This window comes from Pleurodeles waltl, chromosome 3_1 (assembly GCF_031143425.1).
Source record: "Pleurodeles waltl isolate 20211129_DDA chromosome 3_1, aPleWal1.hap1.20221129, whole genome shotgun sequence".
NCBI lineage: Eukaryota > Metazoa > Chordata > Amphibia > Caudata > Salamandridae > Pleurodeles > Pleurodeles waltl.
Genome location: NC_090440.1, coordinates 1,076,826,323 through 1,076,898,411, shown reverse-complemented (window position 1 = coordinate 1,076,898,411; position 72,089 = coordinate 1,076,826,323).

The following is a 72,089-nucleotide window of genomic DNA, read 5'->3' as shown; positions in this document are numbered from 1 at the left end:
AGAGGTCTGGGACACACTGGAGGAGCCCCGGGCACCTCCCCTGGGAGATGCAGGTCAGGGGAGTGGTCACTCCCCTTTCCTTTGTCCAGTTTCGCGCCAGAGCAGGCCTCGGGGATCCCTGAACCAGTGTAGACTGTCTTATGCAGAGATGGGTACCATCTGTGCCCATCAAAGCATTTCCAGAGGCTGGGGGAGGCTACTCCTCCCCAGCCCTCACACCTATTTCCAATGGGAGAGGGTGTTACACCCTCTCTCAGAGGAAGTCCTTTGTTCTGCCTTCCTGGGCCAGGGCTGCCTGGACCCCAGGAGGGCAGAAACCTGTCTGAGGGGTTGGCAGCAGCAGCTGCAGTGGAGACCCCGGAAAGGCAGTTTGGCAGTACCCGGGTTCTGTGCTAGAGACCCAGGGGATCATGGAATTGTCCCCCCAATGCCAGATTGGCATTGGGGGGACAATTCCATGATCTTAGACATGTTACATGGCCATGTTCGGAGTTACCATTGTGACGCTGTACATAGGTAGTGACCTATGTACAGTGCACACGTGTAATGGTGTCCCCGCACTCACAAAGTCTGGGGAATTTGCCCTGAACGATGTGGGGGCACCTTGGCTAGTGCCAGGGTGACCACACACTAAGTAACTTTGCACCCAACCTTCACCAGGTGAAGGTTAGACATATAGGTGACTTATAAGTTACTTAAGTGCAGTGGTAAATGGCTGTGAAATAACGTGGACATTATTTCACCCAGGCTGCACTGGCAGGCCTGTGGAAGAATTGTCAGAGCTCCCTATGGGTGGCAAAACAAATGCTGCAGCCCATAGGGATCTCCTGGAACCTTATACCCTGGGTACCTCAGTACCATATACTAGGGAATTATATGGGTGTACCAGTATGCCAATGTGAATTGGTAAATTTAGTCACTAACCTGTTAGCAGAGAGAGCATAACCACTGAGGTTCTGGTTATCAGAGCCACTGTGAGACAGTTAGGCATCACACAGGAAACACACACAGGGCACATACCTATGAGCACTGGGGCCCTGCTTGGCAGGGTCCCACTGACACATAGACTAAAACAACATATATACAGTGAAATATGGGGGTAACATGCCAGGCAAGATGGTACTTTCCTACATTGTAACACCCTCCTCCTAAAGGAAATGCTTTGTTCTACCTTCCTGGACTCAGCTGCTCAACCCCAGGAAGGCAGAACCCTGTCTGTGAGGTGACAGCAGCTATAGCTGCATTGCAAGCCTCAAAGAGCTGGTTTGGCAGTACTGGGGGTCCGTAGTGGAGCCCCCAGGATGCATGGAATTGGCTCCCCAATACCAGATTTGGAATGGGGGGACAATTCCATGATCTTAGACACCTTACATGGCCATATTCGGAGTTACCATTGTGAAGCTACATGTAGGTATTGACCTATATGTAGTGCACACGTGTAATGGCGTCCCCGCACTCACAAAGTCCCGGGAAATGGCCCTGAACTATGTGGGGGAAACTTTGCTAGTGCAAGGGTGCCCTCACACTTAGTAACTTTGCACCTAACCTTCAGCAATCGAAGGTTAGACATATAGGTAACTTATAAGTTACTTAAGTGCAGTGAAATGGCTGTGAAATAATGTGTGCACTATTTCACGCAGGCTGCAATTGCAGGCCTGTAGAAGGGTTTGTCTGAGCTCCTTATGGGTGACAAAAGAAATGCTGCAGCCCATAAGGATCTCCTGGAACCCCAATGCACTGGGTACCTAGGTACCATATACTAGGGACTTATAAGGGGGGTCCAGTGTGCCAATTGAAATTGGTAAATGAAGTCACTAGCCTATAGTGACAAATTTAAAAGCAGAGAGAGCATAAGCACTGAGGTTATGGTTAGCAGAGCCTCAGTGACACAGTCAAACACTATACAAAACACACACATTAGGCCATAAACTATGAGCACTGGGGTCCTGACCAGCAGGATCCCAGTGAGACAGGCAAAAACATACTGAAATACAGGTGAAAATGGGGGTAACATGCCAAGAAAGATGGTACTTTCCTACATAGATTAGGTTAGTATAGGTGTGTTACATAGTTTCGTAAACAATTATTAAATATTTAGGAACTCCCTTACTGCATGTGTCATATGCTTGGGGCTCAGGGTCTTTGCACAAGTGTACAGTGCCAATTGTCTGTTGGCCTGTGAATTCCGTCCTGCATCCACATCCTTCTGTTGACATGTTAATTCCTAATTCCAATTGAGCTGTCCCATTGGCAGCTACAACAAATCTAAAACTCAATGCATCTGCCATCCATTGTACCTACCACTCAACGTGACTATGGTTCCTCTGTATTGGACAAGTAGGTGTGCTTTTTAAACTGTAATTGTTTTTATCCTGTATCGTGATGTTGGGCACTGTGGGACGTCTGCCTGCGGCCTGAAGTTCTTGTCAAAACTGTCTAACTGAGAATTTCCGACGAGCCAGTTTCAGAAGAGGTCAAGTATACAAATTTCACACCAATGTGTTTTACTTGTACTCCCAGCTGACGTCATTGGCCAAACACTCTTACACAGCTATTCCTGCTGTATGTTGTGGGTGAGGCATGTATGTTTTAAAGCAAATGTCACATACACAATGACTTGCTTGTAGGGGATGTTGGCAGCATTGACTTTCATCTTGTGGATACCTTGGCCCTGATTTATACTTACTTTGTGCTGCATTTGCATCATTTTTTGACACAAAAGCAGCGCAAACTCACAAAATACAATGATATTTTGTAACTTTGCGCCGCTTTTGCACAAAATAAGTATAAATCAGGGTCCCTGTGCGTAGATTTCTGCCCACATTATTTCTGCCCTCTGGTATTGACTGTCTGTGACCATAGACATATTACATGCATCACAAATCTCCAGCAAAGTAGATGTATCACATTACACAGAGTCAAAGTGGGTATGTAGGTGCTGTTTATTTTAAAGTGCTGTAGCGCAATATTTACATAGTCCAGGTCTGTGACCCCATTAGTGTAAGGCATTATATTGTGACACAATACAAGTGCAAGGTTGGGGGACATGTCACTGGGCATGCTGAGATGAAGTGTTGTTCAGTACAGAGGAACATGAATTGCCAATGGAGTAGTGAGAGACAGTTGCAGTCCATAGTGGAAAGGTTAACAGTGTGTCTGTGAAAAGTGCATGGCACTGTCAACATCAGGACAGTGCGTGCTCTACTGCTGACTAAAATGCAAAAAAACAGTCTTTATGCAAAAGCATAATTCATGCATTGTGTTTATATGCAGTTTGTTAACTTTTTGCATTGAGGAGTTTTACCTTGAAACCACTATTAATGATGTTTGCCAATAATGTTAATTTGCAAGGTATTGCTGCAGGCTTACAGAATGTATCAGGGTGTGGTCCCTTTCTAGGACCTTTTAGAAGCTTTCTCTGCAGCATGACAGGGTGTGGTTGTGGGCTGGGCCAGACTCTATATAAGAGAGCCAGCCCAGCTCCACGTGCTCACTATTCAGAGGCCCCTGTGCAGAGCAGCAGCAATCCACCCCTAATTATGGGGCTCTCCTTTTACAGAGCAGTATGTAACAAATGAGTGGCTCCTGATGCTCATTTCTTGTTTCTCCCTTAAACTGTTTTTTTCATCGGGTGCCACAGTGCTTACACAACTTTTTCTAATGTTGGGGCTGCAGGGGGAGTCCCAATGCCCACAGGTTCCTGGCCAGCTCCCAAGACTGCACCCATTGTGGAGCTGGCAGGAAATGGCACCATTCTCCTTTGCTCTCGCCCAGGAAGGAGCAGCTGATGTCAATGCCAGGAAGGAGAAAATATGTTTTTTTCTGTCCAGGGGTGAGCAGGCATGGTATCCCTGCATTCTCCCTGTCATAAAACAGCAGTGCCCTTGGGGATATGGTCCCCAGACACTGCTTAGATCGGGCCACTGGGCATGGGGTCCCTGGGGCTGATCTTCAGCATTTAGGGGGGTGGGGGCTGAACACTCTTTCCCTTTTTTAAAGATACTGCCCTGGAGGGTGGAGTCCCTGAGCCCTAAGGGAGGCACGAGGGGGGGCACCTCTCCCCTACAAATATACATTCCCCCCTAGGCCCTTGTCCACCCCAGGGTTTTTTTGGTGACAGTTTGGAGACCACAATTTTTTAATGGCGCAACATATCCTCCGCAAATCTGCAGGGCTGATAAAACAAAATTGCCATTTTTTGCACGGGTGTTCCTCTGGACACAGCCAATCAGGCTAGGGGGGTAGGATAGCTCTACTCTGTTCCCCTATGTCCTTCTTTTTTACTTTAATCATGGACATGGGACTGAGTCCTTGACTAAGATGACTGCCGCCATGTATTTGCTGTTGTAGTGGCAGCCAATTGTATCTTACCTTGAGAACTCCCTGCTCAGTGGATGCTCCAGGGCATAAAATATTCAAAGTCTTAGGGGCATATTTATACTCCGTTTGCGCCGAATGTGCGTCAAAAATTTTGACGCACAATCAGCGCAAACGTTGCCCCATTTTTAAACCCTGACGCCCGAGGCCGCGCACGAGAAAAATCCGCAGAGTGTGCCATTTTCTGGATGCGGCAACCCGCCCTGCGTTAATGACATGCAGGGTAGGCGTTCCCGTCCAAAAAATGACGCACACAGCCGTGCGCCGTATTTATGCTTCCGGGTACAAAGGACTCCCGGGCGGTAGGCGGAGCAAAAAATGACGCAAAGCCCGATGTGCGTCAAAATTTAACGCCTGGGTCAGGGCTGGCGTTAAAATGGGGCAAAGACACCTGTATTTAATCAGAGCACACAGAACAAACAGCAGAGCAGCAGAGCAGCAACAGGGAGACATGGAGGTGATTTTTCTTCAGCGTGCACGTAGACGCAGAGCCCTGCAGCAACAACAGCAGCCACAACAACAACAGCAGGGACCCCAAACACAGCGCAGAAGGGAGGAGAGGATATTCTGCCCAAGAACAACCCTGCATGGCCTCAGGGAACACAACATCATCCAGAGGTACCGGTTGGCAGGCCATTCAGCAGCTGCTGAGAAATATTGAACAGCAGTTGGCCCCCACTTTGGTGACACCCCGCACCATCCCAACAGAAACAAAGCTGCTTGCCGTACTTCACCTGCTGGCAAGTGGCTTGTTTCAGACAACTGGTGCCCTGGTTGGTGGAATATCACAACCATCATTCTCTGCATTCCTGCCAAAAGTACTGGATGCCATCATTCGCCTGACACCCCGCCACATCTGTTTCCCTAACACACTGCAGAAGCAGCAGGAAACTAAATAGGGGTTCTACGCCATCAGTGGCTTCCCACACGTCCTTGGTGCAATCGACTGCACACACGTACGCCTTGTGCCACCTGCTGCAACAGAACACCTCTACCCCAACAGGAAGCACACACGTTCAATCAACGTGCAGGCCATAGTCGATCACCAAGGACTGATCAGCAACATCGTGGCTAAATATCCTGGGAGTGTACATGACGCATTTATCTTCCGTCACAGCACCATCAACCAACACTTCCAGGATGGACGGTATGGCAATGGACTACTTGTTGGTAAGGACAAAAATCAAACTCATATACACACTGCACAGCAACCCTCTAGAACAAACAATACATACACCACATTAGCAACACCTAGCCAGGAACACACTGAGGTCCTCACATCACTAGCCATGTGTCATGAGTCACCATTGAACCTGTCGCACATTGGAATGTACTCCACAGCTTAATGTGAAGACATTAATGAGTGTGGTTGCCTAAATGTCACCTTGCAAATTGGAAGTGTCACAATAACCTGTACATTGACACATTGCATAAGTCTTAAGGTATGGGATGTCCAGGGCACTTTCATATGAACGTCTTAACTACACTTTCATGTTTTAACTCTGCATGGAACTATCATCTCACCCCCAGTGAAGACACACGGACACGTGTATCACAAGTCACAATGCAAGGGAGGGCACACTGTTATGAAAATCAAAATACAGACTGCTAACAAACGGTTAGCTAACAAACACTTGCTCAGCCAAGGAAAAAACTCAATGCAAAACTTTTACCCTACAAGTATAGGTTGTCACATTAGTACACAAAAGAGTCACAGACAACACAAGACAACTACTGCCATCAAAGGTCTGAACAAGAGTGCTTTCTACATGTAATTGATCCCATTCTGTGTTTCTATTTCAGCTGATCAGGGGTATGGCATCCAGCCTTGGCTAATGACACCATTTGGGAACCCCACTACTGCTGCAGAGCGGGCATACAGTGACGCCCATAAGAGGACACGCAGCATTGTTGAGCGGACCTTTGGGATCCTAAAGTCAAGGTTCCGCTGCCTTGACATCACAGGCAGTAGCCTACTCTATTCCCCAGAGATGGTCTGTAGGATCATTTTCACTTGTGCCATATTGCACAACATTTGTGTAAAAAGGAACATTCCCCTCCTTGAACTAGACCCAGACATGCCTGAAGATGACGAAGAGGAGGATGCTGGCCTGCAACAGGAGGGGGAACAACCAAACACGGCAGCAGGAGTGCGTAGGCGCCAACAGCTTGTAAATAAATTTTTTTCATAATTTCTTATATCAACACTTATTGCACAATTGTAAATAAACACAGATAACAAACACCACATCATGCTTTGGCCTATTCATTTCTGCCCACCTTTACTTCAAAATTGTTGAAGAAGAATGTCGTCTCATTCAGCAATAATGACATAACACTCATCACACAAAAAATATACACCACAAATGTCTGCACAGAGGGTAGGATGTTACATGATACATTACCATCCACAGAGGCCAACAGGCGTACAAATGTGGCAATGACACATGCCTGATCCAGACACCTGAGACAGTCTCTCACTCAGCCCAAAAATGTAGATCATTTGAAAGTCTCATTACACATGTTCAGTGACAGGGTGGGACCATCCATGTTTACGTGACCATGTCCTCAATGGCTTCTCTCAATTTTTGATATAAAGAATACCCAATTGGAACAACATTAGCTGCCACTAACTCATGAGGAGACCTTGAAGTTACAGTGACAACATACACCCAGACAGGTGATAGTGGATCCACATTCGCACACACATATAAACATATGTCATCCAATCAACCAAATATTTGCAAGCAGCCCATCACAGTAGTGTCCCAGTTCGAACCTAGCAGGAAGAATGTAACATGCCACTAAACCAGGTAATGCATAATGGGCCACATACATCAACAACCTATTTGTCATCAGCACATGAGGAACGCTGAGATTTAGCAAACATAGTCAGTGCAAAATGGTATGTCAGATTGCTCCAAATAATCAATAGGGCCAACGTCAAATGGGCTAATGAGATGAATGAATGGCTAACAGTGATTCATACCCTATGGCCTTCCATTAGTCTGCTGCTGCAGGTTTTGCATAACAGAATAAATAAAAGCCATGGATAAATTATCAAATCTGGAAGCGCAAACCCTAGGGTGCTGGGGGCCTAAGTCCACCTCTACCGCCCCGCAAATATACAAGAATCATGTACTTGTGAACAAAACACATGCATAAGGCGTATGTGTGGCCTACATGTCAAAAGTCAAACACAAATCAGATACACAAAATGATAATAGGACATGGTTAGCCCCATAAAAAGTGTAAGTGACTATTGCACTCCCTGTTTGGACTATATATAAATGCATTACCATGATAAATGTGGACACATTTTTGAGAAGGAATACATCATGGTATCCCATTCATCATTTCAAAATAGCCATCAGCAATTACCCAAAATATGTGTACAAATATGGTTAATACATTTTTTGAGGTATCATAAATATTACAGTGTGAATGCCTTCTATACATCCAATAAGGGACATGTGTCCTAGCTAACCACAAATGTGTATCACATAGCACCGTTTGGTCATGACAAAGTTCCTTCCTCAACTTTAAAAAAGGAAGACATAATTAAAAAATGCGTCAAATTGCCACGCATACAGCATGGGCGTCATAATTTTTTCACGTACAGGAGTGCACAGAAAGCAGAGTCAAAAAATATGATATGAAAAATAATAAATTAATAAGGTACATGACATGTCCACCATAATGTCCATGTAGCGTCAAATTTCCACGCATACAGCATGGGCGTCATAATTTTTTCACGTACAGGAGTGCACAGAAAGCAGAGTCAAAAAATATGATATGAAAAATCATACATTAATAAGGTACATGACATGTCCACCATAATGTCCATGTAGCGTCAAATTTCCACGCATACAGCACGGGCGTCATCATGTTTTCACGTACAGGAGTGCACAAAATGCAGAGTCAAATATAAATTTTCGTATATGTTTCTCATATTTGCCAGGAAATTATAATTCTACACTAGAACTGTAAACTCAGCCTCACAATAATGTAAGGGAACAATGAAGAAATTACTTTTGACTCTGCATTATGTGCAATGTTATGCGTTAAAAAATATGACGCACAATCTGTATGCGTGAAAATATGACGCATAACGGGAAAATAAAAACGGCGGCCATTTTATGCAGGAAGTGATGTAATAGGATATCCTGTTTACAAAATCTGTACTGTGAGTTAACTTTCACTTTCACTTTGCAGTCTCAGATTTATCTAGACTGTGTGGTTGTGTGAAAAGTGTAGTCCTGTGTTTAACTGCTTTTGTGTCCTGTGTACCTTGTATTTTGTGTTTTTGTGATCATAGTCTTGTTGTCTAATATTGTCTTAGTCTGTTTAGTATACTTTTGTCCAATCCTGTTTTTGTTTGTATTGTCTGTGGGAGTCTGTTCTGGGTAGTTTAACTTTGGGGTTAGTTGGGCTATTTTTCTTAAGTTTTATTTTTCCTTCACTACTCTACCTTTCCCCATTTCCCACTTTTACTTGTTTGTCTCATTTTTCACCTTTCAATTTGTTAATATGTCTGGTAGGCCTCGGCTTGGCAGGATGGGTGAGGAGGAATTGGGGGGATTCATTTGGCTTGTTTGCCATTTCCTCCCACTCATGCTGGAGGCTGGGGGCCGTGTGATACAGGGGTATCACACGGAGGCACGTAAAGTCCGGTGGGGGAAGGTGCGCCATCACCTGGTCCGGGTGTACGGTAGCATTAGGAATGAGCATCAACTAAAGCACCGCTGGGCTGATCTCATATCCAGGGAGCAGGACCTGCTGGACCACCTGGGAATCAGGATTGGTGGCCATGTTGGTGAGTACAAATCAATTACATGTGAATAATTGAAATCTGTGTGGGGACATGTGATGATTGTTACCCAATCTGCTAGATAAGTAGCTGACTGTGTGTAATGCTAGGGAAACCTAATGTGTATTTGTGGCACAATGTGTAGGAAGACCAATGCTAGCAGTCAGATGGCTCATGTTTTCAACACATACCGGATGCCTGTAGCTGTATGTAATGTAGTGTTGCCTTTGTGTCAGACAAGCGACACGTTAATGCCTCTATTTGAACTCTACAGGTCATATTGGCCAGTAAGAAAGTTATGTTGAAACAACATACCTACATATGTTGACACCATAGCTAGACAGAAAATTGTAAACCCATGATGATGCTATAAATGTGTGGTGCCTTCACGTCACATGAAGTTAGCTATGTTGTCCACACATATGTCACATGTGTGTCTGGTTGCTGTGTGTTGAAAATGTCCACCTAGCCTGTTTGATTTTGAGGGGTCATGCAGTCCTCAAGTAACCAGCTTTTGGATGTCTCTCTGGGATGCACATGATGAGATGAATGCAAGCCATTATTGTTGGGGCATACTAATGGAGGTGTATCTTTGACAACACATGACTGTCCTGGCCACTGCATGTGTGTAGTAGGGTGTGTAACTGTAGCAGGAGACTCATCCAATGTTAATGTTGATTAAAAATTCATCCATGCAGTATGAGCATGTGGGAAAGTGTATCATTACCATGTCATATTCACACAGTGTCATAGTAACTGCAATTATTTGTCAGTGCACGGAGTCTGAGTATATTCTTCCTTTCATGCTTTACAGGTGGACCAGCACCGTACACCGTGGGAGAGGTGGCACATTTTGAGGACCCCAATACCTACAGTGAGTGTGGCCTGAGTGCTATTTTTATTGTTTGCTAGTGATGCATGTTGGACTACTGTGTGTTCAACAGAATTCATGATTTGATGCGCTGCCCGTTCATTGGCATTGTTGCTTTAGTGGGATTTCAAATATCACTTCTGTTTCTGTAGACCAAGACTTAGCCATCTCTCAGATTTAGGGGCTGTGGGTCATTCCAGTCGGCCCGCTATGGGGAATGGGATGAGTCATGTGGAATACACTGGTTAATGTAAGAGTTGCTCTGGGACTTGGCTTGAACTGAGTCTGCATATCAGACTGACATTCTCCCAGATAGCATTGGCAAATGGCTTGTATGAAATATGCAGCTTCCTAGTTGAGGATGCACTGTGTACACTGTAGGTTGGATCTTCCAGGGGCATGTACTTCCACAAGTTGAACTAGAAGTGTGTGTGACTAGAGTGCAATGGCCTAGGTGTTCAGTCGACTCATGATTATGGGTGTTCTTGCTCCTCTGTGTTTGTTGTAAAACATGCCTCACTGATAGTATGTGATGTTGGCCTGATTCAGAGCATTTTGACATGTGTGGACCTTGGATATGACAATGTTTGGCTGACTCCAACGTGTTGCTAGCCCTTCATTGGTGTTGTGTGTGGAGGCAAATACTTGTTGACCTTTCTATACACTCCTGGGTGTGCATTGAACCTGGGATTGTTGGTTGTTCTTCCCACCCCACCCTCAAAGACTGCCATGTGATTGGGAATAGGGTACCTAGGACTGTAGCAACCAGTATGTTACAGGTACTTGTGACCTTTTGCAACTTTGTGTAGAACCTAGGGCCAGATGTAGCAAACAGTTTTCAAGTCGCAAACGGCGAAAATCGCCGATTGCGAGTCGCAAACGTGTGTTTGCTATGCAGAAATGCATTTTGCGAGTCGGAACCGACTCGCAAAATGCATTTCTGATGCACAAATAGGAAGGGGTGTTCCCTTCTATTTGTGACTCGCAGTGGTATGCAATTCCATTTGCGACCGAGTACGCGGTCGCAAATGGAGTCGCAGTTACCATCCACTTGAAGTGGATGGTAACCCACTCGCAAACTGGAAGGGGTCCCCATAGGACCCCTTCCCCTTTGTGAGTGGACCCAAAAATATTTTTTCTGACCAGGCAGTGGTCCAAGGGACCACTACCTGCTCTGAAAAAATCCGAAACTAAAGGTTTCGGTGTTTTTTTTCGAAGTGCAGCTCGTTTTCCTTTAAGGAATAGCAGTCACGGACATGGAGGTCTGCTGTTCCCAGCAGGCCTCCATCCCCGTGAGTGCCCATAGTCGCTATGGGGGTGCAAATTGGGACCCACCTCATTAATATTAATGAGGTGGGTCTTTGCGACCCCATAGCGACTCGCAGACGGTGTCTGAGACACCGTTCTGCATAGCAAATTGCGAGGTGCAATTTGCGAGTCGCTCGGACTCGCAAATTGCAAGTCGCAATTTGCCGTCTTCCTACATCTGGCCCCTAGTGTACACATTCGGTTATGGCCCATGGGTTCAATATTTGCAAACAACCAATTACAAATGGCATTGAGTGAGGGTTGTGATAGTTATCACATAGAGTGACATATGTAGTGAAGTCAGTATTCGGAAGAGGTTCAGCCATAATGTCAGCTGCGTTTGGCATTATTTGGATGAGAAGTTTATGCTGATGTCATACATCATGTAGAGACATGGATATGCTAGGTGTGAGATGGCCTTATGTATGCAGGCTTCACATGTACTTCCTCTGAGACTTTAAATAAACTATGTTGTGACAATTGCTGTAACAAATACAGTACAAGTAATGTACAAATAACCCATTGTGCTATTCCACCCAATGCAATTCCCATGGTAAATATTTGCCATATCTCTTCACAGCTGCAAACATGAGTGCTGCAGATAGACACCAATTTGAGAGGCGTGCCATGCGATACCGGCACATCCTGCAGGTGCAGTTGGGGTACAGGAGGATGGCCCAAAAATACCAAACAGATCGGGCCTCCGGGGCATGGTGGGCCTCACCACAGGGTGGCCCTACATTGCCCACAACAGCCACCACCACCACATCCACCAGGTCTCCCCAAGTGGCCCCAGCAACGTCGGGCACAGTTGACCCAGGCTCCTCATCAAGACCTGGACCCAGCCATGTTCAACAACCAGGACAGTCCAGTGGCCATTCAACTGCTGGCACAAGTTCCACCTCGGCCGGCACACAGACTGCATCAGCCCCTCCTGTGGACCCAGCCGCATTCCTGGCATTGAGCCGTAAATTGGACAAGGTGTTTACAAAGGTGGACAAGCTAAGCCAGGATGTGGCATATATCAAAAAAAGGGTTCGGTCCATCAGGCGGACCCTACGGAGGGCCAACCTCTAGGACATTTGCCATGTTTAACTTTTACCCCTCCCCTCCCTCCTCTTTCCTATTTTGTACTGATAATTGGGTTTTGGGGATTAGAATTAGGTTAGTATAGGTAGTAGCTTAGTTAGTGTTAGGGAAGAGGGTGGGGGGTACTTATTCTTTCTATCTTTATTTTTTGTGTGGGTGGGTGGGTGTGTGGGGGTCAATGTTGGGATTCCTGTTTGATGAAAAAAAAAAAAAATATATATATATATATATATATATATATATATATATATATATATATATATATATAAAAAATGAAAATACAAAAAAATATATGATTGTTTAGGATAGTATAGTATGTGTGTAGGTTAGTAAGTGTTGTCCTGCATGTGTCCTGTCTCATAATGGTGGGTGGGGGGTTGATGTTTAGATCGTTTAGTTATATGTGTAGAGTAAGTTTAGCTTAGATTAGTTAGGGACAGTTGTGGGTTAGTAGTAGTCAGGTTAGATTAGTGTAGGTGTTACTTTTCCCTTAGTTGCCTCTTGTGTGAATAAATAGTAATAAATATATAGTTAACCCTAAACATGATGCGTTAGGTGCTACTTTATCATGGCCTTGACATCAGTGTAGGTGAATGTTTTTCTATGACATTAGTGTGCTATGCTAGCCATCCCCAGAAAATGGAGGTGTAACATGCCAGCTACCCGTGAGACCCACCATTGGTAGTTTGCATCGATCACCAAGGTTTTGTGTTGGTGAGTATGTATTCTACTTCACAAAGTGTGCTTCCAGACTTGTTATTGTGGGTAATTTCATAGGTCGGACTGCAGTGTGATGTTCAGGGAGATCTTTGTAGATGAGGTGTTCATAACACTCTTGTCTTGTTGCCTTCATTGCTGACCTACATCATGTGTGTACTAATTCTGCATGACTTTCCTTCATGGAAGTATACTCAGAAAGGGTGATTGATGCAGTGTTATTTTTTTATGTTTGCTTACATTTTGCAGCATAATTTCATGTTTTAGTATTGCATGGTGCCTACATATCTCAGCCACCATAAGTTGACTAGAATTGCTATTGATGGTGCATCATTCTGTCCAACACAGCATGATTGTGTGTGGTTAGTCCCTTCATCAGTTATTCCCCTCAGTATGGTAAGGCTATGATGCAATCCTGGCCACTGCACAGATGTATCAGACTACATGATGTCAGGACAGTTGTATTGACAAGCTACAAGGTTGCCACACAGGCACTTTGGAGTTATGTACTGCACAGTTGAAATGTGAAATAACACAGAGACATAATAGGTGTGCAAGTGCTATTTATTTATAGGTGCTGTAGTGCAAAATGTCCATTGTCCATGTTTGCTGAGTCTGTTCTGGTGCATTCTCACATGGTGATCCTACAGAAGGGGTGTGGATGAGGCTCCTGACATGCTGGGGTGATGTCACAGACAGTGCAGAGGGACAGGAATTGGCAAATAGTAGGAGAGAGACATTCACTGGCAATGCTGACAAGTCATACAGTGGATTGCAGAACAGTCATTGAGTGTAGTTGTAGTGAGACTGGCATTTGACAAAACGTAGGACCTTGGTCAAAGTAGGCCATTGTGCAGGGACTAGTGCTTCCGGGTACTCTTCCGTGAGATTGTGATCTGTTCCATGTCTTCTTCTTCTGATGTGTGTGTTGCCTGGTTTGTCCTTGTTGTTGTTGGTTGTGAAGGGGCAACACACACCTCAGTGGTAGAAGACGTGGAGGCAGACATCCCGGGGGCTGCTCCCTGTGGAGTTATTAAGGGCAGTACTGCAGCAAGGAGGGCCTGCTGGTTTTTCAGAATAGCAGCCATATCACGATGGTAGGCAGCCAGGTCGGCCCTGTGGGGTTCAATGTTGCATTCGTGCACACATTGACTGGATTGCAGTTGTAGGTGTTGTGTCAACTGGATGACAGCTGTGCTGATTTCCTTCAGTGTTTTGGCAAGTTCCTGCAAGAGAGATGTTCGGGCTTGCATAGCAGCTGCCTGATCTGCAAAAAACGTCATGCACGAACGCACCCCCTCAAGGCTGGCTGCCATGTTTTGCATCCCCACCCGCACCTCCTTGGCCAGCTCCCGCTGTACCCCAACTACAGTTCTTTCAAAGCTGGAGCCAGTGTCGTCAGAGTCCTCAGCTGTGTTGGAGCTGGCAGGTCTTACAATTGGGGTGGTGGGTGGTTCTTCTGTGATGGCTGCTTCTTCTCTGCTCCTCCTTGTGACTGAAGGTGGGGTCTGGAGGCTTTCAAGGACCTTTTGGATGGTCTCCTGGGAAATAGTTATGGGCTCGTCATCCATGTCATCAGGGAAATCAGGGCCAGGCATATCGGCAGGAGATCCATGTTCCTCTGCAATGAAACAGGGTACAATTAGTGTGTCTGTGTTGTGATAATTTTGCCATAACATGCAAGCCTTTGGATGACTTAACTTTGTGCTCTGGTTTGGTTTTGGTATCTGCTGTCCTTCATATGGGCATTGTTATAGGCCTATGGCCCACCTGTGTGTCACATGTATGATATAGAGTTATCAGACTTGTCTGCCTAATTGCCTCTAGGTGTTGCTTTGTACCAATTTGGGAATAGCCATCTTTTTGTCCTACTCGTCCCTCCGTGTATATCTATTCTTATGGAGAGACATTTTGTTGGGTGGCCTCGCATTATCCTACATGAGATTACTGGATTTCTAGGCAGAAGGAGAGCTAATGGTGTGGGGGACTGAGTCTGACCCACTTGTAAATAACTCTGTCACCCTAATTCTTTCTTTTTGCTCTGGCTATCTAGCAGTGCCTCATGTCTCCCACGGCAAAGAAATGATTAGACAGCCGAGCGCATGACATCTTTGGAACTTCTCAGGGAAGTCGTGGTCACTCAGATCGAAACCAATTCTCTCTTTTCCAGTATGACCTCATATACAAATGACAAAGACAGTATTTGTTTTATATGATGATTTCATAAAACAACTGACTTTTAGATAATTAGGTGTGAGCCACAATAACCAAAACAATACAACATGGTAGAATTGAAATAGTCACCAGGAGTGTAAAACATTTGAACAAAGCTATCATGGTGCCTAACTGTTTCTACTCTCCCTCTGCTTGTTCTATTTAGAGCACAGCATGTTAAGCTTCGAGCTTGCCTGTCTGAATCACTAGGGAGACATCAGCCCTCATATCTGAGCAATGGCCTGTGATCTGGTTCTGTATCTGCAGCAAGGCAGGCAGCGTCTAGTTGTGGTTCTCGGTTCGGAAACTCCCTCTTGCGTGTATTGGGACAAGGAAGTGATTTTATAACTAACATGTCATCGTGATGACAAAGTGTCCCTACGCAGGAATGCCAAATCTGAACTCCTACCACGTCTATCGGCAATGTACCAGACTGTATCCTTGACTGGAGCACAGAGTGAATATGTTATGGAGAACTCCAGTGCTGAAGTAGGCAAAACACTGTGATATGAATAAATAACAACACCGTAGAACTAGCTATTTGCAAAATAACTGATACGAAGCCTAATAAAAAGCATTTAGTGCAAAGCGCACAGAGGCTCTAAGCTGTTAGCAAATGAATAAAAGTACATTCAGGGCAAAGTGCACAAAGGCATAAAGCCTGAAGCTAATGCGCAAAGTATACATAAAACTTACCACACTACACTTTGACTGGCTGTGGGTGTTGTGAATGCCCTGGCAGCACACTTGCCTCTCAGGACCTGCACCAAACACTTTTTATTCACATTGACCTAAATGTACATGTTATGTGGCATATCCTATGCATGGCAATGTTAGGATGTGGTATGGATGTAAACATTGTTGATGTTTCCAGATGATGTTGGGTAATGTGTGTTTAATTGGATTGCCCTGTTTATCGTATCAAAGTCCTATTTGGTTCTCAGACTGTGCAGGTGTGTTTCAGTGACCAGTTGCATGTGTCCCCTCCTCAATGTAGTTGTCTGAGCAGTATGACATTAGTGACGTTGCCTTGTTAGCCAGGCACGTGAGGGACCCTGACGTATGCAGCATGTGTGTGTCCTTAGTGCTGTGGGGCTCCTATTGCTGTTTACTTTGGTTGATGTATGTGTCAAGTATGGGCATTGGCATTTGAGTGTACTGGTGCCTTTGTCTTATTTCTCTAAATAGTTGCAGATGTCATCCTCACCCCCTAATTTAGGTATGTATGTTCCATGGGGAGGTTCCTGCCATTTGCTACTATAGCTGCACAGAGATCAGAGGTGTTATTGTCAACTGTTGTCGCAGTTACATTGCAGTTGTTGTTTTGGCTACTGGATTACTGATAGGGACCTAGTTGATGTAGGATACATTTTGACTGACGAGTGCCTGGATGTAAGTTTGACGTAGTGGCCTTCCCACCTCTCGCTGCTTTCCCTTGGCTCCATTGTTGTAATTACAGGATGGCCCCATGGGACTGTTGTTGGTGCTGTATTTTGTCGTGCCCCAGCTTCAGTCTGTGCTGGCCATGCCCCCCTGCCGTGCCCCTTTACCCATGCCACTTCATATATATGCTGACTTACATGCATTGTGTAGTAGGTATTCCCCCCCCGGTTGCAGTTATCATTATTGCATTATAATTCCCCATGCGACTTACCCTGCATGTGCGTTGTGTCGTGGTAGTCTGCGCTGTCCTGTCCTTGAATCCCTGTGACGATCTCCTCAGGGATGACGGCTGCGACAATCTCCTCCATGTGGTCCAGGGCCTCCTGGTGTGCTGGACTCCCCCCTCCAGTCTGCAGTGCTGCCTTTCTGTTCCTGGCCATTTTTTCTTTTGTCCTACGTTTGCAGTCATGCCAGCGTTTCTTACACTCAGTGACTGTTCTGCGTTCTTCAGCCACACTGTTGATCTTGTCCACAATTTTTTGCCATATGGCCTCTCTACTACTGATTGGCAATTTAGAGGTGATGAACAATTGGTGCTGGTGTTCCGTCACCTCTTTAACCAGGATTTCCTGCTCCTCTGCACTGAAGCGACACTTTCTTTTTTTTCTAAAAATGTCCTGGTTCCTGTATGGATCATACTGGCTGGTTCCTGATCTGCTGTCATCTTCCTGGGGTCTGTTGTGGCATCTGGGATCCATTTTGGCTCTCCTCTGCTGAAAGGGCAGTGTTCGCGGGTAAGTTTGACGCTATTGCGTCAAAAAAAACAGCGCTTTCCGGGTTGCGCTGTCGTAAATCGACCCACAGTCATTTGTGTCGTGTTAAAGTTGGTTTCATTTACGACTTGACGCCGCTGTGTGCGTCACGAAGTAATGACTCCCACCTGTTGGTTGCGCCGCCGTGCGTCAAAGTATAAATTTGACGCCCGCACGGCGCATCGAAATGGCGTTAGCCGGCGTTAACATTTTGGGCGCAAAGCTGCGCCGGCGCAGCTTTGCGTCAAAAAGTATAAATATGGCCCTTAGTGCCTTAATTTCTCAAAAACTACTCAATAGATTTACATGAAATCACAAAAAGCCTGCTTTCTGGGCCAAGATCTCGCTTCCTGCCAAATTTAGTGTAATTACGTTCAGCAGTATTTTCAGTATCGCGGTTCAATTGTTCAATTTTCCAATAGAAAAAAAAATGGGGATAATGCATTCACTTTTTTTGGCTCCTGCTTTTTGGGTCACCCTGAAACATTCTAGGAATGGGCTGAGGTGGGTGAGACTTTCTTTTTGAAAGTTTCATGAAAATGTATTAAATGGTGTCAAAGTTATAAGTAATAAAAGTATTTTTTTATTAAATAAGTTATGTTCGGTGTGCAGCTTATACTGCCTATTGTATATAAAAAAACATAATAAACTGAATGAAAATGGACCAATATGCATGGTACAGATAGCCAATCAAGCATGACAGGAATTATGTGGCCAGGGCTGGCTGAACGGTAAAATCTGAAAAAGACCAATTCAGCCTTCAATTCAACAGTAGACTTCAAAATGAGGAAATGGGGACAGTTTGCTCTAATAGAAGCCTCCATTTCCCTCAAAAGAACAGGAAGAGGCCTCACATCTCTATCTTTTGTTTTATTCCTTTGCTGGGCTGTTATTGAAGATTTAAAAGACTTCCCTATATCGTGTATCATTTCAATGGAGGACAGAGACACATGGGTTAATTGTCCCCACGCTTGGATCAGGTAACTTACTTACATCTCTTAGTAATACCAAACAATTTATACTGTGGTGGCCGGAAGGGTTTGGTAACCTAAACTTGAAAATGTAATGATTAGGGGATCATTCTACAACAATTCTCACCTTTTACAATTCACTGGAATATATATACCTTCATTGTCCATTCGTTATCTTGAGTCCATCATCCCCAAGTTCTTCAATTTATTTACTGAGACAAAATTAATCCCAAAATTATTTTCATTTTCTTATTCAACATTGCTGGTATGTCTCTTTTGGGTGAAATCTTTAAGAATCATTGACAGGAACAGGAAGAAGGACCATTGCCTAGCTAAGAGTGGGCTGCACTGCCTCAGCTGGAGGTGAGGGCGCTGTGACCACTGGTGGTGATGGTGGTGTAACCCTGCCAGCCTCTGCTGGAGGTGAGGGCTGCACTGTGTCAGCAGGTGAAGGTGCCTCCTGGGCAACCTTTGCTGGAGGTGAGGGCTCCACTGTCTCAGCAGGTGAAGGTGCAGCCTCTGCAGGAGGAGTGGGCTGCACTGCCTCAGCTGGAGGTGAGGGATCCGTGACCACTGGTGGTGGTGGTGTCACCTTGCCAGCCTCTGCTGGAGGTGAGGGCTCCTTCCCCTTCTTGGCAGGAGTCGAGGGTTCCTTCCCCTTCATGGCAGGAGTCGAGGGCTTCTTCCCCTTCATGAGAGGAGTCGAGGGGTTCTTCCATTTCATGGCAGGAGGTGAGGGCTTCTTCCCCTTCATGGCAGGAAGTACGGACTCCTTTCCCTTCATGGCAGGAGTTGAGGGCTACTTTCCCATCAAGGCAGGAGTTGAGGACTCCTTCCCCTTCACGGCAGGAGTTGAGGGCTCCTTCCCCTTGGTGGCAGGAGTTGAGGGCTTCATCCCCTTCATGGCAGGAGGTGTGGGATCCTTACCCTTCCTGGCTGGTGGAGTGGGATCCTTCACTGTCTTGCCTCTACGATTAGGATGTGCCTCCACTGCCCCCATGAACTGTTTGGCTGAGGTACTGGGAGAGGTCGTTGGCACCCTGATCTTACAGGCAGAACGGAGGGAGGGGCAGGGAAGAGGTCAAGTTGGGCAAGGACAAGCTTCTTAGGGACCGTGGGGTGGTAAGAGGGAGGAGGGATGGGAGTGGAGGTTGAGGGAGTGGTTGTTGGAGGTGTATGTCTGCTGGACTTGGGTGCAGGTGCATGGTCAGTGTGCGGGTGTGAGGTGGATGGCTGTTGGGTGTCTCAGTGCTTGCGTTTGTGTCCTTTGGGGGTGACAGACAGGGTGGGAGAGGACACAGGGGATGTGTGGATGGATGTTGTGGAGGTGTCTGCTAGTGAGGTGATGTGTGCTGCTTGGTATGGTGATGCTGGTGGCAGATGTTGATGCAGTGCATGCAGGTGTGAGTGTGACGTGACTGTTAGGGAGGTGGAGGAGAAGGAGAAGTGGGAGACAGTGGATGTGGTTGTGTCTGCAACTGTCTGGTGTTTGTGTGAGTACTTATGGGCTGAAGTGTGGTGCCTGTGTTTCACTTGCAACTCCTGTGTGATGTTTTGTGTGCATGCTCATCTGTATGTGCTCATGGGATGGGTTGGGGTTCAGGAGACTGGGATTGGGAAGTGGTGTGCACTAACTCTACTATCACTCTGTCAACAATGACCTGCCCCCCGAAGATACAGGGTGCCTGGCTGGACCAGTAAGACGTGGCAGTGTTTTGTCTCTTTCTCTTCCACTCTCCTTTTCCTTTTGGGACACCTGCCGGGGTTTCTGTGTCCATCAGGAAGTGCCGAGAGGTGTTCCAGGAGGTTGGGGGCATACCATTGCCCCTGCAGGCATCCTACTTTTCAGGTGAGTGGCCCGTCTCCACATAAAGCCAAGCCACAACATACTGGGCTGCCTGGGTGATGGATTCCTCAATGGGTACTTTCATAGGTTTAGCACAGGCTTCACCAGCTGATAAGGATGCTCCATCTTTATTAGATTTAACTAGGGCCCTAGTGAGATTACAGAAGGAAGTTATTTCCTTAAAGTAAGAGAACGTGGAGTTGCACACTGAACTAGAGCGGTATAAACCACAAGACACCCCCTGGGGAGGAGTCAACCAAAACAAAGATCTCCACTACTAAAGGCCCCTTGGTTTGACCCGTCTAATCATATTCCTAGACCCGATTCAGGCCCAATGACTTCCACCACACAACCCATGCAGGTAATGGTCACAACATCAACCCCTGTGCCTTTAACTCCTCCAGAAAGGTTTTTTGGAGATAGTGCCAAGTTCAACATTTTTCTTAACCAGTGCCAGCTACAGTTTTTGTGTTGTGCAGCTGCATTCCCCAACCCATTCCCATGCTGCAAAGGTAGCTTTTATTATCTCTTATTTGGGAGGCAATGCAGCTAATTGGTCTATTCCACTGGTGGAGCACAATGATCCTATACTGTATGATTTCAACAGGTTAAAGGAAGCCTTGTGGAAACTGTTTGTCAAACACCTCTTTGATCAAGCCAGTGACAATGAGTTGCTGAATTTGCGCCAGGGAAACAAGAATCTACTGTCTTATATCACCTCTTTCAATCGGTTGGTGGCAGAGACTGAGTGGCCCGAAGAGAAGAGGACCTCCCTCTTCTATCATGGCCTTCGGGACGATCTCAAGGATGTTGTAGCCCAAATTGTGGAACCTCCTAAGGAGTGTTCCAAGTTCATTGAATGGTGGTACGATTGGATCACTGCTTGAGTGAACGTAAGGGAGAAACATTCCGGGGTGACACACGCTTAGTGGTGCTCAAAACTGAGAAAAAGGAGTCCACCATTCCCACTCATGATACACCTGAGCCCATTCAAATTGGCAGTGTGCGGGCACACTATCTAAGGAAGAGAAAGAACATAGGAAAAAATTGAAACTGTGTTTATACTGCAGTAAGGCAGGGCATTTTGCTCGGGAATGTCCTAACAAGCCTACTGCTCCAAAGAAAGCCATTGGAGCGGTAACAGGGCCTGAATTCTCTCTTCCTGACCAGGTGGAAAAAGTAACTGGCTTGATAACTTCTGAGACCATTTTATTGAGCGCTTCTTTCAAAATGGTCTCATCTTCTGGCTAATACCACCAGTCCAGTACCTAGGCATCTAACTCTTATTGTGATGTTAGTGTTGTCCCCTCAGGTTCGTAAGGTCATTTCCATATTGCTTGACTCTGGGGCTAACGGAAACTTTTTAGACTAAAACCCTAAATGTTACGACTGTCAGAAAAGACGTCCCTGAACCAGTCAGAGCCGTGGATGGCTCACAATTGTCCTCCGGGCTTATTGTTTATCAAACAACACCCTTGTCCATGCTTTGTGCAAAGAACCATACAGAACAAATTCAGTTTGACCTCATAGATACCCCAGTATTTAGAGCCATTTTGGGGATACCCTGGCTTCAGTTACACAATCCCAAAATTGACTGGGCAGCAAGGACAGTGACATTAGACTCTAAACATTGCTGGCACTCCTGTTACCAAGACAAACCATTACTAGTGACACCCTTGCATTGTGGGTCCAAACATAGTACAGCTATCAAGCCGGATGACTCACTGGCCATTCCTGCACCATATAAAGACTTCCATGATGTCTTTAATGAACAGAAGGCCACCCAGCTGCTGCCACATAGGTCATACAATGGTCGTATAGACTTGATTCCAGGGGCATCTGAGCCTGAGAATCGATAGCTGCGAGACTACCTGGTTGATCTATTGGCTAAGGGTTTCATTCGTCATTCAACATTACCAGTATCGTCGTCTTTGTTCTTCGTGCCCAAGAAGAATCGCGAGTTGCACACCTTTCTAGATTATCGCGCAGTGAACAAAGTGTCCGTAAAAAATAAGTATCCACTTCCGTTGATCCCGATGCTTTTAGATCAGGTACGTCAGTCAACCATTTATGCTAAACTCGACCTCCGGGGCGCCTACCACTTGATCCGAGTGATGAAGGGGGATGAGTGGAAGATGGCGTTCCGAACTAAATTCGGAATCTTCGAGTACACAGTGATGCCCTTCGGGTTGTGTAACACTCCTGCAGTGTTTCAATTTTTCATCAATGAAGTGCTGCAGGAGTTTCTGGATATCTGTGTAATGGTATACATAGACGACATTTTGATCTATTCGTCTTACACTGAGGAACATATAGGGCATGCAAGAGCGGTTTTACAACAGCTTTGTGAGCATCATCTCTTCGCCAAGCTGGAAGAATGTATTTTTCACGCTACTACTGTAGAATTCCTGGGATATGTGATCATTCCCAATGGAATTTCCATAGATAGGTCCATGGTACAGGCCATCCTGGATTGGGTAGCCCCAAGATCCATCAAGGAGGTCAACAGTTTTTGGGCTTCACAAATTTTTATCAGAGATTTATACCCCACTTTTCTACCGTGGTTCTCCCATAACTCGTCTCCTATGAAAGGGGGTTAAGTTCCTCTGGGATGCAGAAGCTGAGAAAGCCTTCCAACTTCTTAAAAACACATTCACTGAAGCACCCATTCTCCATCATCCCGACCCGGCTCAGCCATTTTTCGTGGAAGCAGATGCTTCCCAAATGACAGTGGGTGGTGTCTTGTCCCAATGAGATCCTGAGTCTGGGCATTTCCATCCAGTACCTTACTTCTCAAAGAAATTGCTACCAGCAGACCAAAATTACACGGTGACGGAGCGGGAACTTGTGGCCATCAAGCTTGCCTTCCAGGAATGGCATCACCACCTACTAGGCGCTAGACACATCGTAAGAATTTACACAGATCACCGTAATTTACAGGTTTTTCAAGCGACCAAGGCCCTGACACCTCATCAATTATGCTGGCTTCTATTCTTTAACAAGTTTGACTTCATGATCACCTACAGGCCTGGTACTACACAACAAAAGGCAGACACGTTGTCTAGGATGGGTTTCTCCTCTGATGTTGCGCTAGAAGAGGTCAGAAGCATTATACCCCCAGAAAATACCATGGCTGTGTGCACTTCCCAAGAGTTCCTTGAGAAAATACAGGGAGCCCAACACAAGGTTCCCTGTTCAACTGATGTGTATGAAAAAGAGGGTTTACTATACCATGCTAATCAGTTGTATCTCCCTACCAAAGAATTATGGGATACAGTGTTACATTGGGGACATGATTGTGTCCTCGCAGGTCACCCAGGTGAGAAAAAGATGTTAGATCTCTGTCAAAGATGGTTTTGGTAGCCCACACTTGTGCAGGATGTCAGAAGCTATGTCCAGACTTGTTCCACCTGTGTTCAGGCTAAAAACCCACATACTCCAGCCACAGGATTGTTACTTCCCCTGCCAATTCCGGTGGCCCCATGGCATACCTTAAATATAGATATTATTTCTGATCTCCCAGCTTCCAATGGACACACTGTCATATGGGTGGCTGTAGATTATCTAACTAAAATGGATCATTTTGTTCCATTAAATGCCTCCCTACGGCTTCCAAGCTTCCTGATTTGTTTGTCCAACACATTGTACGGCTCCATGGGTTGCCCACCACAATTGTTTCCGATCGTGACCCCAAATTTATATCACTGTTTTGGCGTAGCTTCTGTTCTTCTGTCGGTATGGACGTCCGCTTATCCTTTGCATATCATCCACAAACGGATGGGCAGACAGAACGTGCCAACCAATCGCTGGAGCAAATCCTGAGATGTTACATTGACACATGGTCTACTGAGTGGGATAAGGCTTTACCTCTTGTTGAATTTGCATATAACAACAATGTCCACATGACTACAGGAGTATCCTCATTATACTGTTTGTTTGGTCTGCACCCAAGAATGATACCTATAACTGGGTCCAAAACATCCACAAGTGTCCCATCAGTACAGAAACACCATAAAGAGTTACAGGAGATTCAAAAACAAGAACACCACCATTTAAAACTCTACCAAGCTCAAGTAAAACAACAAAAACAAGCAGACAAAAGGAGACGTGTTCCCTCTTATCAGATAGGAGATCAGGTGTGGCTCTCATCAAAAAATCTCCGTCTTGCAGGATCCAGAAAATTAAACCCCCGATTTCTAGGCCCATTTCCTATTGCCAAAACATCAATTATGAGGTAGTAGAACTGACATTGCCAGATGATTTCAAGGTACACCCCGTGTTTCATGTGTCGTTACTCTATCCCTATTCCCCTGATACCCGCGATGCCCCACCACCTCCCCCGCTAAAAGTACATGGGCAATGGGAATTTGAAGTGACCAAAATTCTTGACTCTAGCCACGTCCGTGGTGTTCTACACTATTTATTGGCTTGGAAAGGCTATCGGTCCAAGGACAATTCCTGGGAACCCACGTCCACAGTTCATGCTCCACGTCTTACTAAAATTTTTTATCTCCTGCACCCTTCCAAGCCCCGCCCTTTGAGAGGGTCCTTGGTGGGGAGGACTGTCAGGAATCCCCAAGGTACCTCCTGCGTTATCTGTCAGCATCCCAAGGGATTAGGGTTAAATCATATCTCTGTTCTTGGTTAAACCTTCATGTTTCTAAGTAAACATAATGTGCTGTGTTACACAATTGGTTTTATCATTTTTATTTTATTTTTTACCAATGCTTGTTTGCTAATGTGAGCAGATGTAGACATGTGCTTCTAATTGGGTGTGGTGTAGACATGTGCTTCTAATTGGGTGTGGTGACTCATCCACATGTGGAAACTCAACTGCTTTCCTGATTGGCTATAAATAGCAGAGTGAAGCATGCCTCCCTCCTTGGCTTTGTTTTGCTTCCTGATCTCAGCATCTGATTTGGCAGTCCGGCCCCTGCTGTCATCCTCATATGCAGGACTTTTGAGGCACTTCTTATCTTCGTTCCTGTACCAGCTGACACCAGGCATTGCTCCCGCACTCCGGAAAAGACTGCAGTTAAGTGACTAGTGTTCTCCAGGGAGTTTGTTCTTTGAGCGCTGCACTTTCCTAGAACAGCTGGTGTATTTCAGACCTCGTATTTTGGCAGAGTGCTTATCTTGAAGAGACAAATGCATTTCTGAACACTCTAAATTATTATTGTAGTTACATGCCTAAATGTGCTTCAGGAACTCTGCTTGAGCTCAAGTACTACAAAAAGTGACAGTGCAATTTTAAGAGCATTTACGTGACTTTTCTTTCTCTAATAGCATAACTCTTGGATTTAAATTGTGTCATTCATGCCTGTGTTTCAGGTTTAAGGAATTTCCTTTTGGAGGGTTTTTCACTCACACAGTGAAACCAAACCAAACTGTGCAACCCTAACTGTTTAAACCCAGAGTGGACATTTGTATTTCTTTGATTGTTTTTGTTCCTTTTAGTTTAACCAAATGCATGCAGGAAAGTTATATGTGATGTAATTAATGCCCTTGTTTGTCTTTCTTGTGCATGAGAAGTGGAACCACAGTTCTAATTGTAGTGTGCTACAGTGAATCTTTGTGAAGCCAGCCCTAGTGTTGCAGTACTTATTTTATGGTACTCAGTTTGGGTTTTTGGTGATGCAGTGTTAGTAATTGTGCCAACAGTTATTATCCAAGAAAAGTGCGGGAGCATCCCAGTGTTCTTTTACTGCTCCTGTGCCCATATCAGAGGAGAGATTCAGTTTCAAGGACGCTGAGTGCACTAACTCTACTATCACTCTGTCAACAACGACTGCCCCTCGAAGATACAGGGTGCCTAGCTGGACCAGCAAGACATGGCAGTGTTTTGTCTCTTTCTCTTCCACTCCCCCTTTCCTTTTGGGACACCTGCCGGGGTTTCTGTGTCCACCAGGAAGTGCCGAGAGGTGTTCCAAGAGGTTGGGGGCAGCAGACATCCTGATTTTCAGGTGAGTGGCCCGTCCCGACACTGATGGTGTTCCTCCTGCAGCCGCTCCTTTATGTTCTTCAGGATCTGGCCCATCATGTCCTGGGATTGTTGGTAAGTCCCCAGGACATTAGTGAGGGCCTCCTGGAGAGTCGGTTCCTTGGGCCTGTCCTCCCCCGGCACACAGCGGTCCTCCCAGTGTCCCTGTTGCCCTGTGCCCCTGTCCCATGAAAGGTGTGCCCACTACCACTGACCCCGGGTCCCTGATTATCTTGGGGGTGAGGTGTAGACTGGGGTCCCTGTACAGGTGGGCACACTGCTGATTGATGTGTCCCTGGGACAGAGGTGTGGGGATGCTGGGTGGGTGATGGTGGAGGTTCTGTGGTGTACTGTGAGTGGGCTGGGGTGACCGACTGTCCAGTGGTCCCTGATGGGCCAGGTACTTCGTCTAGATTCAGAAGTCCAGGGTTACTGTCATCACTGGGGGCATCTTCTGTTGGGGGATTGGATAGTCATGGCACCTCACAGAATGTTTGAGGGGGTGCAATATTTTTACATTGTGTCAGCAAGTTGGGGAACACCCTGGCTACCTCCACATCTGGTTCTGGAAAGTTCTCTTCTCCTGTCAAGGCTCCAAGAAGCCTAGTCTGGTTCCTTTTTGTGCCGGAGGGAGGCCCTTTGAAATGTAGGTGGGTCTAAGCACAGCTCCAACCTCAACCATCCTGGCCAGTTGGCTCATTCTCCCAACATCTAGTGTACTTTGTCTTGCTGTCTGGGAAGAACACTTAGGGGCATATTTATACTTTTTAACGCACAACTGCGCCAACGCAGTTGTGCGTCAAAAATGTCACCGCCGGCTAACGCCACTCCAACGCACCATGCGGGCGCCTTATTTATGGAATGACGTTAGCCGGTGTTGCGGACTGGTCTGAGTAAAAAAAAAATGACTCACACCAGGCAGCGCTGGCGTATGGGAAAATGGGGGTTGTGCGTCAAAAAATGGTGCAAGTCAGGTCTGAGGCTAAAATCAGGCCTCAAACCGGACTTGCGCAATTCTTTTTGACGCACAATCCCCATTGACATGACTCCTGTCTTAGCAAAGGCAGGAGTCATGCCCTCTTGCCCAATGGCCATGCCCAGGGGACTTATGTCCCCTGGGCATGGTCATTGGGCACAGTGGCATGTAGGGGGGCCCAAATCAGGCCCCACTATGCCACTTAAAAAAACGTTAGAAAATAAGTATCTGAACTTACCTTTACTTCCCTGGGATGGGTCCCCCTATCCATGGGTGTCCTCCAGGGGTGGGCGAGGGTGTCAGGGGGTGTCCCTGGGGACAGAGGGGGCATCTCTGGACTCCTTCCGAGCCCACAGGTCCCTTAACGCCTGCCCTGGCCCAGGCGTTAAAAAACAGAGCCCATCAGGCTGTGTGCCGTTTTTTAAGGCCCACCCCCTCCTGTGCGTCAAAAATGACGCTGGGGGATAAATAAGGTGCACAGGCCTTAAAGTCATTTTTTGAAGGGAACGCCTACCTTGAATATCATTAACGCAAGGCAGTTTCTCACTTCCAAAAATTTTGATGTCCGTGGGGTCGGGTCAAAGTTTAAATAAGGGGCAGTGTTTGCTCCGAATGTGCGTCAAATTTTTTGACCCACATCCGGTGCAAACATAGTATAAATATGCCCCTTAAAGCCCAACAGCTGATCCATTTAACCAGGACATTGTGACCCAGGGCATTTGCAGAAGGCACAAATTGTTGAACAAGAAAATGTAAACTTTCTAAATGTGACATTTTCAGACGTGTGACTTAAAATCTTAATGAGGTTTTTAGTTTGCATATCCAATCCAAGTAGCATGTCTATATATATACTCTCTATCAAATGTTATGATTTATTAAATGTAATAAGGTAACCCCATGTTAGTCAATGAGAGAAATAGGCTGAATAGCAATAAAAAATGACTTTAGGAGTTTTTAACTACCTGGACATGTACAACTTAAGCACACAGGTTATACTTTTTAAATACATAGGACCTTGCCCTAGGATCCTTTAGGACCTACATGAGGGGTGAAATATTTATTCAAAAGTCACATTTAGGACTGGAAAAAGATTTAAATGACAGTCTAATACTGTACTACAGGCTGCAGTGACAGGCCTGAGACATGTTTTAGCAGCCTTCTTTAGTGGGTAGCAAAATAAGTAATGCAGGTCTATTAGTAGCATTTAATTTGCAGGTCTTGGGTACATGTAGTACCATTTACTAGGGGTGTTCAAATAAATTAAAATTAAATGTGCCATCTAAGTGTAAACACATTTTACCGTGCTTTAGGAAGAGAACACAAGTACTTTACCACTAGCTAGCAGTGGTTAAGTGTGCAGAGTCCTAAACTCAACAAAAACTAATTCAGTCAACATGAGAAGTGAATGGAAAATGTTTGCAGGAATCCCATGCCAAGGATGTGAGGTCTAACACTACCTTTCAAGTGCACTCCCAGGTAGGGTTTTCAGCAATCACACAACGGATTCACAAAAACTGTGTGACATCCCTTTTCCCTTCCTTTCAAATGTTTTAAAAAATGTTAAATGTCAAACAGACCTGCCAGCAGGATTTAGCATTAAAGCAGGATACAACACTGAAATGTCAAAAGGATACTCACAACCACACCCTGCATAATCATTCACGTTCATAAGAGTCATCTCTACCCATTCAGGTCAGCTTATTGTTTGCTCCTAGTAATGACGTTACACCTTTTAACACCTATTCAAATGCTAATTTCAGGCTGGCAAAAGTAGGAGAGCAGCCTTTAGGAACTTCAGGCAGGGAAAAGGTAACATTCTAAAATGTATGTTTCCTTTAATATTTCTTTAAAAATCTGACTCCACCATTGAATTGCATTTTTAATACCAATTTAAATAGTTGCTTAATTATTTTTGTAGCTTGTCCCATTAGAAGTGTATTCGACTTTTAAGCCTTACCCTAGTTTCTACATAGGACAGCTAGGCTTACCACAAGAAAAATAGCTCTTGGGTGATTTCACTGTAGAGAATTGTTAACATTAAAAGTCTCTGGGGGTCATTACATCCCTGGCGGACGGTGTTAAAGCTGCGGTAATACTGCAAACAGGGCTGCGGATAAAAAAAGGGAATTATGACCCTGGCGGAAACCGCCAACAAAGACAGCCACTTTAACACACCGCCCGCCACGGCAGTACAGACAAGCAGCGCGGCGGTCACCGCCAACAGACAGGCGGAAGACAATGTACCGCCCATAGTATCACAACCCGCCAATCCACCACCTTTTCCGGGGCGGATTCACCGTGGATAAAAACACGGCAGAAACAGTCGCTGCAATGGGAAAACGCTCACCTGAACACATCCCACGAGGAACGAGGACTCCATGGAGCCGGAACTCCAAATACTCCCTGCGCTTGTCTTTCTGCTCCTCTACGACCACCATCTACGTAGGCGCCGAAGACAACGGTGAGTACTGCACCTACGACATAGGGGAGGGGGGAGGCAAACGTTAGGGGGACACCCACGAAACCCCCACACCCCCACCCTCGCATATTACAACGTACACACCAATGCATCCACAAAAATCACAGTAACAACCCACAATCCCCCCGGAAGAATGAAAAGACAAAGCGAAATCCGTTCAAACATTGTAATGTTGCAATATACATGTTTTGCAAAAATATACAGATATATACAAAATTCAGGCCGAAATATATACATTACGAGAAGTAGTGCAGATATGTACATAATAATGTCCGTGCACCAACAGTCCAAAAATGCATGGGCGAGGCCCACAAAAGATACCTGACCACAATCGGAGAGAACACTGCCGGGGCATCAGATAGAAATACTACAAGCACCTAAGGGGGAAGGGAAGGGGGGGCACCTCAGGCGGATGACTGCAAAGCCAGATCCACGACGGGGCTCCATGCCCACTGTGCCATCCTGGGGTGTGCAAAGCCACAGTCTCTCAAGTCTCTACAGTGGGTGGGTTGCCCACTGTGCCATCCTGGGGTGTGCAAAGCCACAGTCTCTCAAATCTCTACAGTGGGTGGGTTGTCCACTGTGCCATCCTGGGGAGTGCAAAGCCACAGCCTCTCAAGTCTCTACAGTGGGTGGTTTGCCCACTGTGCCATCCTGGGGAGTGCAAAGCCACAGTCTCTTAAGTCGATAACATTCTCCACTGGTTCTGGAGGGGGACTGGTGCCCAGAGTGCTTCATCCTGTGCAGGACTGAGGTAGTGGATGCATGTCTCCACTGGTTCTGGAGGGGGAATGGTGCCCAGACTGGATTAGTCCCCCCGTGACAGTTCCTGTCCTGTCACTGTCCCAGCTGCACATGGGATAAGGATGCTTGATGTGGCGGTCTATTCATTCCTACCCGGTGCATGCCCTGTTCAGCGGTGCTCTGCCATGGCGGTTCTGGGCTGTTCAGCGGTGATTTGCCATGGCGGTTCTGGACTGTTCAGCGGTGCTTTGTCATGGCGGTGCTTGCCCTGTTCAGCGGTCTTCACCATGGCGGTCTTTGCCCTGTTCAGCGGTGCTTTGCCGTGGCGGTTCTGGACTGTTCAGCGGTACTTTGCCATGGCGGTGCTTGCCCTGTTCAGCGGTCTTCACCATGGCGGTCTTTGCCCTGTTCAGCGGTGCTTTGCCGTGGCGGTTCTGGACTGTTCAGCGGTGCTTTGCCATGGCGGTGCTTGCCCTGTTCATCGGTCTTCACCATGGCGGTCTTTGCCCTGTTCAGCGGTGCTTTGCCGTGGCGATTCTGGACTGTTCAGCGGTGCTTTGCCATGGCGGTGCTTGCCCTGTTCAGCGGTCTTCACCATGGCGGTCTTTGCCCTGTTCAGCGGTGCTTTGCCATGGCGGTTCTGGACTGTTCAGCAGTGCTTTGCCATGGCGGTGCTTGCCCTGTTCAGCGGTCTTCACCATGGCAGTCTTTGCCCTGTTCAGCGGTGCTTTGCCATGGTGGTTCTGGACTGTTCAGCGGTGCTTTGCCATGGCGGTTCTGGACTGTTCAGCGGTGCTTTGCCATGGCGGTTCTTGACTGTTCAGCGGTGCTTTGCCATGGCGGTGCTTGCCCTGTTCAGCGGTCTTCACCATGGTGGTCTTTGCCCTGTTCAGTCGTGCTTTGCCATGGTGGTTCTGGACTGTGCAGCGGTGCTTTGCCATGGCGGTTCTGGACTGTTCAGCGGTGCTTTGCCATGGCAGTTCTGGTATGGACATTGGTGTGTGGCATGACGTTCCCTACACTGGGCATTGGTGTGTGGCATGACGTTCCCTCATAGCCCACCTGGGCTGTGGCAGCCGGGGCCCTCCTGGGCAATGACTCCAGCGGTGGCGGTGGTCCCCTGACCAGTGACGATACTTGGGCCCTACTGGGCTATGACTCCGGCGGTGGTCTCCTGACCAGTTACGATACTTGGGCCCTCCTGGGCTATGACTCCGGCGGTGGTCTCCTGACCAGTGACGATACTTGGGCCCTCCTGGGCTGTGACTCCGGCGGTGGTCTCCTGACCAGTGACGATACTTGGGCTCTCCTGGGCTGTGACTCCGGCGGTGGTCTCCTGACCAGTGACGATACTTGGGCCCTCCTGGGCAATGACTCCGGCGGTGGCGGTGGTCTCCTGACCAGTGACGACGGTGCTGGCGGTTGTGTCTCGACCGCCGGGAATGATGCCGCCCTTCTCCGCCGTGACACTCACAACAGGCTGGGCAGACCTCCTCTGGCCCTTCCCCACCTTTGGTGGAGTCACAGCTGACTCTCCAATCCCCTTGGAACCCATATCAATTGTTTTCCCACCAGGAGTCTTAACACGGTCCCGTCGTCCACTCTCCAATTTCAGAGCCTTTACAGGGGGTGGGCTGCCAGTGCCTTGGCTCCGGGTCACACTGCCTGCCCTGGTGGCTGGTGCACTCCACAAACCTTGAACAGGCACCACTGGTATTGGAGGCTTTTTGGCTGAGGCGCTACGACGGGACTGATGAATTGGAGGGGGGGTGGGGGCAAAAAGGTCAACTTTACAGAGGGACAGTTTCTGACGCACACTGGGATGGGTAGTTGGAGAGGGTCTGGGAGTGGAGGAAGAGGAGGTGGTTGTAGGAGGTGTCACTTTAGGTGTTTTGGGTGCAGGTGCAGGTACTGGAGGCTGTTGTGAGGTGGATGGATGTTGGGTGTGTGATTGCCGGCGTTTGTGTACTTTGGGAGGGGGCGTCATAGACACACTGGGAGAGGACACAGGGGACGTGTAAATGGCAGTGGAGGTGGTGAGTGCAGGTAAGCAGCTTGGGGGGCTGGGAGTCCTTGTTCGATTAATGGTGCCTGTAGATGTGGTGCATGCAGGTGTGTGTGTAGACGAGACTGGGAGGGAGGAGGGAGAAGAGGAGGAGAGGGGCACGGTGGAGGCAGTGGATGTTGCTGTGTCTGTACGTGGGTGAGGGTTGTGTGAGTGCCTGTGGGTTGTGTGGTGCCTATGTTTGCTTGAGCTACTTGTGTGTGCTGACTTGTGTGCATGCTGGTCTGTAGGTGTGCTTGGGATGGGCTGGGGTACAGGGGATTGGGTCTGGGTGGAGGAGGTTGGAGGGGGGAGGCTAGACACAGGGACAATGGCTGCCATCAGTGCTGAGGCCAGAGATTGCAGGGTTCGCTGAAGGACAGGCTGACCAGAATGAATGCCCTCCAGGAATGCATTACCATGTTGCAACTCTCGTTCTACACCCTGGATGGCATTCACAATGGTAGACTGCCCAACAGTGAGTGACCTGAGGAAGTCAATGGCCTCTTCACTGAGGGCAGCAGGGGTGACTGGGGCAGGGCCTGAGGTGCCTGGGGCGAAGGTGATGACCACCCTCCTGGGTGAGCGGGCACGGGGCGAACGCTGAGGGGCTGCTGGTAGGGCGGTGCTGGTAGGGGAGGTGGCGGCTGTACCTGTAGAAGTGGGGCGCACAGATGGTGCCGCCACCACAAAGGAGCCCCAATCGGCGGACGAGTCTGTGTCACTGTTTGGTGATCCGGTGGCCGACGTGAAGCTCCCCTCGCCCTCCGTCCCACTGGTGCATTCTGAGTCCGTGGTGTGGCCCTCCATGGCCATGTGGGATGCAGCTCCCTCGTGCTCCGGTGCCACTGTACCTCCGCCTGATGATGCTGATGTATAAAAGAACAGGGAGAGCAGAAAAAGGGGGGGGACACAGAAGAAAGACAGTTTGAGTGCATGGCATACCGCTACCGTTGGCGGACAAGACAGACACAGCAGCCCCCTGCATTACGCCATGGTCCTGCCCTCTGCATATGCAATTTCTGGGATATGGCCTACATGGCAATGGTGGACATCTGCACACATGGATGCCACAGCGGCAACTATACCTGTACTTGGCACTCTACTGAGGTGGGGTAGAGTGCCACATGGGCTGCATTACAGAGGGGCCTATTCTTCGTGTTTCTGGCTGGCCTAGGTATACCCACAGGCCTCCTCCCCCACCCAGATCCCTCTACTGCGCGCAAAGTCCACAGAATGAGGTTGTACTCACCCCCTTGTGTCTGTTGTGATGCCCTCAAGCACCCATCCAACTCCGGGTAGGCCACCGCCAGGATCCGGAACATCAGGGGGGTCATGGTGTGACGGGCACCCCTCCCACGTTGGGAGGCCATCCCCAGCTGAGCCTCCGCCGTCTTCTTGCTGCAGCGGCGAATGTCCTCCCATCTTTTCCGGCAGTGGGTGACCCGTCTCTGGTGGGCCCCCAGGGTCCGGACCTCCTTGGCGATGGTACGCCAAATGTCCCTCTTCTGGTGGGCGCTGACCTGCGTGACATGCACAAGGGAAGAGGAACAGTCATTACCAACTGCACCCTCGATGTGAGTGGCCCCCTCCCTACTCTGGCCATGTGGCCGATTCATTCACATGCATTAATGTTCTATGAACTCTGCCCCCTTCACTCTTCCAAGCAGCCCTCCCAACCAGGCCTAGCCCATACAACGTACTCCCTTTGTACTAACCTGTTGGTCTGGAGGACCGTAGAGTAGAGTGTACTGGAGGAGGACCCCGTCTACCAGTTTCTCCAACTCCTGAGCAGTGAAGGCAGGGGCCCTTTCCCCAGACGCAGCAGCCATCGTCGCTTCCAGACCGAGGTCACAGCAGCACTTGCAGTGTAGGTCCTCTCCTGTCAAAGGTCAGGTATCTAGTGATTGAACAGATATAAAATGGCAGTGACGTCCGCGGCGGTGACGTCCTCGTCGGTGCGCATCATCACCGCCGGCACACCTTTTCATTGGCTCCTGGGACCCATAGGGTCCTATGTTAAACAATGCAGCATTGCGCTGCGGTCTACGATGGCCTACCGTGACAGTGTGCAACACCAGCGCAGTTACCCCCACAATCCCATTTTTCCAGTTTAGAGGTCAGGCAGCCGCCATTTCAGGGGTCCACATGGCTTTATTTACCTCTGCGTCACACATAGCTAGGCCTACACTCAACACACATACAGGAAGGGTTTTGTGAGTGGTGTAGTCTTGTGTGTAACTGTGGGTACATACCTGGATGAAAAATGACTGATTCGTCGCTGTTGTCCTTCGTAGGCACCGTCAGCTGGGACATGTGAGAAGATGGCGGAATCCTCCGGTGTACCGACCGCTGGTGGACCTGTTGACAATGGAAGAGCGACATGTCATCGTCACCTACCGGTTTGACCGTGCCACAATCCAGGAACTATGTACCCAGTTGGAGCCAGACCTGATGTCACCAATCCGCCATCCAACTGGAATCCCCCCTGACGTGCAGGTGCTGTCAGTGCTCCATTTCCTTGCTAGTCGGTCTTTTCAGACAAAAGTGGCCATGGCATCAGGGATGTCCCAGCCTATGTTTTCCAACATTTTGTTCAGAGTGTTGTCTGCCCTGCTGAAACACGTAAGGAGATACATCATTTTCCCTGAGGTGGAAGATTTGCCTACAGTTAAAGGTGACTTCTATGCCCTTGGACATATCCCCAACATCATTGATGGGACCCATGTAGCTCTGGTCCCCCCCACAGGAGTGAGCAGGGGTACAGGAACAGGAAGAGTTATCATTCTATGAATGTTCACATGGTCTGTTTGGCAGACCAGTACATCTCCCAGGTAAATGCTATGTTCCCTGGCTCAGTGCATGACGCCAACATCCTGCGGAATAGCAGCATCTCTGATATGATGGCTCAACACCAGAGGCACCGTGTATGGCTATTGGGGGACTCTGGTTACCCCAGCCTGTCCTGGCTACTGACCCCAGTGAGGAATCCCAGGACAAGGGCAGAGGAACGGTACAATGAGGCCCATGGGCGGACTAGGAGGGTGATCGAACGGACCTTCGGCCTCCTGAAGGCCAGGTTCAGGTGCCTCCATATGACAGGTGGTTCCCTATTCTACTCACCAAGGAAGGTGTGCCAGATCATCATCGCCTGCTCTATGCTTCACAACTTCGCTTTGCGACGCCAGGTGCCTTTTCTGCAGGAGGATGGTCCAGATGACGGTGTTGTAGCAGCTGTGGAGCCTGTGGACAGTGATGAGGAGGAAGCTGAGGAAGAAGACAATGACAACAGGGAGTCAGTCATACAGCAATATTTCCAGTAAGACACAGGTGAGAACATTTTCATTTTTACCATTACATTAACTTTCACACGTCTACCTCTATCTTGTCTGTCGATTTCAACCAGTATTTGGTAACTGAGTTGTACCTTTCCATTACGGTTTCACAGGTGTGGTTACCAACGTGTCATCTGCTTGCATCCTTCAAGGACTTGTGATGTGTGACATAGGTATGTTGTCTTTACAATAGGAAACGCATTATGACACTGTCATTGATAATACATATTTTCTAAATCACAGACTGACTTCAGATTGTTTTGTGTTTCAAGGGTGTTTATTGAAGTGCTCAGAAATGGGAGGGGGTTGCAAAATGAGGATGGGTGATGGCGGAGGAATGTCCATGGCAGAGTCCAGTCTATTAGTCTCCCAGGTGCACTGCCCATCTGGGCATAGGAAGTGGAGCTGGGGCAGTTTAAGTATGGACAGGGTAACAAAGTGGGACAGTGGGAGGACAATCAGGGTGGTCTCATTTCCTGGCGGGGGTCTTGCCATCTTCCACTGTCCTGTTCCTGGATCTCAGGGACCGCTTGCGTGGTGGTTGTCCGTCTGCAGGGGGTGGAGTGCTGGTGTGGTGGTCCTGTTGCGGGCGTCCTCTTCCACTAGCGCCGGCGGAGGTGGTGGGCATTTCATCGACCTGGCTAGTGTCAGGGGCCCCTTGGAGTGCCACGGTGTCCCTCAAGGTCTGCTGTATGTCCTTCAGCACCCCTACGATGGTGCCCAGGGCGGAGCTGATGGTCCTGAGCTCCTCCCTGAACCCCAAATACTGTTCCTCCTGCAGTCGCTGGGTCTCCTGCAACTTGTCCAGGACCGTCGTCATCATCTCCTGGGTGTGGTGGTATGCTCCCATGACCACTGCCCCCAGGTCCCTGTTGTTGTTGGGGTGGTGGGTTACCCTGGGTTCCCTGTAGTGGTGGACACACCGCTGATTGACCTGTCCTGGGTACAGAGATTTGGGCCAGCTGGGTGGGTGCTGTGCTGGTGTTACCAGAGGGTGGAAGGTCAGTGTTGGGCTGTGCCTGTGCAAGGAGAACCGACTGTCCCGAGGCCCCTGATGGTCTGGGCTGGTCATCAGGATCCAGTAGGGCAGAGCTGCTATTGTCACTGTGGGCCTCTTCTGGGGGTGGAGTGGTGTTGTCTGGACCCTCTGGTGTGGTGACGGTCCTTCGGGTTCCTGCAGGGGCATAATAGCATGATTAATGCATTTGTGTGTGTGATGGTGTGCAATGGGTGGGTGTCTGTGTACCCCAGTGCAGGCATTCCTGTGTGGGGGCTTGTGTGATGATGGTTGGGGGTGTAATGGGTATGTGCAGTGGGCATGCTTTAGTGCTGGGTGTCCATGCTTAGTTGTGTCATGCAGGGCTTGGTGTTGGGATGGGTGGTTTGTGTTATTAGTACATTAGTGAGGATTTTGGGTGATAGGGGAGGGGGTGAGGGGGTGTGATAGCATGCAGGTAGGGTGGGGGATATGTTAGTTGAGATTTGACTTACCAGTGTCCCATCCTCCACCGACTCCTCCGAGGCCCTCTGGATGCATGATGGTCAAGACTTGCTCCTCCCATGTTGTTAGTTGTGGGGGAGGAGGTGGGGGTCCGCCGCCAGTCCGCTGAACCGCGATGTTGTGTCTGGAGACCGTTGAACGCACCTTCCCCCGTAGGTCGTTCTACCTCTTCCTGATCTCCTCCCTATTTCTTGGGTGCTGCCCCACGGCGTTGACCCTGTCCACGATTCTTTGCCATAGCTCCATCTTCCTGGCTATGGAGGTGTGCTGTACCTGTGATCCAAATAGCTGTGGCTCTACCCGGATGATTTCCTCCACCATGACCCTGAGCTCCTCCTCGGAGAAGCGGGGGTGTCTTTGGCGTGACATGGGGTGGTGTGTGTGATGTGTGGGGCTGTGTAGTGGTGTGTGGTGTTTTGTGCGTGGATGTGGTGTGGGTGATGCTGTTGTATGCCTCTGTATGGTGGTGTTGTCTTGGCTGTGCTGTCTCTCTGGCCTTCGTCTGTGAATTTTTGTCATAGAGGTTTGTGGGGGATGTGGGTGTGTGTTTTATATTGAGTTGGGTGTGTGGGAGTGTTGTTTGTATGTGTATCAGGTGTGTGTACTTTGAATTGTCCAATGTGGCGGGGTTTTGGAGATGTGTGTGTATTTTGAGCGCGGCGGTGTGTACTGCCAATGGAATACCGCGGTTGAAAGACCGCTGCGTGGATTCGTGGGTCGTAATAGCATGGGCGTGTTTCTGTTGGCGTGGAGGTGGAGGTTTTGTTTTCGCCAGTTTAACACTGACCTTTGGTGTGGCGGAGTTGTGTGGGTGTCTGAATTTCGGCGGATTCCGAGATGTGTGTCATAATAGCTGTGGCGGACTACTGCCGCCGCGGCGGTGTATTGGCAGTCTTCTGCATGGCGGTAAGCGCCTTTTACCACCAATGTTGTAATGACCCCCTATATATCCTACTTTTGCATATCGCACACCCTGCCTTGTGGGCTCCAAGGTCTTCATACTGCTAAATTATTAATATCTAAAGGAGAGGTTTGACCCATCAAAAAGGTTTATCAAGACAGGTAAATTTTCAGTGTTTAAACTGCAGAAGTGTGATGCCAATAGTAGGCCTGAAACCATGTTTTACACTGTCAAAATAGGTGCAGCAGTTGCAATAATTATTCTCACAAGCAGAGGTTCTCACTAATGATGTAGGAACAACATTATACACATTTATGATTTCAACAATGGCAGTACATATGTAACACAATTAAATACAAGGAAAGACATAAATTATAAAGAAAAAACATCAACCAACATGGTTAACATGTTCCTTATATATTGTAGGGAGTGAAACTCTTTTTCCGTTGGAGAGTGTGTAACTCTTTATGCACTATCTTTTATAAAGTTAATGTCTATGAAGACATTAATATATTCAGTGGATAGAAAGTGCATAGCTTCCTTCGGACACTGACTGACATGCTGGAGAATTGTTCTCCTGAGTGTACAAGACATTGTTTTTCCCCTCTGTTCTTAAGCTGACAATTACCGTTCTAGAGATAGCAATGCTTGCTGCTCTTCAAGAGGTCATTCATCCATAAGCCACAGTATTCATGATATCGTCCATGTGGACCCATCCAATAATTGTGTAGCATTTCAACTGTGCCCAACATCTTAAGTATATTAAATGTTGAATAGTTTCCATTTTGAAGTGAGAGCAAAGAACAAAGGAGTTTAAATGTTTTAGGTTGATGACAGTTTGCAACTTTAGTTAATTTGATTGACCTCTTCTGTGAGCAATTTGTTGGTGAATAATAGTTTGTATTCCACATTACTATGTGCTTTTGGTTCTCTCCTGAAGACCCAGTTTTAGGCTCCTTGAGTTAGTAGACCTCAGTATTCTTTTGCACTTTATGTGTTTCCCATGGGTGGTTATTTTGTATGCTTTATGGAGGGCAACATCTATAGTATACTGTCAATAAATATAATTTACCACACATGCACTTGCTCATTTTAAATTCCTTGATGGTCATTCTCATTTTGTTTTCCCCAGAAGTGTACCTTATATTTTGATCGGGGTTGAAACGTCGCCCACATTTGAAACACTCAAACAAACATTTTCTCCAGCCTCATCGGCGTAGAGGCATGGGCTTATTTAAAATCATAATATTGGTTGTTTGTGATGTTTGGAACACATTCTGGGGGTCATTCCAAGTCTGGCGGGCGGCGGAGGCCGCCCGCCATAGTTCCCCCCTCCGAAATACCGCTCCGCGGTCGAAAGACCGCGGAGGGTATTCTAAGTTTTTCCCTGGGCTGGCGGGCGGTCGCCAAAAGACCGCCCGCCAGCCCAGGGAAAAACTCCCTTCCCACGAGGATGCCGGCTCGTATTCGAGCCGGCGGAGTGGGAAGGTGCGACGGGTGCTGTTGCACCCGTCGCGTATTTCACTGTCTGCCAAGCAGACAGTGAAATACTTGTAGGGGCCCTCTTACGGGGGCCCCGCGACCCCCCCTACCGCCATCCGGTTCCCGGCGGGCGGACCGCCGGGAACTGGATGGCGGTAGGGGGGGTCGGAATCCCCTCGGCGGCGCAGCTAGCTGCGCCGCCTTGGAGCATTCCAAAGGGCGGCGGTACACTGGCGGGAGACCGCCAGTGTTGCCGGTCCGACCGCGGCTTTACCGCCGCGGTCGGAATGCCCTTGGGAGCACCGCCGGCCTGTCGGCGGTGCTCCCGCGGTCCTCCAACCCGGCGGTCATTGACTGCCAGGGTTGGAATGACCGCCACTGTTTGTTTTTCTTTCTTATATATGTGTAGATGTATTAGAATGTATTTGAATGTTTTGATTCCTCCTTCATATGAGCACAATGCATTTGCTTTTGGTATATTACATATAAGGAACATGATGACCATGCTGTTTGATGTTTTTTCTTTATAATTTGGCTCTTTCCATGTTTTTAATTATGTTATATATACTGCCATTGTTGCAATCATGAATGTTTATCATTTTGTTATTTACATCATTAATGAGAAACTCTGTTGGTAAGAATAGATTATGCCCTGCTTCACAGTAAATAAAGATTGTCCTTGTTTTTGTAGGAATGTTAAGAGCAATCACACTGACATTTATCTTATAGGCCCTGAGTCCATTTTGCACCATGTACTAGTGACATATGAGTAAGTTAAAGATACCAATTACAAATAAGTAAATTCAACCATGTTTAAAGGGGAACAAAGGCACTTTAGTAATGGCTAGCTGGGGTAAAGTGCACAGAGATCTAAAACCAGCACAAATATTGGGCCCAGCATAAGTATAAGTAAAAATATATGGTGATTATGGAGACAAGATGAATTTCGCACAGGGTTGAAAATGAAGTACAACTTAAAAAAATATAAAATTCACTGCAAAAAAACATAGTTAAAAGGTGAGTTATGGCTCAGATGCCCAAAACAAATGTCATTCTCCAGTTATGGGTAGCAAAGCATGCAAATATAATCTTATACTGTATGCTTCTGCATATGCTATTGATTTGTTCATGTGTATTTGTTTTAACAAATTCATTGAAGTAAAAGCTGGATGCAAGGGATTAAATCTGACTTTCCCAAGTAATCATGATGAAAATCCTAATTTTGTTAAGGACATTGAGGTGAATGTTATGCTGTTTTCTTTAACAATTGGTCTCTTCTTTCCTCAGACTCTTGGATTCTCCATACAGCTTCAGGGTATCTGATAGAATTATTTTCTGCCTCAGGCCAACAGACTTTCCCAAACACCTTCAGTCTATCTCAACAGATTCTCTATTATTAATCAAGAAATTCAGGATCTTTCTACCAAAGGAGGAATAGAAGTAACATGTACTCATCCCAAATGGTTCACACACAATTTATTCTTAGTCAAAAAGAAAAACAAAAAGTTGCAAACTGTCATCAACCTAAAACATTTAAACTCCTTTGTTCTTTGCTCTCACTTCAAAATGGAAACTATTCAACATTTAATATACTATCTACAAACAGATGATTGGTTGACATATTTAGGTCTCAAAAAGATGCTTATCTAATGATACTCATTTATCCTTCACACAGAAAATATCTTCAATTCAGTTGGTCAGATATAACTTATCAATTCGCATCTCTTCTTTTTGGTCTTTTTTAGCAATTTGGTGTTTCACCAAACTTTTGAAACCACTCATGTCCAATTTAAGATTACAGGGAATACGAACTATAATTTATCTGGATAATACCTTGATCATGTCTCAGGACAAAACAAAAGCATTGAGTCATCTACAAGCAATTGTTTTTCTTCAAGAAAGGTTAGGATTTGTTATCAACAAAGAAAAATCCATTCTGTACCCTGTCCAATCATTAAAATTCCTAGGCTTTATGCTAAATACCATATTGTGTACACTCCATCTTCCAGAGTCAAACGTTTTGCTAACTCTCCCATTTTCTAAATCTATCTCAATTCTGCCTTCGACATTTGGCCAGAATTGTAAGACTTCTTTCCTCATCGATTCAAGCAGTATTTCCAGGACTACTACATTACGCTCCATTGCAAAGGCTAAAGATAAAACATTTGAACAGGGGGATAAATTATTCAGATCTAATTCCTTGGATTTAGAAACCAAAGAAGAGGCTCTTTGGTGGCTAGATCATTTAAACGCTTGGAATGGAAGAACTATTTCCAGCTCCATACCAGAACTTTTCTCAGATTCAGATACAAATACATCTGGCTGGGGAGCTTGATGTGGAGAATATTCAACTGGAAGAAAGTGGTCAGCAGAAGAATTGGTTCTACATATAAATTGTCTGGAACTTCTAGCAGGTTCCTTTGCTGTCTAAATGTTTGCAAGAAATCACATAAGATGTTAAGTACTTCTTCAAATTGACAATTTAACTGCATTCAAATATATAATCCATCTCAGAGGTACTTGATAAAACATTCTAGCCCCTTTAGCATAGTAGTTTTGGGAACTTTGCCTGTTTCACCACATCTCTGTCAGGGAAGAGTATCTACTGGGTCATCTAAACAAAATCACAGATTGAAATTCTCGTCATTTAAAAGACTACAGTGATTAGAAGCTTCATCTTCCATTTGTCAAAATAATTTAATCTATTTGGGGTCCTTTATCCATAGATCTATTTGCTGTATTACAGAACAGCCAATTTCCTCACTTCTTCAGTTGGAGGCCATATCTGTTGGCCACTGCAACGGATGCTATTCTTCAACAGTGGAACACAGGTCTCCCTTATACCTTTCCTCCTCTTGTTATGATGTCCAGAGCACTAGGCAAAATCAGAAGTCCAGAAATATCTTTAGTAATAATAACCCCATTTTGGCTATCCCTGATTTGGTTCCCATATCTTCTTCAGATGTCAGTAGACATTTCTCGCCTGTCCCCATATGTCAGTTATGTCCTCCTAAATCATCTCAACCAACCTCACAATCTCATTTTATCAGGTCATCTCCAATTAATGACATGGAGAATATCAAGCACAATTTATTTGCAGGAGGCTTTTCGCAAGACTCTGTCAAATTCATCAATTCTGCATGGGCACCGGAAACAAATAAAGTCTATAAGTCTGCTTGGAATCGCCGGTGTTTGGAATCTAATTTCAATCCCATTTCTTCTGATACTGTCACAATAGTAAATTTTCTGCATTCATTAGCTTCGTCAGGTAAATGTTACAGAACTATCAATACTCACAGATCTGCCATTTCTCTGAACTGTAAATTCATAAATAACAAACCTGTTGGAGAACACCCTTTTACTTGTACATTACTTTGTGGAATTAGGATGAGTATTCCTTCTTCTTCTAAACATTTTTTTCTTTGGAATGTGAATATTATCTTACAATTTCTTCAAAAATGGCCAGATAATGTTTCATTGACACTCAAAGAACTAGCTAAAAAACTAACAATGTTATTATGTTTGATTTCTTGTAAAAGAGTTTCAGAGATATGAGTTTTGGATCTTTTGGGTATGCAGTAAAGTCCTACTGGAATCTTTTTTCTCTATCTTTAAGAGAACAAGGAATCTCTTGTCTTCGGTGAAGTATCCCTATTTCCCATTACGTCCACAATTATGTGTAGTTCGATGTCTATAGGAATATGAAGACAGACCAGCCTAATTAAGATCTTCTGCAGTGTCCCAACTACTAATTTCTTATGTTAAACTTAATTCCCCAGTTTCCTCTTACATCTTAGCTAGATGGGTCAAATGGATTATTTCACAAGCAAGTATTGATATTTCTCACTTTTGTGCTCATTCCACCACATGTGTTATGGCGACCTAAAGCTTTTTCTGTGGGTGCTAGATTGGAGGCTATTTTGAGAGCAACAGATGGTCTTCATTTTCTACCTTCAGATTTTATCATAAACCTATTGACCATGTTTTATTACCAGTAATTAATATCCTTTGAAATTGCATAATATGAAGCCTCCGGTTCTCTCATAAAATCTGTTTTTTCCTAGTAACCTTGATGGAATGTTAAACAAACAGAATGCAGCAAGACCAGAGAAAAACGCATCCATCCCTATTAGGGTCCAATGAGTCACAGTATACACAAAAATGACTTATTTAAACTGATATGGTGTGCAACTCCGCCAAGGACCTTGCTGCACAAAGGAGCCAAAGGGGTGAAAGAACACCCCAATAATCAAAAAAGGGGGTTAGGGGGTGAACCACTTCAAATTATAAAGAAGGTTCTTTATAATGAATACAGCAAGTCCGATATTATTAGGCAAGTAATAATATAGAGTTTCTGTTAGTTTCTTCCACAAGACTTTAATTGATCAGGAAAACTTGTTACAACAATAAGTTCGTGAAGTCAGGCAGCCAAACAGCAAAAGCATTTTGCCCTATAAACATGGGCTTCATCAGGGCTGCAAAGTAACATATAACCATAAAAAAGTAAAGTGACATAATAACATACATAAAATTACAAGAACAAAACATATTAACATACAGAATGTTATGTAGCACAGACCACATAACGCAGTTACTTAATATGGTTACAAACGAGGTCACAATACAATAGAGGTAGTAACGGCATCACGCGGCCAATGTGTCTGAAATTCCATCACCAACCTTAAGGTGACACAAAGTAGCAAGAGTTAAATCAGGTTAAAAAAATATATAAAAAGAGGGGGGTAATTTACGTCGAAAAAGACACATACCAGAGGTAGAGTTCCAATTAAGGTTAAGTGATCGTTCACAATGTATACATGGATACAAGTGTATGAAGATTCCAGAAACTGGGAAAAAAGAAAAAGGAAGAAACGACTCATGATGATATATCCGGCAAGAATCACTAATTTTTAAAATTAGATGAGCTAGAAATGTTGCATTGACGTAGGGTGCGATTAGACCAGTAAAAAAGTATATGTAAAGACTATAAAATTAACATACTAAGTAAGTCAAACATAACGTCAGCGGCACACTCAAAAGTGAATTTAGACGTATTCGGGTAGCCGCGCTTGTGAGTAAAAGGCTATTCCAGCCTTACCTGAGGTATGCAAATACGTTGCTGCGCGGTGATCCCAGTGTATAAAAGGGCGGTAACCAAAAGGAAGGGGAGACGGGCCCGACCGTGTTGCCGCCCGTCCCGCTGATTGTATATACGTTCCGCGTCCGAGTGTCAGAAATTGTAAGGAGAGTGATGCCGGAAGTTTATAATCCCGCCGTGAATGGGAAAAGTGTGTTAAAATGAACAACGGACTATGTCCGGCCGGCGCCATTGCAAAATTAGTATACTTATCATCATGCGCATATTGGAATGGAAAAAAGTATACAAGAAAATATAAAAAATGAAGAATATAAGAAAAAAATGGGGGAGGGGGAATATAAACCCAAATAATTTTGAAAGCCAAGAATCAAAGTTTAAAAAACTAAAAGTGAAAAATGGTGGGATGTGGATTCCAACATTTATATAACAAAGTATATTGAGAGGCAAATGGAAAGTGTTCGGAAAAAAAAAAAAAATGAGAGAGGAAGTGGAAAGAAGGGGGGAGAGCAGAAAAAACAGTAACAGACCCAAATAAGAGGAAAAACAGTAACAAACCCAAATAAGAGAAGAAAATATACAGATGTGTATATACCAAGCAATAGGCAAATAGTGATAAGAGAACGATATACCCGACCATAGGTAATAAGAGGATGATTACACAGTGTAAAATATAACAATAATAAAACATACAGTCCAAATTACAGAAATAAGAGAAGAATATATACGTAAATATGCCAAGCAATAGGCGAATAGTGATAAGAAAACGAAATACCCGACCATAAATGGTGAGAGGATGATTGCACAATAGTAAATCTGACAATGATAGAACATATGATCCCAATTATAATACAATCTATATTTTTCTATAGATTTAATCTATTTACATATGTTAAACAAATGAATACAAGCAAACTACAACCTGGATAAGCGTGAAATAATAAAATATATGATCCAAAATATAATACAATCTCAATTTTTCTATAAATGTAATCTATTTACATATGTAAAAGACAATTCTTTGGTCACAGACCTATGTAGCAGTGTCAATGAGACATTTTATTCAATGGTCAAAAAAATAATATTCTAAGACGGTTAATATGTATGTTGTGCAGCAGAAATATTACAAATAATAGTGAAATCCGTGGTCAGTATTATGTCCCAACTCGACCGTTCGTAAACGACAAATCCAAGCTGCCTCCCTTTTGCGTAATTGCAGCTCTCTATTACCCCCTCTGGGATTTGGTGGGATATTGTCAATCCCATGAAACAAAATCAAATCGTCATGTCGGTGGGCCAATGTCATATGTGATGATAGTGGGTACCTATTATCATTGTTCTTAATAGCACGTATATGCTCCTGTATTCGGTGTTTAAGAGGTCTTATAGTGCTACCCACATATATTTTGTTGCATGCACATTTTAAAATGTAGATCACAAATTTGGTGTTACAGTTGATAAAACTCTTAATAGTAAAGATCCCTGTATTATTGTAACTAACTGGTTTTGTCCAGACCAAAAGCACATACATTACATTCGCGACATGTGTAAAAGCCCAAAGGCTTGGCAGGGAGCCATGTAGATGTATTGCGTACAGAAATATAACTGGGACAAAGATAGTTCCTCAATGTTCTTCCTCTTCGATAGGTGATCTGGGGTATCCTAGGGAGGAGCCCTTTGAGTCCATGCAAATCAGTAAGCAGGTGCCAATGGCGTTTGAGTATTTTATAAATAACCTGACTGTAGACCGTATATCTGGTCACAAAGGTCAAACATTTGTTATGTTCATTGTTTTTTCTTTTAGATTTTATTGTCAAAGTGTCCTTTCTAGATGTACTCATAATACGTTGTTCTGCTTTACAGAGGGTCTTATGATTATAACCTCTATTAGTAAATCTCTGTTTGACAAGTCAAATTTGTTCACAGAATAGGTCTTCAGTGCTGCAGTTTCTTCGCACGCGTACCATCTCACCAAAGGGAATATTGTTGATGGTAGAAGGCGGATGTGCGCTTGTAGCTTGTAAGAGGCTATTACAAGACTTGGATTTCCTGTAGAGAACACATTGTACAGAATTGTTGTGTATGAAAAATCTTATATCCAAAAAATCAATACTATCCCTGCTGTAATGGAGACTGGGTTTTACATTATAAGGATTGTCATTGAGGAAGGCATGATAGAGGGTAAGTTGTTCAATAGATCCATTCCAAATTAGGATGATATCGTCAATATACCTCCCCCAGAATACAATAAATTCAGTCCAGGGGGAGGCGTGTTTACCCCATGCATGTATTTTTTCAAACCAGCCCATAAAGAGACAGGCATATGAAGGGGCGAATTTAGAACCCATCGCTGTCCCTTGTTTTTGCTGAAACCACCTAGTATTGTGTAAAAAATAATTTCTTGATAAAATGATGTCAATCATTTCTAAAAGCATCTGATTGTGATCATAGTGGTCAGCGGAACAGGTATTCAAATATGAGGTAACTTCAAACAGGCCAAAAGATTTTTGGATACAAGTATAAAGGCTACTGACGTCCATTGTGACAAATAAAAGATCATTGGACCATGAAAGATCCTCAAATTTGTTCAGGATATCCTTACTGTCCTGTATAAATGAGGGTAGATTACAGGCAAACTTTTGTAAAAAGAGATTCACGAATTCTGATAGTCTCTCGGTGGGGGAGTCAATCCCCGATATAATAGGTCTGCCAGGAGGAAAAGTATCTTCCTTATGAATTTCTGGGAGGATGTAGATACAGGGATATCTAGGATATTTGACAAGTAAATATTTATACTCATGGTCAGATATTAGGCCCCGTTCATGCCACCCCCACAATTTATTATTGATATATTCTGTCAATTCAAAAATAGGGTTACTAGTGAGGCATTTGTAACAAGTCGTGTCGGCTAGCTGTCTATCTATTTCCTGCATGTAGTCACTTTTATTCATAATGACTACATTTCCACCTTTGTCTGCCTCACAAATTACAATTGATTGATCTTTCTTAAGGTTGGTGAGAGCCTTCAGTTCTGGAGTGGACAAATTGTCAATTTTCCGCCAATTAGATTTAAACACACTTAAAAATTTAAATAGGTCAGATGATACCTTATTCGCAAATAAATCGATGTTACTATGTGCATTCGTGGGTATAAATTTAGACCGTGGTTTGAGACCACTGGTGGTATTGAGATCCTCCTTAATTCCTAAGTCCGTCCTAATGTCCTCAATACCAATCTCACTACCATTTTGTAAGGACATCAGCAGTCGTATATCATACAAGTCTGATATTGATTCGGTTACTACATAAGTATCTTCAGTAGTATGGTCCACAGTCTGGGATGTAGGGATTTCACCATTGGAGGGCCCCCCAGTGTGAGAGGAAAAATAATTCTTCAATTTGAGTAAACAAGTAAATTTGAATAGGTCAACAAAAATTTCTACCTGATCATTGGTCTGAGTAGGACAAAATCCTAAACCCTTACTAAGCAAATTACACTCCATTACGTCCAGAGGACGGTCAGATAGGTTAACAATAGTCAGGTCGCCTCCTGGTTCACTTGACTCGGGGGCAGTAAATTCTAGTCTTTCTTTGAGCGGGTATGAACCCCATGTTTTTCTAAACCTTTTTCTCCATCGTTTCCCACCCCTTCTGGTCTTATTTCTCTTCGATTTGTTTTTGTTCCGAGACGTAGTCGTTCCATTTCAACAAAAAAATTATTAGAGGAACTGTGGGGAATTTGCTTCGAAGGATCACTTTCCTTTGAAATGCTACTATCTATGGAGGACATAAAACTGCCACTGGAGAGATCAGCGTCACTTGTAAGTGTATCCCTATTGGTAACTGGTCCGGAAACCTTCACATTATCATACTTACGAGCAAAAGTATAAATTCCACCGAATTTGTAGTCAAGATCGTCACGCTTGACCTTACGTAGTTTTTTATCACGAAGATAGATTTGATAATCCTCCACTATCTTGTTAAGAATCTCATAGTTCCTTTTTATTAAGTCTTTTTGAAGAATTTCATCAATTTCCTTCTCCAGTGTTTCGGTATCACCCTGCAATTTAACAACCTTTTTATCAGTATGTTGTATTAAAATGCGCATCATATTGAATGATGCATTTTGCAAGTTGCCCTCCCAGTCCTTAAGTGCTTCATCATCTAGGTCCTCATAAGTAGGAAATATCAAAATTCTAAGACCTCTTGGTATCCTATTGTTCTATAGATATTTTTGTAACGTGATTCCATCCCACCATCTTGCTAGCTCTTGTTTTTTCAATTTTTCTAATTTTTGAAATTTGACTTTTAAACTATCCGTCTGTCGTGTAGATGTACTAGTAGTGATTCTCGCCAGATATATCATCATGAGTCGTTTCTTCCTTTTTCTTTTTTCCCAGACTCTGGAATCTTCATACACTTGTATCCATGTATACATTGTGAACGATCACTTAACCTTAATTGGAACTCTACCTCTGGTATGTGTCTTTTTCGACGTAAATTACCCCCCTCTTTTAATATATTTTTTTAACCTGATTTAACTCTTGGTACTTTGTGTCACCTTATGGTTGGTGATGGAATTTCAGACACATTGGCCAGGTGATGCCATTACTACCTCTCTCTAGGGTTCACAATACTATCGCATTAGCTATCTATCTCACTTTATCTTGCTTTTGCGCACATCTATTTACAGGTGTATTTCTAGAATACTTTTCTCTTTTCCATATTTCCCTCCTTGCTGGTTCTTCCTATTACATATGATTTGATATTGGTCTAAATCAAAAATATTGTTTATTTGTATATTCTTTCTCCTTTTGTGACCTTGTTTGTAACCATATTAAATAACTGCGTTATGTGTTCTGTGCTAAATAACATTATGTATGTTAATATGTTTTGTTCTTGTAATTTTATGTATGTTATTATGTCACTTAAATTTTTTATTGTTATATGTTACTTTGCAGCCCTGAAGAAGCCCATGTTTATAGGGCGAAACACGTTGGCTGTTTGGCTGCCTGTCTTCACAAACTTATTGTCGAACAAGTTTTCCTGATCAATTAAATTCTTGTGGAAGGAACTAACAGAAACTCTATATTATTACTTGCCTAATAATATCGGACTTGCTGTATTCATTATAAAGAACATTCTTTATAATTTGAAGTGGTGCACCCCCTAACAACCTTGATGGAATGTACTAATTTTATTAAAGCCAAATATTATCCCACTTATGGTTCAGGGATGCATTTCCTTTCATAGTTTTGTACAGATTGCATTTATTTGTACAAATTAAATATGGAGAGAATTCGATAAAATCCCAATCCCATGACTTTAACATGATTAGCAAATTTCCTCTCATTTTTTATAGTGGAACAATCTACAATTGCTCAGTCAGGACAGTGAAGCATCGTACTGCAATGAATGGATACTCTTCTTCTTCGTGTTTGGAGGGTTTGTGTATTTTGTTTCATTTCCATGTTTGATACAACTTTGATAGACTTTTTTTGCACCAAGAAAGAGGAAGGACTAGGACAATGCCGTTATTATATACAGATAGGAACCTTTATTGTGGCAATCTGTAGTTTTCTTCCCATTGCATCATGGGAAAGATCGATTTTTCATGTGTTTACTTGCTTGTTCAGTGACATATCAGATTTAGTTTCAGTTTTATTTAACAGTGTTCCGCTAATCAAAAACCTTTACACAACCAATACGCAAATAATAGGATCCTAAAATACTAAAAGGACGCTTTTAAGATGAAATATGCAAGTTTGATTGTGGAGTATTAAAGATTTGCTTGCTAACTAATTGTGCGTATGTTAGAAATGGGGTCTTTGGTTGGCAGTCAGGTTACCCCCTGTCCAAGCAAGGACCCTCACTCTAGTCAGGGTAAGTCACACACAATCCAAATTATCCTGTGCCCACCCTCTGGCAGCTTGGCACTGAGCAGTCAGGCTTAACTTAGAAGGCAATGTGTAAAGTATTTGTGCAATAAATCATACAATAACACTATCTAGTACCACAAAAATACACCACACAGTGTTTAGAAAAATATATAATATTTATCTGGATATTTGTTGGTCGAAACGATAAAAGATGCAAAAAGAAAATGTAAAGGTATCACTGGAAAGTGATATAAAGGCCCTCATTCGGACCTTGGCGGGCGGCGGAGGCCGCCCGCCAAAGTCCCGCCGTCAAAATACCGTACCGCGGTCGCAAGACCGCAGCGGGTATTTTGACTTTTCCCCTGGGCTGGCGGGCGGCCGCCGAAAGGCCGCCCGCCAGCCCAGGGGAAAACGACCTTCCCACCATGAAGCCGGCTCGTAATCGAGCCGGCGGAGTGGGAAGGTGCGACGGGTGCTACTGCACCCGTCGCGTATTTCACTGTCTGCTATGCAGACAGTGAAATACTAGCGGGGCCCTCTTACGGGGGCCCCTGCAGTGCCCATGCCATTGGCATGGGCACTGCACCGCCAGGAACAGGATGGCGGTAGGGGGTGTCAGAATCCCCCATGGCGGCGCAGCGAGCTGCGCCGCCATGGGGGATTCAAATGGGCAACGGAAAACCGGCGGGAGACCGCTTGTTTTCCATTTCTGACCGCGGCCAAAGCGCCGCGGTCAGAATGCCCAAGGGAGCACCGCCGGCCTGTCGGCGGTGCTCCCGCCCCCGTTGGCCCTGGCGGTGCAACACCGCCAGGGTCATAATGAGGGCCAAAGTGTCTTAAGTCTTTTTAAAAGTAAACAAAGTCTCTTTCAAGCACAAAGTACCTGGTTGGAGTGAAAAATCTTTGTAAAGGGCCGCAGAGGAGGCGATGCGTAGAAAAATGGTGTGCGTCGGTTTTGCCCCTTCACACACGGACTTGCGTCGTTATTTTCAACGCGGGAAAGACGTTTTCATCAATACATCAATTTTCTGCACGTGGATGGGTCTCCTCTTCGGGTTGCGGGGTTTTCAGACGCCCCGGGGTCTGTGCGTGGAATCATGGGCTTGTTGACCGGCTGCGCGTCGTTCCAGTGGGTGATGCGTGGAATTTTCTCCCTCACTGCAGGTGCTGTGTCGATTTCCCCTCTGGAAGTCGGGCGGCGTTGTCCAGGTGGGCCGTGCGTCGAAGTGAATTTTTCACCGCGGAACAAGCTGTGGGTCGAATGTTTCACCACACAAGGAGTCCAGTTGCAAGAGAGAAGCCTTTTTGGTCCTGAGACTTCAGGGAACAGGAGGCAAGCTCTATCCAAGCCCTTGGAGAGCACTTCTGCAGCAAGGCAAGAGATCAGCAAGACAGCAGGGCAACAGGAAGGCAGCAATCCTCTGTAGAAAGCCGTCAGGTGAGTCCTTTAGGCAGCCAGGCAGTTCTTCTTGTCAGGGTGCAGGTTCTGGTTCAGGTTTCTTCTCCAGGAAGTGTCTGAGGTGGTAGGGCAGAGGCCCTGTTTTATACCTAAATGTGCCCTTGAAGTGGGGGAGACTTCAAAGAGAGGCTTAGAAATGCACAAGGTCCCCTTTCAGTTCAATCCTGTCTGGCAGGGTCCCAGTAGGGGGTGTGGCAGTCCTTTGTGTGAGAGCAGGCCCCCCACCCTCCCAGCCCAGGAAGACCCATTCAAAATGCAGATGTATGCAAGTGAGGCTGAGTACCCTGTGTTTGGGGTGTGTCTGAGTGAATGCACAAAGAGCTGTCAACTAAACCCAGCCAGATGTGGATTGTAAGGCACAAAAAGATTTAAGTGCAGAGAAATGCTCACTTTCTAAAAGTGGCATTTCTAAAATAGTAATATTAAATCCAATTTCACCAGGCAGCAGGATTTTGTATTACTGTTCTGGCCATACTAAATATGACCTTCCTACTCCTTTCTGATCAGCAGCTACTACTTCAACAATGTATGAGGGCAGCCCCAATGTTAGCCTATGAAGGGAGCAGGCCTCACAGTAGTGTAAAAACGAATTTAGGAGTTTTACACTACCAGGAAATGTAAACTACACAGGTGCAAGTCCTGCCTTTTACCCACACAGCACCCTGCTCCAGAGGTTACCTAGGGCACACCTTAGGGGTGACTTATATGTAGAAAAAGGGGAGTTTTAGGCTTGGCAAGTACTTTTAAATGCCAAGTTGAAGTGACAGTGAAAATGCACTCACAGGCATTGCAATGGCAGGCCTGAGACCAGGTTGAGGGGCAACTTAAGTGGGTGGCACAACCAGTGCTGCAGGCAGACTAGTATCATTTAATCTACATGCCCTGGGCACATATAGTGCACTCTACTAGGGACTTATAAGTAAATCAAATAGTCCAATTTGGTGTGATCCAAGGTCACCATGTTTAAAGGGAGAGAGCATATGCACTTTAGCACGGGTTAGCAGTGGTAAAGTGCGCAGAGTCTAAAAACCAGCAAAAACAGTGTCCAAAAAGTGGAGGGAGGCAAGCAAAAAGTTTGGGGTGACCACCCTAAGGCTGTCAGGTCTAACAGCGTACTTGCCCTTAGCTTTCGATCTCCGGGAGCTGCCTCCTTAATTTGTCCTGAGACTTGACTCTTTCTTTCGTCACACGCTTCACAACCTGGTACGAGCTGAACTGGGTTACTTGGCCTACCAGGCCCAATGCCACCAGAGAGAACTCAAAATAAAGACCAGAAGAGGAGCTGGATTATGCAGAGAGTTCAGCTCAGATGAGGGAGCTTAGAGTGCCCTGTCTTGCTGTCTTGTATTTGTAGCATAAGTTAATAAATGCCCCCTTTCTTGCTAGAGACTGTTTGACCAAGCCAAATTCAAGAAGGACCTGGGCCGGTTAGCACAGTTTCATAAACTGAACAGTCCATTGAAGAGCTTAACAATCATTTTGTCCAAGTGCTCCCCTCCTGTATCCCTCAAGGCCTCGCTGTCGTATGTAATTGTTGAAAATAGTTAGGCTTGAATGACCTTTAGCAGCAGGAGGTATGTTGAAGAACCAGTGGCGTTTTGAACGTGCTTAAATGCAAAAGTAAGAGAGATGGATTTCCGGCTGAGGTTTTCCAGGTGAGGCTTGAAGGAACTGTTCCCATCAAGGACAACATCTAGGTATTTGTATTCACTCACCAATTCAATTTTGCTGTTGCCCAGGTACGACTGGTGTCGCACGGTCTCCCTGAAGGACATCATTTTTTATTTCCCCAAGTTAATGAGTAGAGCATTTTCTTCTGAAAATTCAGCCGTTGTATTGAGTAGCTTCTGGAGGCCTATTCTGGTATGGCTGAAGAGAATAAGATCGTCAGCATATATCAGGAATGCCATAGAGGTTTTCCCCAATCTTGGTGAATGCGAGTTTTAATATATTAAAAAGAAGAGGTGCGAGCACACATCTCTGCCGCACACCCTCAGAGGTCAGAATTTCTCTTGAGACGTGCATCCCATCACCTAATTTGACCCTCACCCAAGTATTTGTGTGGAGAAGGGCTATTGCTTTAAACAGGTGGGCCAGGATGCCCCATTTTGCAAGCTTAGAACATAATTTCTCTCTATCTTTGCGATCAAATGCTGATTTGAAGGAGAGGAAGAGGGGCTTCTTGGTGTGCTGACGTTGATCAAACAATAGTGATACAGCCATAAGATTAGCAGTTGTACCTACCCTTTTAGAGAACCCGGTTTGGTTAAACGGGTTCAGGTTGATGTCAGCAGCCCAGGTTTCAAGTTCCTCTAAGAGGATCCCTGCAAAGATTTTGGACTCGACATCTAAAAGTGCAAACAGTTGGTAATTTGCTTGGTTGTTGGTCAAGCCTCCTTTGAAAATTAGGGAGATGATTGAGCCACTCCATGATTGCGGAATGATGTTGGTGGTGACTATGCTATTGTGGAGTGTCGAAAGATGTTTTGCCCAAAAGTCTGAGTCCTCTTTATACAATGCGGCAGGAATACCATTGGGTCCTGGTGCTCCCTCACTCCGACACTTATTGATTCTCTTTCTCGTTGTTTCTGAGAGAAGTTGAAGGCAGCTGCATGGTTGTGAAGAAAAGCAGGCAACACTTTGTGCTTGAACTTGTTTTTTTTTCCTGGGGATCGAGGACCCTCACCTACGGGTTCCTGCGTCGGGGGACCAAAGTAGATATTGATACCAGGTGGGCTCGGAGATGTTAATTGTGGAGCGAGTGTGTGTTGCAGAACTTAGGCTGCATATATGTCTCCAGAACTGTGCATGCCTATTTGACTTTAGTGCATGCAGGAGCTTTCCTGCTAACCCGGCTGCCTTGTCTCTTTGATGCACCCACAAGTTGCCTCTCTAGGCAAATCTGGAAGTTGACATCAGCGCTCTCAGGGACTCATCTCTAGGCTCTTTCTGAAGAAGATGAAGGTGAAGGGTGATGTTTAGATTGCGTTTAAGTATCTTTATTCACCATCCAAATGGAGGTCCTTGAGGTCTGCAAAATTTTGTGCCTTGTGACTGTTGTTGACAGGATGCCGGAAATTCCCCTACAAACTCATCCCCGGCTGCTTGTGCTGCCTGTGCTGTTTGCTCAAGGTCTGTGTGGTTTAGTTTAAGGAATCACATTTGCTTGGCTTTTTCTTCCAGGTCTGGTGTGGTGTCTGATGCCCGTTTGGTTTGCCTCCCATTATTTGTGTATGTTGCATGCTGCAGCACATCTTTAGAGTCATGATGATCAACTGGATGAGCAAAGTGCAGCTCTTATGATAAATGATCGCTCTTGCCTCAGTTTGCTACATAGAATTTCAGAATTCATCAGAACAAGGACGATGATAGAATCGTGAAGTCTATTAGCATTCTCGCTTTTTGTTGAAACACCGTGAATGAGGGAGGTTGATCTATACTGTACCTCCCCCCTTTGTAAATTCCAGATGAAATTTGGATCTGCCAAAAGGTATTCTGCGCTGTGATGGCCTCTCCAGGAAGCTCCGATCCCAATAGATTCATATTGAAGTCACTGCTTAGAATCAGCTCAGTGCAGGGAGGGTTATTTAGTAGCTCTTCATTCTTCTCTTTCAGTTTCCATACAGCCTCCAGTTTACAAGCTTTCTCTGGGGGAACGTAGATGTACATTAGAGCTAGATGGAGCATAGAGGACCCTTGTGTCGTAGAGAGAAAAACTGTCATCAGATTTTTGCATGTGGCCGGGGGCATATAATGGTGTCCCTTCATTGCTGAGCTGATATATATGATGAGTCCACCACTCAGACGCCCAAAGTGGGACATCCTTGTTGCCAGGATTTGATAAATCACAAATCCCAGGATTGCAGGTGGAGTTTCCATCCAGGTCTCCTGCAACATTATTATTTGAAATGATGTTAGATAGTTCAATAGGCTCTTATCCTCCAGTTTATCCAGCAACCCATTGACATTCCAGGAGCACATTCCAAGGTTGATTTTATCTTTCTTTTTGCTGGGAGTTTGCCTGCTCCTTCATAGTTGTCTTGGTGCTGTGTTCAGGGTGCTGGGTAGCAATCTCCAATCATTAGGGAAGGAGGGGGCCTTGGAGCAGGGTGAGGGCGCTTTGTTTGCCTGTGATTTTCGGAGGCACAGCTTGCCTTGAGAGTTCTTTGATATGCCACTAAAGGCTTAGGGCAATGGTTGTGTCCGCCTCTCATCCTGTCGTGTCAGTAGTAGATGTGGATAGGCAGGGTCAATTATGGGGGTAACGTGGATCCCCCAATTCCTGAAAGACCCAGCAACTCCAAGTACTTGCTCGGCTACCTTGACAGAGATCCAGGTCACTTTGGTTGCTTCATTCATCTGGGATGCTGAAGGTGGAATAAATTCCACTGATACCATATCAACTGAGGTGAGACTGGCTGTCTCAGGAATCTGTCTCAGCAGCCATAAGATATTCCCCCTCTTCAGCAGGTCGAATGTGCCCCTCAATTTGCATTCTGGGTACATCAAAGTTGCTGTAGAACATACGCCACAGTTACGGAGGGTCGTTGCTGGAGCGGCAGGGGCAACCTGAGTCAAGGCATCATGCTGCAAGTTCTTTTATGAAGTCTGGTGGCCCCCTGAGTTGTTAACACTGCCAATGTATAGTTGCTCCCCTGCTCACTTCACCTGGGAGGTTCCTGATATGATGGATTCAAGGACAGTTTGACCAGGCGGGATCTTTTGTCGAAATTTGCTGTGACAATGAAGGGTGCATTTTCGGTGTAACACGATTATCGCCATCAGGAGGAGCAATCCAGGAGGAGCAGGACTTGTTCGCCAGCTTGTGAGAACTGGCAGTGATGTTGTTTCTGAGCTTTCCATCAGAGACGCCTACTTGAGGTTGATTTAGTGGAGAAGTGGAGCTAGGCAGGGTCGCCAATTTGGTAGAACTGGGCTGTGTTACCTGAGGGGACATTACCATAGACCCTTGCGGATTGTTTTACATGGCCCCCTTAATTCCTGCTTGAAGGGGACGTGCTTGAGTCAGAGGTTTTTTTGACAAAATGATCCTGCTTTGGCCATCCATATGACCTATCTGTGATCCAGTCTGTGATCCTGAAGGGGAGCTAGATGGCATTTTAGACCCCAATGCTTTGTTGCTGAAGAATGAGGTAATCGTCTTCTTCTCGAATGCTTTTAGCCTGTGCTTTCACCCTTTCCGTCTGCACTTTTTCTGGGGCGTAGATGGTGAGCAATTTTTGGCTACAGGTGAGGAGACCCCAATGCTGATAATTGGCCCTAAATTCTGTTTTCCAGAGGGGCTACTCAATAGATCGGAGTCTTGTAAGGATGTTTTAGGGGACTCTACTGTTTGTTTGTTTGCTGACGTTTGATGGCCATGTATAGGTTTCTGTTTGTGTGACTTGGGAGACCCCTGAGACACACCCTGCAAATATGTTATTTTAAACTGCGGTGGATTGTCACTCCTAGCATTGTCAGCAGACTTAGAGTTGACTACCCAGTTTTGGGTCAGAGCTCTTTTCATAGCCTCAAAAACGCTACGCAGGGTTTCTGGTAGGGATCCCAGTTTATCTAAGATTGGAGAACAGGTACAAGAACAGACAGGCTGCCAACAGTTGGCAGGATTCTGGGGACTAATGATAAGATTATTAAGGTCTGAAATTTTTGAGTCAATTCCTGAAGTAAAAAATACCAGCATACTTAACACTTTGATTTGAGTATCCATTTTTGTAGACTGGGAGTTTAGAGCTTCAGCGGTGAGCTGGGGGGTGCTCTGTATAATGCTGAGAACCATTGGTATATCTGGATCTGCAGCAGTCTCAAGGTGTGTTCTGGTGCCAGGTTGGTGTCTGGTTTTGAAGCAAGATACTGCAGGCAAGCATGGGTAGAACAGGTCTGGTTCTGCCCCAAGGCTCCGGCTCCATCTCATCGTAAATTGCCACCATTGCCTCCCATCCCAGAGAGGTGAGAGAAGAAGGATTCTGCTGTATGCAACTTGCTAGTTTGTCCTGGTGTGCAAAGCTGCCAAGAGGGGGGAAGCTGAAACAAGATGTGTCCATTAAGTCCTTTAGTGAGTGTTGATCAGGCACTAGGTCTGTTTGACCTGTGCCAAGAGTAATATCACTGGGCAGATTCTTGATGGGTAGTTTTGATTCGAGCCTAGTGATCAAAAATGGGCTCAACTAGCCAGCTGAGTTGGCTGCCGTGGTTCTGACGATACCAGAGAGAAGGGGAGGCAATAAGTGGATTCTGCTATGATGGGCTTGTCTGCGCAGCCGTCACAGCTCTCAGCTTCGCCTGCACACAGGAACTCCATTCCAGGGCCATGTGAGTGCACCTGTGACACTGTAAAAGATTTTAGCTGCTGTTTGAAGAGCCGATGGCTATGGTGGTGGGAGCGCTAGTGGACTTGGCAGACATCCGACAGGCTTAAGGCTACATGATGAATTTGCAGCTAGACCAAAAGTGACTGATAATAGTCGGTTCCAGAGGAGATGGTAGGCCTGCAATACTTGAGTTTGCTGCTTAGATGGTTGAAACTGGATCCTAAAGAAATTTGGCCTCAATTTTGGACCGGCGATTAGTAGCTGTGAGGATATCTTGCACAGACCTGCCTGCCTGCCCGCTTGTCTACCCATCTGCCTTCCTACCCGTCCAGACCACGGCCGAGGCCAAGACCAAAGCCAAGGCAGCTCGGGCAGTGGAAGCGGGGCAAGGCAGTGAAGGCAGTGAAGGCAAGCAAGCAAGGAGAGAATGCAACGCAGGGAGCGGGGTACAGGAGCTGGTGGATGTGCTGTAGGAAGTGGCAGTATCAGCGGGCAGTGGATGGGGGCGGTAGGAGGGGAGAAGCTAAGGGAGTAGTAAGGAAAGCGAACAGGGAGGGAGCAAGGAGAGGAAGACGGGAGGGCGAAAGGGAAGCAGGGCGAGAGGGTAAGAGAGAACAGACAACAGAGAGCACCCTGTCCAGCCCTGTCACCTGGCCTCCCGCAACCCTGCCACAGCCCACACTCCTCTGATCCGTTGATCAGCCAACCCCCGCCTCAGCCCCAATCCTGCAAACCTGCGCTCTGCGTCGCACACCTCTGTCCCACTGTACCACTCACTTCGGGCGCAACTCGGGTGCAGGCAAGAAGCCGTCCAGTAGTGTGGTGAGGTGCAGTGTGGCCCCCTGCTCTCCGGCTCAAGTCTCCTTGCGTCCTTACTCAGGAATCGATTGATCGGCTGTCGCTTTCAGTTCCTCCGGAGAGCAATGACATATTTCTTTTCTTCACTGGCTGCTCTGAGTACTAAAGCAGAAAAGAACATACCATAATATGAAGCCTCCCTGTCATAAAATTCCTGCAGCATGGTAAAATCTCACTCACAATTTATCGAGACTATTAGGAAGGTAATTTTCATGTATAAAGTAATAGTTCCATACAATCTGTGAGGTAGTAAAACTGTTTTTCTCACTTTACATTTGCTGTATTGTCGTAATAAGCTTGAATTTGACCGCTGATCTGAAATAATTTGTGAATGGATTTTCATTGGTACCAATACTCTAAATAAGATGTTATGTTGGGCCACATTTATTTTCATCACCACAACATAAAGCTCCATATCTGTGGCCTAAATACAAAATCGATGGCGGTATTTAGAAAGAAGGACTACTTTGTGTATTCCATCATGGAATGCGCGAACCTCCAGCCAGAAATCTCATCCACTCACCTTGTGTATCTTTTTTCCTTTATTATTCTTCCAATATTGATATTCTGATTTGTTTAGAAAAAAATATTTTCAAAATTATTTGTTTATCAATATCTTTTTACAATAGTCGACATTTCTGATTCGCTTACTCCAAACTGTAGCAGCAGAAAGTGCCTCAGCCGCATCTGGTTTTGGAATCTCATCTGACAACAGCCATAACCTAGTCACACAGTTCCTCTCCGCTTGAAATAAAACACTGGACGTTTAGAACAATTTGTCTCACGTGGTGCTAATTTCCCAACTAAGGATACACATTGCGTCCGATCCAGAAAGATTCTTGCGCGCCCTGAAACTTACACTTTAGGAAATAATACCCTCCTGTATGCTCTAATACAGTAAAATACTTCCTTCTCCACATGCCTCTGCAGGTCGCCAGGTGTGAGGACCAATCCTAAAAGCTTTCAGCCCCTTGGAAGAGCGGCACTTTTAACACTTGAGCAAGAATGAATGGCCACGCTCACAACATGTTAGAAAACAGTGAAAACAGTGACAAAGCTGTTCCTTTGCTAAACTATGCTTCTATCATACCAATGTAGTCTTGCGACGAAATTACAGACTGATGGAATATAACTCTGGTCTTCTGTAAACGTACTAAATAATTTCTAGGCACACACCTGTGTCCTCAAAAGAGTAAAAAGTCTTGGACTACACAACTACACCTTTTTTAGCTAAACTGACACACGAATACAAATAAGGAGTGGTCCTCTGTAGCAGGACTGTTTGTGGTGCAGCAGAGTGTCTCAAACCTACTTTCCACAAAGCATAATTTTACAAGATGATTTTATACCTAAATATGAAGTGTGCACCTAAACGTGCTTCCAGGCCCCTTCTAGTACTGGAGACAGTTGTATGTAAACACAATGACAACAAAAATGCTGTGGTACCTAGGGGCAAGCACCTCCCCCTTACCCCCTTGTAGACGCCCATGCTACTGGACAGAGTTGTATGCCAAAACAAAGACAACAATAATGTTGTGGTACATACATACTGTGTCATTGCACCGATTACAGAAATAGTTTTTTTAAGCAATCCTAGTAAATTAAGATAATCAACAAAAACATTGACATCTAAAAAATCATTCTAACAACATGGACTACAAAAATGTACAATATGGAAACTGAGCAAACAAATTAAAATAGCCCTAATATCAACAACATATTGTTTACCTACCATTTTAAATATTTAGCAAAAAGTAAAAGCCATTACTAAATGCATACAGCCCCTCTAAAAATGCATATTAAAAATCCTACAAACTTGTAGACGTATATTATTTTTAAATTTGTTATGTGTGACGAAGAGGTTTTTACATGTATTTCTTAATGTTATCTGCAAACGGTCACTGTACATGCATTCACCACTTTAGAGTGTGGTGCAAGCTCAAAGCTTAGAACGTAGGCTTACTTGTCTAAATAATGCATTTAATAAAATGTGTACCCATTGTTTGAAGCTCCTTTTACAAGCAACGCACCTGAAATGTGGCTACAAGAAGGAATTTCCTTGTGGAATCTTTCTTGTAGGATGAAGGGAAAAGAGGTAGCAGTAATCTTCCATCTACTGTTTGTGAGAAAGGGCCTCTTTTGACATGGTCAGCCCCCACTTTTTGCCTGGTATTTGATGTGGTTTCAAAGTTGTAGTGCCCATGGCCTCTGCTAAACAGGCTCCCTGGACCAGATTTCTTTCCCAAAACTGTTGTGATGCATTGACTGATATTATATGCATTTTAAAAAATTTCTCCGATTGATTCCTATGACGATTCCTATAAAGCGTAATCATGCACAAAAATACTATTTTTGCTCAAATTTGAAAAATCATAACTTAAAAAGTGCTTACCCGATTTTGTTGAGCTAAGTCTTAAACATTTGGAAATTGGTCTTAAGTTATTCCTTTGAGTGGGTGTCCACATTTATTGATACAACAAATTCTCAGCACTTCTCCAAGATTGGCCTAAGTGCTTGATCAAGCTACCACAACAATTAGAGCATTAGGTGGTCTAGTGTTTGCCTCTGTAAACCAATGTGGGATTGCTTGGACTCTCTGCACAGTGCACATCATTTCTTTACACTATCTAGAGAGCCAGTCTCATACACTATTATATTTTGACAATGAGGCATTGTTCACTATCCTGTGTAACTAAATAGGTGCAGAGTGTGAGCCGATGACTCCTTGTTAGGGTGAACCCCCAAATGCATAAGAAAATACATAAAATATACATGTAGGGGTGGGATTACAAACAATGATGGGTTGATGGAGAAATGCTGAAATAACAAGTACAGATCTAATACACAATAAGGTATGCAGGGAGGCTTTGAATGACTGGGCATACCATGGATGCATAATACAGATGAAATGTTAGACAGCTAGTTACAACATAATTAGGAGTTTGAACTAATTAGAAAGGGATGTTTTATGAAATATGATTTGCGCATATCTCACCTTTGGCCTAACAGGTATAACAACTGTCGAGTTATTTAAAATATTAGAAAGGAGTAGTGTATTATAATAAAATATTTGTTTAAATTACTAACGACTGGGTGGGCATATTGATTTCTGAATGCACAGCAGAGCTCTGTGTGTGCTACATGAACATAAGAAACTCTATGGAAGGTTTTGTCTGACTCCTAACATTCTCACATACCTCAGCAAAGCTCAGTGATGAATGAGTGAAACTCACATGCTAGTTTTCCTTTTTTCTGTAAAGATCAAAGTGTTCTTTTGGGCTATAGAAAATGTGTGTGACCTAAATTATTTGGGTGTAACATGACATTGGAGTCTACCTACTAAGAAAAAGCTACCAAACACAACTCAAAATTAAAATATTAGCCATTCACATAGAAATGTAGAACAATTAACAAATAGAATGTGGCAACTAATAATTAATGTGTATAAATCGAAGAGATGCCAAGCAAACAAACTGTTGCACAGCTACCCGAGAACATAAGAGAGCGTCTCTCTGTCTGTGCAAATCAGCAAAAACTCACTAAAAAGCAAGGCTGGCTGCATAAGTATGGAAAGTATCCCAATAATGCTAAAGATTACTGACCATGTCCCTTCTAACAAAGCAAAAAAGTATGCATCTTAAAATGAAATGATGACTTTAAAAAATGTATTCTATACTATTTTGTTTTAATGTATATATTGCAAGGTTCCATGAAGTCTAACTAAACAACCTCGACAACATCCCAAAAAGGCAACTCCGTCTTATCATATATAGGGTATGCTAATGTGAAGCACAAATAAAAGCACCTGCAACCAGACCTACCCAAACTAAAAAAAAAAAAAAAAAAAAACACTGATAATATATAAAATAATATGCTAACATGTGCTGTGGTCATACCATGACACTAAACAATAAAGTGGAGAATTTAAAAGAGAACAACTATCTATCATCAATGGGTGCAATTTAAAATAGTATGATATTGCAAGACTTAAAGGAAGGAACCATAAGTTCCTCTGCATCTACTGGGAAACAAATTAAAGCCTGTGTCCTGAAATACCACAACAAATTCAAGGACAGATGCCTGCTTTCTCAAATTTAAAGAGGGCAATACACAGAAAATGGAAAATTGAGAGACACACTATGGCTGCCCATACAGATTCTCGGATATACAATTTCAACTTCACCTTAGAGAAACACATACATAAATAAGAATTTACTCTTCCTAATACTTTTAATGATGACACAAAAGTAATTTTATTCAGCACAACTAAGCAACCTACTACCATTGACACAATTTATACTATTTGGCTAATGGATGGCACCTTCATGTCATATCTGTCAAATGTATACAATCCATGACCAGTACTAGAATAATAAAACAGTTTTAGTTTTTGCCTTTCTCCCTGATAAACACATTTATTTAGATATGTTTATGTAATACTATTCACAGTGCAGACTCTGGCATTGCATTACATCCAGCTATTAGGATTGTAGTAGTAGAATGTGTTTTTTTCTCTTGATGCACACAACTTCAATAAAAAAATGTAAAACAAAATACAAAACCTATTATAAAAATACATATAAATATTACATTCACCTATGATTAAATGTTCAAAATTAATAGCATTAATAGTATAGTAAAACATAAAATATGTTAAGCCTTGTAGCCCACAAATTTAGTGGTCCTAGAAGTTAAAAGTGGGATAAGTAGACATTTAGCGGGTCATTACGAGTTTGGTGGTACCAGGACTGCCATGTACGACCGGCGGTGGCAGCCGTATCGCCAATGGGCCAGCGGGGAAGTCCGCCAAATAATGACCACGGCTGTCTTCCCAACAGAAGACAGCCAAACTACTGCCAGTACCCCTAGTGCGGTCATGCCACTTCGGGCGGCAGTAGCCACCTTCAGGCCGGTGGACACCATGTTTCTGCCGGATATAGTATGAGACTGCACACCGCCAAGGTTTTCACCGTGGTCGCACCATCACAAAAAACATACTCTATAAAAGGAAGCACTCACCTTCTGAACGCATACCTGTCTGGAGCCGCCATGGAACTTGAACTGGAAGTCCTCTCACTGCTAATGGTTGCACAATGACTCCTGAACTAGCAACGAAGACAACATTCGTGAGTACATACACGTAACTGACACTGTAGGAAAACCCAAAGTACACACGCACACACAACATACACATCCAGTACGGCTTGCAATGGCGACACACACACATAACCACACACCCATAAGCACACACACAGACACCCTCATACACACAGGCACACCAATACCACACAAACACACATGCATACTATACACACCGCGGGCAACACACCTGTGCAATACACACAACAGCCTGCAGACACACAGCACCAGCACAGTCTTACACAGCAATACACACCAGCACCGATTCACACAATGACACAACAACTGCAACTACACAAACGCCTCGGCGAGCAATTTTATTACACACCTCCACATGACACTAGATACATACAACAACATGTAACAACATTTGACATCAAATATACACAATTACACAGCCATACAACGAAGCACACGTCATACCACGCTAACAAAACACACAACGCATCTGACATATCCAACACCACACACACTGACCCCCACACAACAACCACATAAGGGCACACAACACCACCATTACACAAAGCAACACAAACTTACACAATTTATCTATACATGCATGTACTAAACACCAATATATCCTTCACACAATACACAGGCATGACAGCAGGGCAAATGGCAGGGCCACACTGTGAGAAAGTAGCCTCTTTCTAGCCTTGTTACCCCCACTTTTGGCCTGTTTGTGAGTATATGTCAGGGTGTTTTCACTGTCTCACTGGGATCCTGCTAGCCAGGGCCCAGTGCTCATAGTGAAAACCCTATGTTGTCAGTATGTTTGTTATGTATCACTGGGACCCTGCTAGCCAGGACCCCAGTGCCCATACATTTGTGGCCTATATGCATGTGTTCCCTGTGTGATGCCTAACTGTCTCACTGAGGCTCTGCTAACCAGAACCTCAGTGGTTATGTTCTCTCTGCTTTCCAAATTGTCACTAACAGGCTAGTGACCAATTTCACCAATTCACATTGGCATACTGGAACACCCTTATAACTCCCGAGTATATGGTACTGAGGTACCCAGGGTACTGGGGTGCCAGGAGAACCCTATGGGCTGCAGCATTTCTTTTACCACCCATAGGGAGATCTGACAATTCTTACATAGGCCTGCCAGTGCAGCCTGAGTGAAATAACGTCCACGTTATTTCACAGCCATTTACCACTGCACTTAAGTAACTTATAAGTCACCTATATGTCTAACCTTCACCTGGTGAAGGTTGGGTGCAAAGTTACTTAGTGGGTGGGCACCCTGGCACTAGCCAAGGTGCCCCCACTTCGTTCAGGGCAAATTCCCCAGACTTTGTGAGTGCGGGGACACCATTTCACGCGTACACTATACATAGGTCACTACCTATGTATAGCGTCACAATGGTAACTCCGAACATGGCCATGTAACATGTCTAAGATCATGGAATTGTCACCCCAATGCCATTTTGGCATTGGGGGGACAATTCCATGATCCCCCGGGTCTCTAGCACAGAACCCAGGTGCTGCTAAACTGCCTTTCCCGGGGCTTCACTGCAGCTGCTGCTGCTGCCAACCCCTCAGACAGGTTCCTGCCCTCCTGGGGTCCAGCCAGGCCTGGCCCAGGAAGGCAGAACAAAGGACTTCCTCAGAGAGAGGGTGTTACACCCTCTCCCTTTGGAAATAGGTGTGATGGCTGGGGAGGAGTAGCCTCCCCCAGCCTCTGGAAATGCTTTGATGGGCACAGATGCTGCCCATTTCTGCATAAGCCAGTCTACACCGGGTCAGAGATCCCCCAGCCCTGCTCTGGTGCTAAACTGGACAAAGGAAAGGGGAGTGACTACTCCCCTGATCTGCACACCCCAGGGGAGGTGCCCAGAGCTCCTCCAGAGTGCCCCAGACCTCTGCCATCTTGGAAACAGAGGTGTTGCTGGCACACTGGACTGCTCTGAGTGGTCAGTGCCATCAGTTGACGTCAGAGACTCCTTCTGATAGGCTCTTACCTTTCTTACTAGCCTATCCTCCTTCCTAGGTAGCCAAACCTCCTTTTCTGGCTATTTTGTGTCTCTGCTTTGGGGAATTCTTCAGATACCGAATGCAAGAGCTCACCAGAGTTCCTCTGCATCTCCCTTTTCACCTTCTGCCAAAGGATCGACCGCTGACTGCTCAGGACGCCTGCAAAACCGCAACAAAGTAGCAAAGACGACTACTGCAACCTTGTATCACTTCATCCTGCCAGCTTTCTCACCTGTTTCCTGGTGGTGCATGCTCTGGGGGTAGCCTGCCTCCTTCTTGCACTAGGAGCTCTGAAGAAATCTCCTGTGGGTCAACAGAATCTTCCCCCTGCAACCGCAAGCAACAAAAGACTGCATCACCGGTCCTCTGTGTCCCCTCTCAGCACGACAAGCGGGGTCCCTGAAACTCAGCAACTCTGTCCAAGTGACTCACACAGTCCAGTGACTCTTCAGTCCAAGTTTGGTGGAGGTAAGTCCTTGCCTCCCCACGCTAAACTGCATTGCTGGGTACCGCGTGATTTGCAGCTGCTCCAGCTCCTGTGCACTCTTCCAGGATTTCCTTCGTGCACACGTTAGAGTGGGTCCCTAACACTCTAACCTGCAGTGCACAACCTTCTGAGTTGTCCTCCGGCGTCGTGAGACTCCCTTTTCGGACTTCAGGTGGACTCCAGTTCACTCCTCTTCTAAGTGCCTGATCCGGTACTTCTGTGAGTGCTGCCTGCTTCTGTGAGAGCTCCCTGATTTTCTGGGCACCCCTTCTGTCTCCTCGTCCAAGTGGTGAAATCCTGGTCTCTCCTGGGCCACAGCAGCTTCCAAAAACCCTAACTGTGACCCTTGCAGCTAGCAAGGCTTATGTTAGAAATTGGGTTTTTGGTTGGCAGTCAGGTTGCCCTCTGTCCAAGCAAGAACCCTCACTCTAGTCAGGGTAAGTCACACACAATCCAAAATCAGCCTGTGCTCACCCTCCGGTAGCTTGGCACGAGCAGTCAGGCTTAACTTAGAAGGCAATGTGTAAAGCATTTGTGCAATAAATCATACAACACCATAGCATAACACCACAAAAAAACACCACACAGTGTTTAGAAAAATATATAATATTTATATGGGTATCTTCAGGTCAAAACAATCAAAGTTGCAATATGAATTTGTAAAGATATCATTGAAAAGTGATATAAAGGCCCTCATTACAACTTTGACGGGCGGCGGAGGCCGCCCGCCAAAGTTGCGCCGCAGGAATACCGCACCGCGGTCTGAGGACCGCGGCCGGCATTCTGAGTTTCCCGCTGGGCGGGCGGGCGGCCGCCTTAAGGCCGCCCGCCAGCCCAGCGTGAAACAACCTTCCCACGAGGACGTCGGCTCGGAATCGAGCCGGCGGAGTGGGAAGGTGCGACGGGTGCTACTGCACCCGTCGCGTATTTCACTGTCTGCTATGCAGACAGTGAAATACTAGCGGGGCCCTCTTACGGGGGCCCCTGCAGTGCCCATGCCATTGGCATGGGCACTACAGGGGCCCCCAGGGGCCCCGCGACACCCCCTACCGCCATCCTGTTCCTGGCGGGTGAACCACCAGGAACAGGATGGCGGTAGGGGGTGTTAGAATCCCCAAGGCGGATTCCAACGGGCAGCGGAAAACCGGCGGGAGACCGCCGGTTTTCCTGCACTGACCGCGGCCAAAGCGCCGCGGTCAGAATGCCCTGCGGGGCACCGCCGGGCTGTCGGCGGTGCTCCCGCCAACCGCGAGCCTGGCGGTCACAAACCGCCAGGCTCGTAATGAGGGCCTAAGTGTCTTAAGTCTTTAGAAAGTAAACAAAGTCTCTTTCAAACACAAAGTACCTGGTTTCTGGTGGAAAATCTCCTCAGAGGGCCACAGGAAAAGAGGTACGTGGAAAACTGGTGTGTGCGTCGATTTCTCCTCAGCACACACGGACTTGCGTCGTTATTTTCCACGTGGGGAGTCGTGCATCGTTTTCCAGCGCGCGGACAGTCTCTTACTGTTGTTTGCGGGGAGTACCAGATGTCCCGGGTCTGTGCGTGGATTTTCATGCTTGCTTTCCGGCTGCGCATCGTTCTGCTGGGCTGCGCGTCAAAGTTTCGATCTCACGGCAGGCGTCGCGTTGATTTCTCCTGCGGAGTCGGGCGGCGTTGTCCTTGCGAGGCCGTGCGTCAAAGTTTTGATCTCACGGCAGGCGTCGCGTCGATTTCTCCTGGGAAGTCGGGCGGCGTTGTCCTTGCGAGGCCGTGCGTCAAAGTTTCGGTCGTCCCGAAGACGTCGCGTCGATCAGCGTCGGTGTGCGGCGTTTTTCTTGCCACGGAACAAGCTGTGCGTCGAAAAGTTCGGCGCACGGAGCGTCCAAGAGGAAGAGAGAAGTCTTTTTGGTCCTGAGACTTCAGGGAACAGGAGGCAAGCTCTGTCCAAGCCCTTGGAGAGCACTTTTACAGCCAGACAAGAGTTCAGCAAGGCAGCAGGCCAACAGCAAGGCAGCAGTCCTTTGTAGAAAAGCAGACAGGTGAGTCCTTTGAGCAGCCAGGCAGTTCTTCTTGGCAGGATGTAGTTTCTGGTTCAGGTTTCTTCTCCAGCAAGTGTCTGATGAGGTAGGGCAGAGGCCCTGTTTTATACTAAGTTGTGCCTTTGAAGTGGGGGTGACTTCAAAGAGTCTCTAAGAAATGCACCAAGCCCCCTTTCAGTTCAATCCTGTCTGCCAGAGTCCCAGTAGGGGGGGTGGCAGTCCTTTTTGTGAGGGCAGGCCCTCCACCCTCCCAGCCCAGGAAGACCCATTCAAAATGCAGATGTATGCAAGTGAGGCTGAGTACCCTGTGTTTGGGGTGTGTCTGAGTGAATGCACAAGGAGCTGTCAACTAAACCTAGCCAGACGTGGATTGAAGGGCACAACAAGATTTTAGTGCACAGAAATGCTCACTTTCTAAAAGTAGCATTTCTAGAATAGTAATATTAAATCCGACTTCACCAGTCAGCAGGATTTTATATTACCATTCTGGCCATACTAAATATGACCTTCCTGCTCCTTTCAGATCAGCAGCTGCCACTTCAACAATGTATGAGAGCAGCCCCAATGTTAGCCTATGAAGGGAGCAGGCCTCACAGTAGGGTAAAAACGAATTTAGGAGTTTTACACTACCAGGACATATAACCACACAAGTACATGTCCTGCCTTTTACCCACACAGCACCCTGCTCTAGGGGTTACCCAGGGCACACATTAGGGGTGACTTATGTATAGAAAAAGGGGAGTTCTAGTCTTGGCAAGTACCTTTAAATGCCAAGTCGAAGTGGCAGTGAAACTGCACACACAGACCTTGCAATGGCAGGCCTGAGACAAGGTTAAGGGGCTACTGAGGTGGGTGGCACAACCAGTGCTGCAGGCCCACTAGTAGCATTTAATCTACCTGCCCTAGGCACATGTAGTGCACTCTACCAGGGACTTACAAGTAAATTAAATAGTCAATCATGGATAAACCAATCAGTAGTACAATTTACACAGAGAGCATATGCACTTTAGCACTGGTTAGCAGTGGTAAAGTGACCAGAGGTCAAAAGCCAACAAGGAGGAAGGAGGCAAAAAGTTTGGGAATGTCCCTGTCAAAAAGCCAGGTCCAACAGCTTGTTTGTGGTCTTTCTGCGTGGGAACACCTCTGCAAGCTTCTTCACGACGTGGGACATCCATCCTCCAAAGGGGAAGTTCCTAGTCCTCTTCGTTCTTGCAAAACACCAAGCTTCTCCAATCTGGTGGCAGCTTCCTTGCACCCTCAGCTGGCATTTCGTGGGCATCTGCCCACTCTCGACACTGTTGCGACTCTTTGACTTGGTCCCCTTCTCTTACAGGTACTCAGGTCTGGAAATCCACTGTTGTTGCTTTGCTGGTGTTGGTTTTCCTTGCAGAATATCCCTATGACGACTTCTGTGCTCTCTGGGGGTTGTAGGTGCACTTTACACCTACCTTACAGGGTCTTGGGGTGGGCTATTTTTCTAACCCTCACTGTTTTCTTACAGTCTCAGCGACCCTCTACAAGCTCACATAGGTTTGGGGTCCATTCGTGGTTCGCATTCCACTTTTGGCGTATATGGTTTGTGTTGCCCCTATACCTATGTGCTCCTATTGCAATCTATTGTAACTTTACACTGCTTGCATTACTTCCTTTTGCTATTACTGCATAATTTTGGTATTGTGTACATATATCTTGTGAATATTTAGCATCCTCATACTGAGGGTACTCACTGAGATACTTTTGGCATATTGTCATAAAAATAAAGTACCTTTATTTTTAGTATATCTGTGTATTGTGTTTTCTTATGATATTGTGCATATGACCCCAGTGGTATAGTAGGAGCTTTGCATGTCTCCTAGTTCAGCCTAGGCTGCTCTGCTATAGCTACCTTCTATCAGCCTAAGCTGCTAGAAACACCTCTTCTACACTAATAAGGGATAACTGGACCTGGTACACAGTGTAAGTACCCCTGGGTACCCACTACAAGCCAGGCTAGCCTCCTACACACACCCACACATGCAGCCCAGACACAACAGCTAGCAAAACCAACACACACACATGTCACACACTAACCAAAGCAGCCAAATACAAAACAGCCATGTGGAAAGAAAGGCAGGACAAGTATATTACCGTCAAATTCAACAACAGGTTGGGAAAGATGTCTTCAAATTTTAAATATGGGTCTATAAAAATAAGTATTTACAATGAAAAGTTATACTGGTCAGTCTAAAGTCCAAAGTGCCAGAGGCACTAATGACACCTCTTTGTGCCCCTACATGACTCCTGCCTTCTATATGACCTCGACAGGGCAGGGGCATCAAGGAGGCAGGTAGGTACCTAAGGGATTGGGGGGATGGAGGGGAAGTTTGGGCTTGGATTTGGGAGAGGAGTCTTTGGGCCTGGGCTTGGGAGGGGTTGACTTCTTAGCAGGGGGGACAGGGAAGGAATTGGAGGTGGAAGGGCTGGACTTGGGGTGCGACACAAACAGTTTGGGGGTATCATGGGGTGATAGAGGAGTAAGGAACAGGGAAAATTCAGAGAGGAAATGCTTCTTAGACACCCGGGTGGTCATGGTAAAAAAGTTTGGGAGTGGAGGTAGAGGGATTGGTTGTAGGAGGTGTTGGTGTGGATGTCTTGGGTGCAAGTGCATGCGATGAGCGCTTGTGGTTGCTGGGTGTCTGTTGGGTGGGTGAGTGCGGGCCTTTATGTGACTTCAGAGGATGGGGAAGGAGGTGCTGGGAGATGCCATGCTGGATGGGTGACTGTCTGTTGGGGTGGTGTCTACAGGTATGGAAGATGTATTGCCTGTGGGTGTGTCAGTAGTTGTGCTGGCTGCCGATGTGGTGATTGGGGTAGATGTCTGGGGGTCTGCTGTTGTGCTGATTGTGGGTAAGATGTGACTCGTGGCTGGATCAGTGAATGTTGGTGTGGTGGCTGCAGCTGTGCCTGGTGTAGTGTCTGTGAAGGAGGGGTGGTGGGGGAGTCTGTGTAGGTAGTGGATATTGGTGTG